Raw genomic sequence first — 72089 nt, 5'->3', positions numbered from 1 at the left:
ACAAAGCCATCTTGATATCAAAATTTTATCAACTTCTGTTATTTTTAACTGCTGCTGATAGAAATGTGTTATAATATTGTTATGTGGTTCTGGTCGGGTGATACTACTGTTGAGTTTTTATGATAAGGCATGAGGTTAAGAATTTGGTAGAAAAAAAACTGTAGAGAAATGTATGTTTTGCAGGTACTTTAATGAACAGAAACGAGGTTTTATGAGGTCAAAACCATCTCTAATCGGCTTACAGTGTTCTCAAAAGTTGTAAAATACTAATAATATGTTCAACTAGTGGTATTCATTTTAATTTTCGTTTTTACAAATTCTCGTTAGAATTTTTTGAAGATAAAAAATAGCCAAAAAACACAAATTCGACTTGAGGCACCTCCAAATTGGATGCAAATTTGTCAAATTTGTAGTTTGTTTTAGTATTGCAATTAGGACTAGAGGGTGACTGATTGAATCCCAGACATTTAGATTTTTGTGAAATGGTGCAATGTATAGTATAGAATACAAGCACCGCTTTGAAGAGAAAATATAAAAAAACATGGACAGCCTAAAATGTACTAATAAAATAATGGTGTTTGTTCAAAGGTTTTTTTTTTAGAAATTCCATTATTTTTTCTTCTAGAGTTTTTACAGAATTCACACTAAATTCAATTGGATATAATCATTGTGAAAAATTCCACCTAATAGTGCTCAAGTTGTTGAAAGATTCCTACAGGGATGTTTCTAGGGTTCGATTAGGAATTTTCCTTGTAACATTTCCAAACATAGCCTTAGATAAGGTTTCCCCATTAAATTGCTTCAGAGATTTTTCAAAGTAATTAGCTTGAACAATGTTTTGGATACTGTTCTAGTAGTTTTTTTAAAATTGTATTTATCCTTTGACCCTGTCGCACTTCGCTCGCGAAATGAAGTGCAAAAGTATCGTGTATCGACAGAGCCGTAGCGTGGCTTCGTGGTGCCCTTGGCAAACCTCAGAAATTCTTGTGGAAATTTTCAGTTCATGTGGCTAAAAACAAATCTTCAAGATCTACTGGATGTTTAAAACCAAATTTTAGAAAAATTCTTCTAAACATCGTCGAACCATTTGTTTTAGGTAAATTTTACAATTTTTGCTCGAATGAACAGAAAGAATTAAAGTGCTTATGCTTAAAAACGAATTTGAAAGCCATGAGCCTTAAAAAATTAAGAGTGTTTCACCAAAACATACCTAATAAATGTAATTGTAAGAATGTTTCATCAAAACATATCTAATAATTGTAATTGTAAAGGAAAAATTATGAAAATTTTCGAGTAGGGTGATTTAGGTTCTTCAAAAATTTAAATATGTTTCATTTTTCTGGAAATACTAAGCGAAATAAAAAAAAATCGAAGATTTCAAGGGAATTCGCGTAGATTCAGTCAAGATTTTCTCAAGATGTTTCATTGCGAAATGAATGCATGCTTGGAGCTAAATCATACATTTTGTCACTATTCAATGAACAATAGTTTACTTAAATATATCGAAGAATTTTCAACTAATTCTTTAGGAATTGTTGTTACAAATGAAATCAAAATCTTTCTGTACAGTCAGTAACCAGAAGATGCAAATATTTACAAATATTTCAAGACCTGTTTTTAAGAACGTTGTAATAAAATTTTACTCCGCGATGGGAGAGAAATTTTGTGAAGAATCATCAAATTTAATTTCCCCATATATATTTTCGACCATATATACCTAAAACCACAAAATGGATAAGAAACTTTTTGAAAGGTGGTCGAATCTTGAAAACGATGTTGTCCAAACAGGTACAACCGTACCTGAGAGAGAGGAGACAGCTCACTGACAACTGGCTTGTTTTCTTGGCTTCTTTGATTTCTTCTTCTCATGTTTGGGTTGTGCACAATGGTTCGGAGAGCACAAGCTAGGTCAAAACTATTTCACATCCCATTTGTTATCAATAAGATCACAAAATTTAAAAAAAATCATTAGCAATTTGAGTCTAATCGCCATTAATTAAATAACCAACGATTTTTTATGCGAGAGCACAGGAAAACGACCTGAATTTTCAATCACATCCAGTTTTAGTTTGGCCAAATTTTGACGGTTTTTCACGCTCTGCCGTTTGAATGTGCGGTTTTCCAGTGACAGTTGATGACAGGTTTCCTTGACTTTTGGGAGCTCGCAATTCGAGTGTACGAAGGTACGGTGCTGCCATCTGGGAAAAGTTTGCTCGATGCGTGAAGCGTCGAAAATTTTACCCGGCAAGGTATAGGAAGCGAAATTTCAAATGCTCATATAAAATTACCTACAGTAGTTATTTAAAATCTTTTCAGTATATGTTGATATACTTTTGATGGGCTACATTTTAGGCATATAATTTTGGGTTTTATATATTTTTCTCAATATGCTACTGATTCTATAGTTGACCAATAGTCTAACCCCGTACACTTAACAGAATTTAATTAAAAAGTGTTTTGAATTTTTTAGAAGCATTTGAAAATTGGCTTCCTATGCTTTGCCATGTAAAATAATCGGAGCTTCACGCATAGGGTCAACTGTGGTAATTACCTTCGTAGACGCGAATCAAAGCTAGCTGTCTCCTCTCTCTCAGAACCAGGTCCGTCACACTCGGGCTCAGATTGTGTACCACTTCTAGTACTGCATTTGGTCCCTCGGTAGTACAAAAGGTAGGAGTAGGCTTTGCTGACGAGTGGACGTGTTTTCGTTATATGATAGCTATTTTTATTCTCGGGAGATTTCGTTAAATGGTTAGTGAATTATGTGCTAGACTGGTAAATCTTTATAGCGCCATTCCGGAATATTGGCTGAACTCAAGGTGTCTAAATCATTCGCGGTATTCACCGTGAGAGTTTAATGATTAATAGTCTGGTGCTCGAATGTTTGGTTCCCGCGCCTAGCTGCGGCTAAACCGTGAAACCACCCAGGATAAAGTTCAATAGAGTAAATATTGTGTGTACTGAAGGTGAATAAACGGTAATTTAGACGAAATTCAAAATGGCTGCCAGATTTAAAATGATCACCACATTTTTTACAGGATTCAATGAAAGCTACATCCACTACATCCTTCCTCTGTATGATGCCATTAAGTATCACGTGTACCATGGGAAATATGGGATACATCACTTGGAACAATTCCTAAGATTTATAAAAAAAATTGATTTTTCGTAGACTGTTGAGCTAGCTGGCGTACGAGAGGTCCACCAATTGAGTAAACCGAAACGACTCTCCCCTAGTTTTAACCAAGGCGGGCTCAATTATCTACACTCAAAAATATCCAAACGTCATTGCTACGTAAAAAATCACGTAGATCATTCCAAATTCATTTTACCTCCACTTCACCAGACTAAGATAAAGATCACTAAACCATTCATAACCACCAAATAGTGACTCGGTCATTTTTACTGAGGTTACCTATCGCACTTACGTGAAATCCACGTAGGTGCCTAAGTTCATTTTGACATCTGCATATTGTACGGACACTCGATGTTGAGCTCAAATCCTAAGATGGCGCCCGCTTGATTTTTGAAGAACTTCAGAAGCAGCTGCTGCTTTAAACTCTGTGTAAGATTGATTTCAAGGTAAATATGCTTTAAATACCAAAATATCTCTGCATTACTTCATATTTTATTCATATATTTATATTAGGAATTAGTGTTCTTCCAAAGCCTATTAAAAATAAGATTGGTCTTTATTACAGTTAAATGTATCGCAAAACCATCTAGGTCTTATTGAAACGCTCCGTAAAGGCTACCGGAAAGTCCACGTAGCTCTTACGTGTAGCGCCGGTGAAATGGACGAAGTTTAATAGTTCATGCGTTCATTCTGAGCTACCTATGATTTACGTAAGAGCTACGTGAAAAGTGCGATGGAAAAAAATCACGTATGTTTTCACGTAACAATGATGTTTGGATTATTTTGAGTGTAATGTGTCCTATTATGCTCACTTTGTGGAGAAAACCAGACAGGGTAGGTGAGGAAGGGCTGGCCGTTTTGTTCACAAACATCTAAGTAGTAGTCGAGAGATTAACTCCTCATTGGTTGGAGAAACAGTGTTGTCAAGAATTATTCTAATCTGGTCGCCCCTGCTCCTTGTGTGCTCTACCCCTTTCTTTCTTTTTTGACATTTTCGTCCACACTGATGGCAGCTCAGTTAGCTTCAGTTCAGCATCATCCGAGCCAGGCATTTCACATCGTGCTCCGCGGAGCACTTGGTGCTCCGCGAAGCCTTTGCAGGTGCTCCGCGACAGTTTTGAAAATTTGTATCAATGTCTTGAAGTATCTAAACATATTGTTTAAAAATACTATTTTATTTTGACAGACCATGCCATATTTAAAATTTTCAAGAGCACTTATTTTATAGATTAGTAACTGGTTAGCTGCGACCAATCGATCGAATATTCATTCAAGATAATAAGTTAACTGTTTTGTTCTCTAGATTTGTGCTTTTGAAATTTAGTTCATTCATTCATCTTCACCTTATTATGTTTTCGACGTTCTGGTGAATGATGAAACACATTTTTTACGAGTTTTATATTTATCATTATTGAACGCATATATAGGGGAACTTACGTATTTTCGGCAGTCTAAGCCGATGCAAGACTTCTCTTTAAAAATATTTCGTCGGGGAACATTTTCTCACACATTTTTTGTGGGATAGTTTTAGCAGAAAATTTGGGGTTTCTTGAATTGGATAGAAAACAACTCTTATGGTGGTAAGCTCCATGGAAGTTAATACGCCAATCGCCTATTATCTTCGATTTGACTATAGTAAAATCGAGGATAATACGCAATTGGCGTATTAACTTCGATGGAGCTTACCACCATTAAAGTGGAAGAAATCCAATTTTCCCTGACAGAATACTTAGATACTTTTAGGATGTGAAATTTTTGTCGGGATACTTATCTTCGTCGAAAACAATCTGATATTTTATACCGTGATACAAAATTAAGAATATTTCACGAGGTTATTCAAAATTTTTGAATATTTCCGAGCGTGCTGAACAACCACAACAACCTGAAACTCGTTCAGTTGTTCGAGAGCATTTCTGCAATTTTCAAGCCATGAAGTTTGAAATATTCTACGATAAACCAAATATATTTTCATTTAGATGCCTCATTTTCACAGTTTAAGTCTGAAATGAAACTACTTGCTCAATCAAATAAAACAAATCATTTTAGAAGTTCAAAATAAAATCAAAATGAAGGTATAGGTGAATTGAGCACAATTCTGTAGTACTGAACATCCGCTTATGTTGAAAACTTGATCGATTAGTCACCAACAGCAAGTGACGACTCAATCAAGTTTTTAGCTTAAACAAAAGTTCTCCTAATTCGTGTCCTTATTTTTGTTGTTGTTTTGGATTCGATTCATCCTTCCCCTAATAAAATATTGGCATACATAAATATTACTTCACAGCAATTTAGAGTCGATTTAAGCGTGTAAAAAAGTCCAAATATCAAACGGACTGGTGATGACGAACAGGTGCTCCGCGCAACAATTTTATTTCAAAAAGTGCTCCGCGAGCCGAAAAGGCTGAAAACCGCTGGTCTACAACATCGATGTTAGTGAATCGATTCGAATTTGAACTGCCGAATCGATTCACCGATTTAATCGAATCCTTTGAATCGATGTTTTTGAATCGATTCGAATCGAATAACCATAAAAATAATGAAGTTTTAAATGCGACTAAATGCATTTGTATTCGATTTCAAGATCCTGAAATTAAATCAGTTTGGAAATTCAGTAGAACAGATTAAGACCAGCTCAAAATTCAGTTCCTTTTTCATCATCTCATTAAGAAAAAATCATCCAAGTTCAACAAAATGAATCGAATCTAAAAATCGAATGAAGAAAATCGATTCACCCGATTTCAGATGCCCGAAACATCGATTCAAAAAATCGATCAATTGGGATGAAAACATCGATTTTCGAAATATCGATTCACAATCGCCCAACGCTAGACACGAGTCGAATGAGGTGACAATTGTCGACTCGCTCCCATTTGGTTTACATTAGTCGTCTCACGTCACTCGAGGTGAGAGCGGGTCGTCTCGACTCACACGCCGCGCAGAATAAGCACAATATACTTGCGATCAGTGTCATTAAATAGGAAACAAAATGGGCTTCAACGGGAATTGCTTCAATGGTGAACCTGTTGCAAAACATGGTATTGTTACAATTAAACTTATTGCATTTTAATAATATTTTAATCAGACAGTCTTCACTGTCGTGTACATGAATCAATTTTTAATGACGAATCTGAAAATGAAATGATTTAACAACTTTCAAATCACCTACTGAACTGAACTGCGAAATTGAGTGGAAACAACTCAGATTTGATTAGAACCACGTTTTCGTGTAGATTTTTCTGGTCACCGCGCCCTCGAAATGTCAGAATGCAAAAACGAGTGTTCATTTTCGTCAGTCAGTTTGGGTATTCCAAAAATGGATCGAGATTTTTTAGTTTTCCTATCGTTTTAGATTAAATAATTTTCAAAATATGTTAAAAATTTGAAGAAAAGTGAAGTAACTTCTCTATTTTTATGTCGGTGACATGAAACGGGGCCCAAACGGCTGAAAAAAACGGTTCTTTTTCTGCGAGACGACAACGGATCGATGGTGCAGTGCTCGCGCAGCAGTAGTTCACGTTCATGCAGTCCAGTGTGTAGTTCAGTCTGACATCGTATCACAACTGTTTTGCTAGACGTGTGTGTAAATAGGAGGAAGCAACGGATCAAAAATGGACATTGCTTTCCCGTGACTAATCCAAAGCAGACGGTGACAAAGGTGGTGCTTTTTTGATGTGGCAATAAAACGTAGTGTTCCGGGAATGCACTCGGAATCTAATAAGGAACAAAGTAGAACTGCTTTCAGTTCAGTGGTGATTGTTTGAAGTGGCCATCAGACAGAAAAAGGGATGCAAGCTTCCCCCATAGTACGTATCCGTCAGTAGATGAACCAGACGGAAACGACGGACACGAAGTAAAGAAAATAAGAAGAATACTACCAACACTTCTGATAAGTTTGTGCATCACCCGCAACCTGTAGACTGGGTTGAAAACTAGGTTTAGGTCGGCAGGGAGAGACGCAATAACTATCATATCTAGTAACGACAGTGCTAGAAAGAAATTAGGCTAATACAACCATGAACGGATTAAGGTGAGTGCACTCGCGTATGGATGGAGTCCAAGGTGGAATTTCTTTAAAGAAAAACAAACGTCAGACTATTGGGTTCACGCTGAGTGTGCGGAGGTAGATTTTGTTATCGATCCGCTGTTTCGATTCTGACATTCTTTGTTGCACTAGTGGGAGGTCAGGTGGCTACATGCTAGACACAAACTATTTGCTCTACATTGAATTGAAAGTTTATTTATTTAGATGATTTGAATTTATCTACTCACTTCCAATAACATAAGATTGTTTTGGGCTTTTGTTAAGGTTTTAATTTCAATTTTCTGTATCTATTAAGCAAAAGTGTAAGACCAAACTAAGGAAAAATAGTTTTTTTTCATTAATAGATTTCTAAAATCCCATTTGAATTCGGGTCTTTTTTACTCCTTTCCAATGCTGAACATGATTTTTAATGCTTTCAGTTTACCTTAACTCTTTTTTTCCTATATTTTACACAGTTTTGGCGAACTGTGCTGCCTGTTCTGCTGTCCACCATTTCCTGGAAGAATTGCTGCGAAACTTGCATTCCTTCCGCCAGAACCAACGTACAATTTGACACCGATCGACGAGAGTAAGGCCAAATATTTGCTCAGCTTCAATGAACGTGCAGAGTGGCCATATTCGGAACGTGAAAAGGAAAATGTGGAAGGATTCTTCACGCGGACATCTCGCGGAAACAAGCTGTCCTGCATTTACGTGCGATGTTCTTCGAATGCCAAATATACGGTGCTGTTTTCGCACGGAAATGCCGTTGATTTGGGCCAGATGAGCAGCTTCTATTTAGGGTTGGGTTTGAGGATCAATTGTAACATATTTAGCTACGACTATTCGGGATATGGCATGAGCACCGGAAAGCCATCTGAGAAGAATCTTTACGCAGATATTGACGCAGCGTGGCATTCACTGCGAACTCGCTTCGGAGTGAGCCCAGAGAATATCATTTTGTACGGACAGAGTATCGGAACGGTTCCGACAGTGGACCTGGCGGCGCGGTACGAAGTTGGAGCCGTCATTTTGCACTCTCCGTTGATGTCCGGCATGAGGGTAGCGTTTCCTAACACGAAACGAACGTGGTTCTTCGATGTGTTTCCAAGGTATGTTGCGAAGTAGGTTGGATTAGGAGGGATTAAACTTAACGATAACTGATTACTTTCAGCATCGATAAGGTATCGAAGATTGGTTCACCGGTTCTAGTTATTCACGGAACTGAGGATGAAGTGATAGACTTTTCTCATGGATTGAGCATTTACGAGAAGTGTCCCAAGGCTGTCGAGCCTCTTTGGGTAGAGGTGAGTCATTGTCATAGAATTTATATCGCTTATTTTTGACTCCATAACTTCTATTGTTTTACACAGGGAGCAGGCCATAATGACGTCGAACTTTACAATCAATATCTGGACCGTTTGAAAAAGTTTATTTCGGTTGAGCTCAACAACTGACAATTAAAGAACGCCCCAGGCCAACCACCGCCTTTATCTACCGCAGCAGCAGCAGCATCATCATCGTCATCAAATACTGGCACCAAAAGTCCGAAAAGATCAACAGGAGCTAAACTTAGTACTGCCGAATCGAACAGTGCGCTGGAAAAAGCGACGGCTGGTCACGATGTCAAATCGTCGAAATCTGCTGGTGGAAGCGGTGCAATTGCATCGACGAATGAGAAGTTGTTATAGCATTCGTTACCGGGGCCTAGCGCCGCTTACGGTTGTAACTGCGGTAAGGCAAGAAATGCAAGATCCCATCACGGACACACCACCATCAGCAGCACGATTCGAAAGGAGCTGGCTTCCTACGAAAATCCCCATCAACCGTTGCCGGTTACGGTGAAGCCGACCAAGAGAAATGCCAGTACGGAAAGTTTGGACCTGTTGAATATGAACGCAATGGCAAAAGAGTGCACGTGTGCAGTTTATAGCCCGAATTCAATCGATGGTAATACGTGCAAGAAGTGTAATGCTGGACCCGTTGCTCGAACCCAGCGAGCACAGAAGAAGTGCAATTCTTCCAAGTATAAAGACGCGTCAACTTCACCAAAATCCAACAGTCCATTGCGTACGCTAGAGCCGAGAAGTCCACGTAGTCCTAAAAGTCCGAAAAGCCCCAGAGCGGAAGCTTCGACGGATACAAAGTTTGATTTCCCCGGTTCCCCTAGAACTGAAAGTCATTATAAGCGTCTATCAACGTTGAGCATTAACAATGGTGGTAATAAAAATATGGCCACCAGTCCCATGAAACAGCCCACTCCAAAGATGAGTCCTAACAAATTGACTCCGGTGAAAAGCGACAGAATCCTGGAGAAATCGAACTCACTTGGGGATAGCAAACCGCAAAAGATGCTGCGAACCACTCGAAGTTTATCACCGCGGCCACCAGTCAAGCATCAACATTCAATAATGGTTTCTGATGAAAATGACATTATTTCGGTGAAGCTTTCACCAAATGAGGAATTCGATGAAAGTAGGGAAAAATGTAAGGAGGGAAATTGCGAAGAAGCTGTACCAATCCATAAAAAAGCGTATAGCGAAACAACATCTCCAAATTTGTCAGACTGTGGTAGTTTACAGCTAGACGATAGTAATGTTAAAAATCCCAACAACCGAAGCACCAGCTGTTTGATATATGTGCCATCGGACCCATGGACTCGTATGTCATCAAGGAACTCACCAGCTCCTGCCAGCAAGAAAGAGCTCAAGGCGAGGAAGCTGGAAAGTAAGTCTTTCAGTAAGCCGAATTTAGAATATTTAGAGGACTCTGACCCGTGGGTCTGGCGTTCCAATATTACATTGGATGAACGAAGCATAAAGAAAAAGGGGTCGCTACCCCACCAGACCAAATCACTTAGCAGTGCTCTCAGTCGTGACGAACTGGATTCGCGGCAGTCACGCCTATGCCAGCAACGGTCCCTGACCAAATTTGATAAGACTTTAACCATTCCGGGAATTGATTTGCATTTTGATGCTCGCAAGAAAATTACCAGACCAAAGTTGCAGCGCTCCAAATCTCCGGCATTTTACGAGGAATTCTTCCAAACGGAAAAGGAAAGGCCGCTCAACAAAAACAAATCTATATCCTCGTTGAAGATCGAAAAGAACGCCAGTAACTCGAACATCAACGGTGCCAAATGTACTTGCTACGAGGCAACCTCCCTCAATCGCCAGCAATCCAACAACAGCAATCACCATAACTGTGACCACCAATCCGGGATCCATAAATCCACAACTAGCATTACCTCTCCCACCAGTAAAAAGCAACCCTCACCGAAGCTAAGTTTTCCTCAATCTCCCAAGCCAAAGCAAAATCAGAAGAAGCAGCATCAGCAACAAACGCAACCGGAACTGGTGAAGGCCTCGCTTACCGTACTGAATCCGAATCTACTGCAGCCGCGGCACAGTTTCTCCACCCCATCGCAAAAGGACGATGAACTGCAGCTGAACATCCGGCGGTTGAGCGAACAGATGAACAAGTACAGCTCGGGCAGCTACTTTGGTCAGACTACGCCCAGCTTCATGACCGATACGATTCCGTTGGACAAAAAGAAAGCCGGTGGCAGTGGAGGGTTAACGTCTAGTGGCCCGAATGTCAATGGCGGTTCCGCCGGCGTTAGCACCGGGTCAGGTGTCGAATCGAAGAAACGGGCCTCTTCGCACTCGAAGATCAACGATCCGATACTGGAGACGCGCTGCTAAGGTGCGGGGTTGGTCTTGCAATTCGCGGTTTCGTTTCCTGCGAAGAGATTTCGTTGCGGAAGATTCGGAAGCGACATACTCGTGGTAAGTTAGCTAGTCAAAATTGTACAAAGAAGGCGATCTACTTAGGTAACACGGAAAAGATGTTTTTTCCCTTCGATATCATGTTTGCATTGTGTGTTAGTAAGATAGTTATCATCAGCTCGTTTATCATCACTCACTGTAGTAAAGAAATACAATTGTTGAACTAATGTGGATAGTGCGACGCCAATGAATGTAGATGGTTGACAATTGATGGCGGGTAGAAGAAAGAGAGAGAGAGTTGAATGTAACTAATAATCAAAAGCCTATGGAATGAAGCTTCTGTGGTGCGATGTGATTGTACAATTTTAAAATTATGATGATATGTGCATGCGAAGGTGGTGCCAACCGGGAAAGATAGGTAGATGAAGAAATGTTTTAATTTGCCAAAATAATTTTGTATAGTTCTTGATGTAAGTTACATAAACATGTAAATGACGAATATGTACCAATATAGTGTATGAAATGAATCATTAACGCGAGTCATGAATTAAGGCTTTGGGGTTTGGTGTGAGACTGTTCAAAGAGAACACAAAAATTCAAATTTAATTTGTATGGACATTTCTTGAATGGCTTGTCATGACTTTGTCACATTCTTAGTAAGGATGTTGTGCCCATAAGCGCATGTCTGTGCCACGTTTGCTGGACTTCTTATTCATATTCTACCAACCAATAACTTTAAATTCATAAATCTTGATAATCCTTACCTGACTTGACCTAACTTGAGCCTAGCATCGGCAAGTTAGAAGGAGATCGTTGAACATCTTGCCCGAGCTTCCAGTCATGCTCTGAACAGTCGGTGAACGTTGATTGTCCTTCAGTCGTTCGTGGAGATCTTGCTGCATTGAAGACGTGTTATCACAGTGGTACTCTTTATCAGCGCCATTCAAGTGTACGTCGTAGTGCTGCTTCCACCTTTCGATCACCTCGCGTCCGTCCGACAAAATGTTCCCATCATTTCAGCTCGTGGCACGAAGCTTCTGCGGGATGCGTTGAGTTGTCAATAGAACTTTCGCGCTTCTTCGCATTCCTTCTCCCCCAGGCGGCACTTTTTCTCGTGGAACAGACGGCGGCGGCGCTTTTTCTCCTGGAGTGTTCCACGTTCTATCGAGTACTTTGCTGCAGCATTACTGCCCGCGCTTCGTTCTTCTCCTCCAGAATCATTCTAAACTCCTCGTTGAACCAATAGTTCCGTCGACTCCGTCCAACGTACCCAAAAATGTTCTCGCCTGCGACGGCTAGCGAATCCTCTTCCGGCAACGTTTGTTCGAGATGCTAGGTGTATGCTGTAGTGACATCTGGCTGCTTCAGTCGCTCAAGGTTATACAGAGGCGGGCGTCGGTACCGTAGGTTGTTAACGACGGAGAGTTTTGGGCGCAGCTTTACCATTACCATGTAGCGGTAGTGGTAGGCTGAGGTTGCTGGTTGGGTGAAAATTGCGGAATGTGTTCCAAAGCGTACACGTCTAAAGGTATCCTTGCTGTTCTCGTTGATTTCGGCTAAAGCTGCTCGCGAAAGCATATCGTATCGTCGTATCATTGAAGGGCAAGAAGCATCCGTTAAATCCGCAAGGGTGCTTCAACCGATGGCTTCTGAAGAATTCTGATGAGAGAAAGATGATCCGTTTGCACTGTAACTGGTTTTCAGAGAATGTACATTTCAAATCGACGGCATGAAAACAGAATGGGAAGTGCTTCCTTCTCTATTTGTGCATTCCTTCTGGGATGCTGGACGACTGGGGTAACGTCTTTGTCACGACTGGTGTAACGCCTTTGGTGTAAGGGCCTTTGGCACCTTGAACATCTCCTTCCGAGACTTTGAAAAATATCCTGATACTATTTTAAAATCTTCTTCGCTGGCGGATTAACTTCAGCTGTAGACAGGTGTTCTTCAATAGCAGTGAAGGTTGATCAAAGTCGACAACGGGAAAAAACAACTTGTCCAAGCCACTTCAACGAATGTCCACCGAATGCTTTGAGTACTGCGCGTTGGTTACCGAGTTCAAGGATCCGAGATCCCCTTGTTTCTTCTAAATACCGCCGCGAAATGGTTCTTTTGTTTACAGAAACTGCAAGCTATTCCACCGGCCGGGCAGTCCGCAACCTTCTGGTGGTACGCTCTTCCACAATAAGCGCACTTCCTTTCACGTCTCCTGCTCATTCCAACCTTGTTTACGATGTCGGTCGTCCCGGCTGGAGCAAGTTGTGTCGTTTTAGTTCTGCCTTTGTAGCCTCTTCTGTGCGGTACTCACTGGTTGATCACGGCCACTGATGTCAGGTATGAAGTATGAATCGTTTCCTAAGGGCTACTTCACCATTTATTAATCTGGTCCATTTATTGATCTAAATTTATACCAAAAATGGACTTGTCAAAATTAAATAGACCAAATCGCACGCGCAAGCCCCGGTTGTTGTATTTTTTTTCGATCCATTTCGAATGTGATAAGCAAAAACAAACACATAGGGTTTCGTTCTACTTCGTCGTAAGCGCTACTATTCGTCGTATCAAACTTCAAATGTTCCACTACGGCGGATATTCAAACTTACCTGCAACATACATTCATTATCCAAGTGTAATTTTGTGAAAACTGTTATGATTTGTACACTTGTACACCAAAAATGCAATAAAACTACTGTATTTCGGTACATAACTTCAGTTCAATTATCCACTTTGCACTTTTTCACCGAAATCGCATGGACGAACACGATTTGAGAGAAATGCTTAGCGATCGACTGAGCCACACCACTTTCCAACACAAGTTTCTTCTCGCCCCCGTGGGTGACTTACTTCGCCGAGCACTTATTTTCACTATGGAAAACCTTCGTACTTCTTCACTGACGGATTTCATTTCAATCACACGCAGTAAAACTTCAATAAATCACCAAATTTTACGAAATTTCCTCAACCGCCGCGTATAATTGAGAATGTAAACAAAGTTCAATCCGTCGTTGTGCGCATCAATGTGTGCGCGACGCTCGACGTAAAAATACGGTTCCTTTGATTGTGTTGTTTTCGCTGTACTGTGAGCAAATGCCATAATTGTACGGTCAAAAGGAATTGTGTTAGTATGTTTGGGCTGAATTTTGATGACGAACAATTAATTTTAAAGGAAATTAGTATATTCCATCATGCTGAAGGAATGGAGGGAGATGCCTGTAGATCTATATATTCTAGTAAAATATTTCATTATAGCGTTGATATGTTGTGTTTTAACCACTCAATACATCACAGTGGGCCGTAAGTTGTGAGACAAATCTGGAAACTGATTGCGACGGAGATCAAAACGATACAACGGATTGAGAATACGGTAAGATGCATTTTCTTTGCATTATTTCCAAAAAGAGATCAAGATTTATCAAAATGTTATTGTACAATGCTAAAGCCGTTTTGAGAAAGAATTGTTTGGCATCGGCTTGTATCAGCATCATTCACTGCAATACTGGGAAAATTGAAGTTCTCACTGATCAATGCTTAATACGATGGATACTAGCACATCACCCTAGTGAATTGAATAGCAGAAATCTAAAGCTGAATCGATTGAACCTGGAGAATCTCGAAGGAGTACACGGATGAGCTGCAAAGGAATTACGATAGAATTCGCGGCGGAGCTTCGAAAGAATTCCCGGTAGAGTTTCGAAGGTATTATCGGTGGAGCTCCGGAGAGTATTCCGGATGAACTGGGAAGAAATTTCCGGGGGAGCTCCAGATTAATTTTATATGGATTGCTGGAGGAACTCCGAAGGAGTGCATAGAGGTATTCTGAAGTAATTCTTGGAAGGACTGCGGAGGAATTTCCAGATCAATTTTGGAGGAATTGCTCAAAAAACTGTGGAGGATTTCTGGAAGAACTCTTGAGTATTTTCCGGAGGAATATTCAGAGAAACTCCAGAGGAGTTCCTGAAGGAACCCCGGTAGAACTTCTGGAGAAAGTACGAAGAAATTACTGGAGGAACTCCCAAGGAATCATGAAGAAAATCTGAGGGAATTATCGGTGGAGCTCCAAAGGATTTCCCGTATGAACTCTGAAGGAATTTCTGGAGGATATTTAAACAAAATCGATAAAGGAGGAACTTCCGAGGAATTGCTGGATGAAATCCAGAGGAATTGCTGGAGGAACACCGGAGTAATTTTTGAAAGTATTGAATTCCTGGAGGGTTTCCAGGTGGAACTCTGAAATTCTAGTAGAAACTCGTGAGAAAATCCCGGAGAAACTTTGAAAGATTTCATGAAGAAACTCTTGAGGATTGCCTGGAGGAAATGTAGAGGAATTCTCAATTAAATTCTTGGAGGAACTATGGCGAAAATCCGAAGGAATTCCCGGTGGAGCTCTAAAGGAATTCCCGGAGAAGCTCCCAGTGGAGTTGGAAAGTAATTACCTGTGGATTTCCCCAAGAAATCTTTCGTGATTTTCTCCAGGAATTTCTAAATTTTATTCCTGCGGGGATTTCGTACAGAAACTCATTAAGAACCTTTGAGGATTTTCTCCAGAAATTCTATTGGGGATTTTTTTGGAGAATTTAAACCGGGAAACTCTTTGGGGATTAGTATTAGCTCCGCGGATTTGCTGCAGGAATTTCTCCGTGGATGTGCTACAGGAATCCCTTCGTGTATGTATTTCCTTTGGAAATTTCTCCATGAATTTGCTCCAGAGATTGCTCCTCAAAAGATTTTGTCCAGAAACGCCTCTGGCGATTTGCTCCTGGTATCCTCCGGATATTTTCTCCAGAAATTTCACCGAAGATTTTTTCCAAGAACTCGCCCCCAAGATTTCCTCTGGGATTTCTCCAGGAAATTTTAAGGGGATTTCCAACAGCAATTCCTTCGGGAATTTCGTCCAGGAATTCCTCTGTATAATTAAAATTTTATTTTCAGGGATTTACTCTAGAAACACCGGATTCAAATTCTTCCGGAGATTTTCTCCAGAAATTTTTACGGGGATTTTCAGAGAAGTTATCCGGAGATTTTCTCTAAGAATTGCTCCGAGGGTTTCCTCCAGAAATGCTTCCGGGGATATCGTCTAGGCGATTTTCCCCAGAAATGTCCGGAAATCCTCCGGAGATTTTTCCAAAGGATTGCTCCGGAGATTTTCTCCAGAAATTCCTCCGGAGATTTTTTCATAGAACTCATCTGGGGATTTCCGCCAAAAACTCCTCCTGGGATTTTCTCCAGAAATTCCTCAGGGGATTTCCTCATGAAATTCCTCCGGAGATTTTCTCCAGAAAATCCACCGAAGATTTTTTTTATAGAATTCCTCCGGAGATTTCCGCCAAGAATTCCTTCGGGAATTTCTCCGAAAATTTCAAATAGCAGTTCCTCCGGGCTCCAGAAAATTTCCTCCAGAAACACCTCAGGTGATTGGTCCAGGAATTCATCCGAGTATTTCCTCCAGAAACGTCCAGGATTTTCTCTGGGGATTTTATTCAGAAATTAATTTAAAAAATTCCTTTGAGGATTTTCTCCAGAAATTCTTTTAGGGATTTTTCGGAGAATTTCTCCGGAGATTTCCTCCAGGAAGTTCTTTAGAGATTTGCAACAGGAATTCCTCCGGGGATTTCCTCCAGGAATGCTCCCGGGGATATCTTCCAAGAATTTCCTTTAGGAAATATTCCAGGAATTTCCTTCAGGGATTTTTCACGTCATTTATTGAATTTGATATTGACAATCGAATAGCAAACATTTTTTTTGTGTTTGTGTGCTCATGGGAACGGTTTCACACCAAATATCTAAACCAGAACATAATGTATAGGGAAATGGACTTTCTTCACACTAGAGGACTCAAATTTTCACACTCATTGCGTCGTCTTATTCTACGGTATACTACGGTAAGCTCGGTCTCGCTTTGTGAAAATATGACTCAAACGTGGTGAGTCTTAGTTTGCGATTCAATGCGATTCATCACTTATTGAAAACACGTTAAAAAGCCCAATTTGTGAGCCCCAGAATAGAACCAATCCCAAGGTAGAGGGAAAATATTACATGTGGGTGGCACATACTTCTATGTAAATTCGATTATACGCATTACTGTTACGGCAAAGTACCTACCATCTAATAATCTAAATTTCTTTAATATGAAACTCACAAAAACAGACACATTCATCCGAAAACTCATACAAATATAACTGCCAATGATTGCAAAATAACGGAAGAATGCCCAAAAAAACTTATTTTAACCGCTCACGATGTGTGAAACGAGGAAGTACGCCTACGTTCCATTGTACATACAATCAACTTATAGTTTCTAATCACTTCTGACTCGAATTAATCTGAGAAAGGAAATGTAGGTGATCAGGTTCGTTAGCCAAAGTAGGGAATGTAGAGACCAACGAGAATAATACTCCTGCTGGATAAACCTGCTGCATCAGTGGGTCACGATCGTATCGTATTGTATAAGTTGGAGTCTCGAAAAAACTTAAATATAAACTGACACAATGAGTGAAAAGTTCCGGAGTGTAATGGGAAGCTAGAGGCGAGGGTTATTGCAATGGAAGTCTAACAGGAAACACGCTTGTGCCACGTCTTGGAAGTACGAGCAATGAGAGAGGAAACAACTTTTTCGACTCGATCACTAAATTCTATAACAATGCATTACAATTCAAGAAGTTCTAGATCCAGAACAATTAGGTCTAAGCTTACAGTTTACATTAGTTAAAGAAAATATTCAAATCGGTTTTAATCGAACTGGAAACATGGTTATAAGGCAAGATGATATCAAACACTCTGGCAAGTTTATTGTAAGGTTCTATTGTAAGGGACAGAATGAATTGAGTTGGTGGAATTTTAAACATATTCAATCAAGCGCAGTTAGAAAAAATATATGATTAAAACAAACGTCGTTCGGTGATATTCAATTTTTCAGCTGGGGTATGGTAAACTAACGAGAATTGAATTATACACAACAGTTAGAGACCCGAAACACGCAGAAGGACATTATTGTACTTGCAATCAAGAATACAACCACACACCACACAAACATTCACTCTGCAGAAGGGACATGTGAAATAAATCTTTTTTTCTTATACAAATATACAGTAAAACAAATGGAAAATGGCCATACTGTGTGATCACTAGAAAGAACTGGGACCCAGGCTGGGCTGTTTGTTGGTAATAATTCATGTCTTCTTTATTAGTGTGTTGGATTCATCTTACTGGCTAGATCTTTTCTTACGTACGTAAAAAAATTTGGCACAGAAAGCTGTCGTCTAAAATTAGCGAAAATATTTCACATTTTACTGTCTACGGCGGACTTGACAGAGTGCCGCAAAGCATCCATCCACATCCCGAAAGCTGTCGAATCCGATCACGTACCGGACGACGAGGTGATTTCCTGATGACAGATGTATATTGATGGTGCGTGTATTTCCCATAAAAATTTAGGATCCAATATTTTACAAAAATATTTACAATGTTTACTCCAAGAAATGGACTCCTATATCTAACATCAACGTACAGTTAATCTAACGACGCATATTGTGCTATTCTTATCTCTAGCAATATATTTTATAACAGTTTACACTTAGTGTACCCAACCGGTACGATCAGTAGAATGACTTAATCTCATAAAAAAAAAACTATTTTTATACTCAAAATATAATACAGTCACGTCTTTTCTTTAAGGGCTCGATTCGGGGAGGCTTGGCCTCCAGCAAACGAGGACTAGTACTCTCTATTTCTCTCTCGCGCGCGTGCTTTCCCATCACAACATGCAAATGCAGCTTCCGGCTCATCGGGAATTGGCCTTCTGCTTCTGCGACTGCATGGCAAAGTAGATGATGGTGGCTCCCATGTTTGTTCCACCCCACTTGGCGCATTCAGAGATCTGCGGAAGGAAAGAAAAAAAAAAACAAATTGTTGTTTGTGATTGCCTTTTTGACGAGGTGTGATTGTGAATATTGAAGTACAGAATGTTAGAGACGTAGATACAGTAGTTCAGAAGTATAGAAAGCTTAGTAGACACTACTACTACTAGACAGGACAGACTTTTGATTACACCATGACCCAGCACATAATTTTTTCACTTTACATTCATCGGGGATTTTTATTGTAATGGTGAGTCCAATTTGAACAAATTTAAGATTTTCCTAAAGCATTGCAATTTAGTCTCATTTATACTTGTAGTGGAAGCACCCCCAGTACCGGACACCTAAACGAGAAAATTAATAACTCTGAATTTTTCGGTTTTATGCAATCTTGTTACCTATTTGTGACAAATCATTGTTTTTTGTTTTGAACAAAAAAAAAAAAAAAACATAATATAAAACATGGAATTTTAACATTGGACTTCGATCATGTATTTGAGTATCAAATTTATACCCCTTCTATCACTAAACCGAAAAGTGCCTACCGCTTTTTTACTAGCGCTGCCTTTCCTGTACGTTGAACCTAATGTCGGAAGTAGTGCGCTGTATAGGCCATCTGATAATCTATACAGCGTACTACTTCCAACACTAGGTTCAACGTACAGGAAAGGCAGCGCTAGTAAATAAGCGGAAGGCGCTATTCGATTTAGTGCTAGAAGGGCTATACTAATCTCAAAATGTGGCCTCCTGTGAAATCAATATTTTTTATCTTATTGGATTCACCTCAAGAATAGTGTTTGTCATGATTGACAATGATTGGAGTTTGAATTACATTTACTTCAATTAAAATCCATTAAAAATCTATGTATTTTGAGACACTGATGCAAATTTTGCATATATTCGAAACTGGGAGAAAGGACCAAAACCATAGTTTGTCTACAATTAGTTTAAAAGTGTTACAAAATACATTCATACTTCCGAATTATGATTGTTTTTGATCAGGTATGTTGATCCTAATAAAATGCTTGTAGTATTCTTGAACTATGGAACTTTTTCAAAGATGTTATAGGACGGTTTCGTTTTGCAAACGATTTAACAAAGAATTGTTTTTTTTAAACTTTTTTTTCTTGGCCGCAGAACAACTCATTATCTCAAAACAAATCCATCCAGAGATTATTTGAAGGTTCGGTCACAAGGTTTTTCTCCACATTCAAAAACTCAAAAACTCTCTGGATCTTCTCTAGCCTCGATTTTTATCAATTCTTGGCCAACTGCCAAAATTCTGAAATTTCTTCGACAACCCCTTCACAATAACATATTTTTGGAAAGAAAACGCTTCATTCGCAAAAATGAAAAATTTTGGCGGCTATATTGAATTTGGTCGCCATATTGGATTTTATCAGAAAAAACAGAATTTTCATGGTGTTTACAACCACCGATTTTGAAAGTTTTTGCATAGCTGAAAAGCTGGGCTAGTTTTGCTCTGCTCTGATTTTACATATTTTATGTAGAACTAGCTCTGCTTTCCAACGATGCAAACAATTTTGAAATCGGTGATTACTAACACTATGAAAATTCAGTTTTTCTGATAAAATTTAATAAGGCCGCAAACATATTTTATTGTTGCAAATAACTAAAAGCTTCACAAACAGACGTAACACTTAAAACAAATCTTGATCAAAATCATAATAACGATGACATGTAAGCCCAACGCTAAAATCGGTTTGTTTGGCCGACGGGCCAACAGATAACGGTAGTGTGCAAACGTAAAACAAGAACAAAAACGTTGCGAGCGCTGCGGGTGGCGGATTGGCCACCCATCATATTTTCGAATCAACCGTTAAAAATGTGGTCGATGGACAATGATGAGAGTGTGACGTTTGTTTGTCTGTGCTTCTAGGTTTTCTCGTACCGAGAACTTGTTATTGTGAAGGGGTTTTTAATGAAATTTCAGAGCTATGGCAATTTAGGTGAGCCAAGAATTGTCAAACATCGAGTAGTTATCAACTAACTACTTTGATCATAACCACCGAGGGGTCATAAATATTTTGACCAACCGAATGCAGTTCCTTGCCTTACTCGACAGGAGCTTTCGAACAAGCATAAATTTGAACATTTTGAAAGACCAAGTGTAAATAGTAGGTCTTTCGTAGCGACAATTGCTTAGTTAAGACTCTTTGAGCACGTTTAGAAATTCCACTAATACTGTAAAGTTTACAAGACTTTTTTTCTCAGAAATTTCCTTTCAAACTAGCCCAGTAATCATTTTCCAAATTCTCCAAAGCAATCTTGAATTATCACGCAACGCAAACTATACCACCTAATGCTAAAATTACAACTTCCTATCAACTGGAAACTAGTCGACTACAGTATGCAGCTAGACCAATCCAAATGCCTACACGCAAAAAAAAAGTGCGGTAAAAACTACCATTTTACGGAGTTAACTTAAGCGCTCGCACCGGCAATTTTCAGCAGACCACAAATGCGCATGATTTTACATGTCTGTAGTCGAAATCAAATTGACGAAAATGATTTCTGTAAAATGTACCAGGAAGGTGGCTGGGATTTACTACAAACATAGTAATTTTCTCTGAAATTCCATGGTAGTTTTAAGACGTAGTCAGCTAAAATAGTAGTTTATACCACAGGATTTTTTCCCGTGTGAGTAGTAGTGCAATGTCAACAAAATTGTCTTTGTTTGCTGTGGGAATTGTCACAACATTGCTTTTGTGCTGTGAGAAAGTAAACATAAACATAATTGTTACATAAAATTTACTTCCTTGTTGGACTAACTATGACCGAAATGACGTCAAACGAACATCGATACGTTTTCATCTTGAGGAATCCGAATTGTGTAAGATCGATCGTGCTTTGGTATTCGTGGCACTTTGCATGTGGACCTCGAGGTATACCAAGCGAGAACACAAAACGAGGCGAATATCTCGAGATCTTGGTGCATTAAGGGGGTAGGATCCGTCATTGATTTCGGAATTTTTAAAAGCAGTTTTTTCATTCAAAATCAAGATAATTTACAGGAAAATGTGTGTTACAGTTTAGTGCCGTAGTTTTATGCCTTAGGATTACCCTCTAGAAGTTTAAAATCTTTTGGTTGTTGCATGAGTAGGTGCATTTGAGTAGAAATTTGTAAGGAGTTTTCAGTCCAAACATATAGGAAACATCGCATCATCCATCCACTGTTTTAACCAATCGAATGTGCCCAAACGAGGCCAGAATGCCAGAAACAATAGTTGATATAATAGTAAACATTTCGCATAAGGACGTTTGGCATAATGGAAGTTTCGCATAAAGCATTTCCATACAAGAACGCGTATCATTTTGAAGAAGGCATATATATCTTTTTATGCCAAATGTCAATTGTGCGAAACGTCCCCGCCCAAAATTATGCAAAATGTTCTTATGCGAAATGTCTTTAAACGACGAACACGAAATTATTGTGACACATTCAACAGGGCATTACTTTTCTACCATTGGGTAAAAATCGATCAAATTTTGCACACTTTCTCATTGATGTGTAATGTTTACATGCTGTCAAACTCGAAGTCGTGTTTTTCGATTCAACGAAAATGGAGGTGAACTGACACGAGTCGAGAGAACAAACTCTTTCCAAACACCTAGAATTTCCTGACCTGTTGCACCGGCAGTTGGGAAAAATGTTGAACATTCACCATTCAAAGGAGCTGGAAGAAAACCGGGACCGGAGAACAAAAAGACAGAGGGAAAGGTGAAGCGGGTGATTAAAGCAAATCCCAACGTCTCAAGCCGTGATTTGGCTAAAAAGATCGGCATGTCGCAGATCTACGTCCAGAATGCAAAGAAAAGAGCTGGACTACATACAAGGTACAAAACTTCCCAAACCGCGATGAGCGGCAACAATCGACGGCTAAAAATCGGGCTCGGAAGCTCTACGAGAAGATGCTGACAAAATATGGCTTCTATGTGATTAGGGTTAGAGTTTTTCACCGCCAAGAGCAAGTTCGCAGTGTTGCCACATTTATATCTGTACCGTAGGCTCAAAAATCTCTTTTATCTGTACCAGAGATTCTGAAAATCTTTACCCAAAATCTGTACCACACACAACATTAATTGTTGAAAGAAACTTTAATCCTAATTTATTTGGAAATTTCAGACAGTTTTTATTGAAATAATTTCACTCTTGAAATATTAAATTCTATGGAAATAGTATCTTTCAATAATAGTTTCGTGGAAATTAGTTCCGAATTTCAAGCATCTTTTTGATTTAGTGTTAACAAAATCGCTAATTCCAAAAATTTGTACTAATCTGTACAATTCGGTGAAAACCTGTAACCCGTACCATACAGAATGTGTACCAAAAACTATTTAAAAATCTATCTTTCCAGATAAATCTGTACTTGTGGCAACACTGAGTTCGATGTGGACGACAAATTTAAGATGAAGAAAATGTCGAAGTTCGCCTCCAAATATCTCATTTGGCAGGCCTTCTGCTCTTGCGGACTGAGGAGTGAGCCTTTCGTGACAAAGGGCACGGTAAATGGCGAGATCTACAAATCTGAGTGCCTCGAGAATCGCTTTTTGCCGTTCTTGCAGCAGCACGACGAAGCTCCGCTATTTTGGCCAGATTTGGCATCATGCCACTATTCCAAAAGTGTCTTGGAGTGGTATGAGGCCAATTCTGTTCATTTTGTTCCAAAGGACAAGAATCGGCCAAACTGTCTGGAGCTGCGCCCGGTGGAGCAGTACTGGGCAATAATGAAGTGGGAGCTTTGGAAGAGCAAGAAGACAGTCAAAGACGAGAAGGACATGTTAAGAAAATGGAAAAAAACTGAGAAACTGGTACCGGATGACACTGTAAAAACTTTGATGGAGGGCATCAAGCGAAAACGCCTTCAATTTTACACTCAAGGCTCCATCAATTAACTTTTCTTTTGATTTTTGAAGTAAATATATGTATAAAACTACCCTGAAATTTTGATTTGATTCTAAACATTATAAGAAAATTGCCATGACATTTTTGGAGTCGCAATAATTTCGTCTTCGCCCTTTATTCAAATCGAAACTAGTGGCCTCGGCAAACTTTGTCTTGCCATCAAGTAAGCTGTTGAAAGACGCTATGAAAAATCCCATACTAAGTCGTCCCCTTAATGCTACAACTAGATAACTCGAAAATAAAAATTTTGAGTTGTGCAACTTTGAAAATATGATCGTTTTACAAGGTGGTGGTTAATCACAGAGGCTACGATTGAAAAATAAACTTTAACTTGTGTATTTGGAATCATACGCTTTTGAGCTGTAGATATTTTGCAGATCAAATTGAGAACAATGTTTTGATGTGCTGAAGTCAAAAAGTGAAAGAATCATGTAAATCTGTTGACTGTTTCATGACATACAAACACCATTACATTTTTATTTATGTAGATGGGCCAAGCCAAAGAAAACATTTTAAGGGCTTAAATAGCAGTAATACGGTCATGAATTCAAATCTCGACAACCGATGATTTTTTGTAAAATGTTTTTTTCGACTTCCCTGGGAATAGAGTATCTTCATGTTTGTCACACGATATACACCCAAAAAAGTGATCAATTGACAAAGAAAAGCACTCAATAAATGTCTGTGAAATTTAGCTGAGAAGCAGTCCTGTTGGATCTTAACGCCAGAATGAAAAAGAAACAACATGTACATCAATAAAAAAACCGCATTACTTTCCTCTGATGATGGTACTAAGCACTGTCGAAATGTATGAACGAATTATATACACTCGTTTAGAAGTCATAGCAGACTGCATAGCCGAAGACCCAACCAAAAGCTAAAGCAATATTTATTATTATTCAAGGTAAAGATGCATCGAAGCCAAATCTCATATTTTCAAGAGTACAAATCTAAAGAACCAAACAGCGGTAGAACACAAATCTAGAGAACCAAACTGAAACCGTAACAGTAATAAATCAATGAAATAACATTCTCACTGATTTCTATTCCTGTGGAAAACATCAAATACATCACGTTTATCTTTTCACGTAGGTCCTCTCCCGAATCCTGCTCATCATCCGTCCTATCATAGATAGAAGAAAATATAACGAACCACTAAATCCACGAGACAGTTTAATGGCCCATAAAGTGTTCCTAATTTTACAACCCAAATGAAAAACACAAACCAATTCAAGGTCGAAGGGCTTAAGCCGCTTCAAGGTCTGTTTATACTGTTACTCAAAATGTGTGCCGTAGTGAAGACGATTAGCGTACACCCGGGGTGTAGCGCACCTTCGATACGCAATTATTCGCGTGGGTAACGACTCCTCTCTCAGTATGAAACAGCCGTTGTTGACTCTGGACAGATAACATCCGAATGTAGGATCAAAACATTTCGCCTTTCGGATCCGCTTTGAACCGGCCGGCGGTTTAGTCAATAGACCGTGGTTTATGTCCGGCTGACTTTGCAAGAAGAAGCATTGGTTTACCAAGGCAGTGCGATAAACAACGAGGGATGTAAAGTTGTGTACACACGTAGGGGCTGCGATGGCCGTAGCGCTAAACGCGCAGCTGTTCAGCAAGTCAAGCTGAGGGTTGTGGGTTCGAATTCCGCCGGAAATTTTCTTCCCTTCCCAGGGCATAGAGTATCTTCGTGCTTGAAATGCAAAAATGATCAATAGGCAAAGAAAGCTCTCAGTTAATAACTGTGGAAGTGCTTATAAGATCACCAAGCTGGGAAGCAGACTTTGTCCCAGTTGGGACGTAACGCCAAGAAGAAGAACATGTAGGGCTTATATCTGATTGTAGGGAAACTGCTACGCAATTGCAAACGCCGCCCGCTCGAAGAGAACCAGATGTGCTGGACACTACTTCGGTGAACTCGGATACCGCTGCGTAGACAATCGCAAACAGCTCCCCACGCATATGTTTCGGTTCTTGTGTTGTGAAAACAAATTTATTGGGCCAAACGGTGTGGTGTTGCTGTTGATTGCGTCCAGGCGGTGTGAGTGGGTGCGCTCTGGTTGACTGCTCGCGTGAGTAATCCAAATACCAAATTATACGCTCATAAAACGGTGATTAGTGCGGGGAAAACAAATCTATCCACGCACAGCAATCCCTCCGAGTAGGGCACGCATTTCATCAACGCGGTTCCAAGTAGATGGGTTGAAAAGTCATAATGAATCTAGGAAATTGAGAGCCGTGGACAGTGTATGACATAATTTGAAGTCCCCTGCAATAAAATGTGAGCTACCATGCGTCCACATCAAGTTTTCGGTGAACGTTGGAATGGAAGCATTCTGGATTAAAAGAACGTTTGCGATAAATTTTGGGGAATGATATGAAAGAAATGATAAGCACTTATTATTGAAATAAATCGATCCATCAGTAAACTTTTTGAAAAGGTCATTCTGAACAGAATGATGGTCCTCATCAAAGAAAATTCAAATTTTGCCAATGAATGGATTCCGACATGGACATTCGACCACTCATCAACTTTTACGTGTAACAAATTCCAAACAAATCTGAAGGCTATTCTACTAAAATATCAGAACTGCAAACCTGACAAACTTCCTGTAAAAGTAAATGTTCATCGAGGCAGCATTCCAGAACCAAGAGTTTACATTATTTTCAAATGTGATTTATCTGAGTCAACTCCGAGATCAAATTTTTGTTTGTGGATGACACAAGTCTCTCCGCCAATCTTGCAAAAATGGAAGATTTCTCCTCGGAACATCTAATCACGATAAATCATTGTAATGTTTAGAATGATACTAATTAAAAAAAAGCTGAAATGTCATACACGACGAGTTACGAATTACGTTACGCGTTACCAATTGGAGCGTCCCTCATGGAGCCATAGCTGTATGCCCATCAGTACAATCCCATGTGGGGGGTGTTTGATAAGGGCGCATCGGATCCAGGCGGGGATGTAATGATAATAACGGTTATTATCGGTGTGATATAGGAATTTTTTGGAAAGGTTGTCATAACATTGTTAGGCTGATAAGAAGGCGTCAGAGCGTCATTTGGAAATTTAGCGTCTAGAAAAAAAAAGACAAGACGACCTTGGGACAGGGAATATTTTGCTAGCGGTTATGTTGAGGGGTTTTAAGGTGAAACATCTCAGAATCCAAAGATGATCGCCACAATGGCCGACTTGTGCTCCTACTCACGTTTTCAAAGGCATTAAACTGTAGAAAGAATTGGCAAACGGTTCTGATTTTCTTATTTTAAACTTTCTGCTAGTGCACAAAGCCAAAATAAAAAGTGCCCTGTTTTTGGATGCATTCTTCACGAGATTTGTGCCTTTGCCGGCGGCAAGTTCCAATTCCTGAAGTCAATTTTAAATTTTACAATATTTGGTCTTGGTTGAATTAAAGCGAAGGTCACCTAGTCATAGCAATCCACAATATTTAATTTGAAGAAGCTTGAATAAGCTTTTTGTCAATTTTAAAGATTAAGCAATTTTCAAGACATGTTCAGCTTACTGGGAAAACTGTTCTTCTTCTTCTTCTTCTTCTTCTTCTTCTTGGCATTACGTCCTCACTTGCTTCCTGAGCTTGCTTCTCAGCATAGTGTTCATATAAGCCCTTCCGCAGTTATTAACTAAGAGTTTTCTTTGCCAAAGTTGCCATTTTCGCATTCGTATATCGTGTGACAGGTACAATGATACTCTATGCCCAGGAAAGTCAAGAAAATTTCCATTGCGAAAAGTTCCTGGACATAACGGGAATCGAACCCAAACACCTTCAGCATGGCTTTGCTTTGTAGTCGTGAACTGTAATCAGTCGGCTAAGGAAGGCCCCTGAGCAGGGATTGAATCCTGAGAAAATTCAGAGAATCTCTCACGTATCGCTCTCTGTAACTATCATAACTTGCTGCACATTATGAGAGACTGTTTATCGTATACTGCTACAAGTTTGATCAGATTGGGGGGATAGTAGTGCATGATAAAACCCCTCTAAACATGCTCCAAGCCTGGGGGGCACTATTGCTATTGGAAGTTCGTGATTTGTTTATCGTGTCAGTAAATAAAAACACCTATCCCCAACGGTAAACAAGCGAGAAAAATGGATTTCATCATAGCTCTCTCTTTGGGGCTCTCGCTCGCTGCTTCCATTTATCAGACTTGTTACACCTTGCGATACAATGACGATCGTGGACCGTAACAGATGGGATGTTTTTCTTTGCTTGCTTTGATCGTGCTTCATACTCAGATGAGAGTGAATTCTGCAATGCCTGCCCCTGAGCAAACTGTATGGTTTCGGAAAACAAATGTTTCGTTCAACACGAAAGTAATCAAGTCACTTGTATCTGCCATTCTACATTAATAACACTGATCATGGACAATTTTCGCGAGCTATCCAACATTCTTAATCCATAAGCATGTTTTAAACAAATTCACGTGAAGAATATTGCACAACAAACTCCGGCCTCACATCATGCCTGCAGTGAGACAGGGAGTGAATCAATCCGTGAGTCACTACGGTAACCTTTTGAATACAATGAAGCACCTGAATGAATTCGAATTGGCTGATGACGTTGCTTCCCTAGCTTAGCGGAGACGTTCTGATATGCAGAGTAAGTAAGATTGATGATTCCGACAAATACTTTTCATCGGCACGTTTTATCATCTACGTCAAATAACCTTTTGAATGGAAATACCATTTGGTTTCTCAATAGTCGGTAGTTCAACAGCAAATTGCGTTTTACGGGCAGCATGAAAATTTGTATACGATGCACAGTTAGCAAGTACATTTTTATATAGAAAATCTTAGATTATATTCCCCAAATTTTCTCATCTTGATCCCTGGATGCTGCAAAGAAAGCTTGGTCGGAAACATAAACTCTAAGGGTGACCAAATGTATGAGAAAACCTTTTCCAGTTTCTAATTACAATTTCCAATAGATCGAAGATATTAAGAATCTGAGATAAGATTCATGCTCTATTTATCAATATATTGTCAAAGTATGTACAGTCGACTCTCCACATCTCGATGTTCTACATCTCGATATCTCTCCCTATGTCGATGATTTCATAAGTCCCTTCAGTCTGCATACATTTTCACTCTCCTTATCTCGATATCCTCCTTATCTCGATATCTCCATATCTCGATGTGTTTCTGATGATTTTTCGTTCTCAATTTTCTCTCCGTATGTCGATATGACCAATATCGAAGGTTACTAGACCAAAGTTTTGGGATTCAAAACAAATTAGGAGTGCAAAATGACGTTTGTTTGTGTATTACTTTCTTGGCAACGGAGTGTTTTTTAATCTAGTATTCATCAAAAATTTGTTCTTTGTCTCGATCTCTCCGTATCTCGATGGTCCCTTAGATATCGAGATGTGGAGAGGCGACTGTATAACGAACGTTTATAAGCTCATAAACTAACTGTGTTACTTAGTTTATCAAAAAAAGTCCTCTGAGCTCAATATTATTGAAAAATGCATTCAAAACGTGAGTTTACCGCTTGAAACATTCGTAATTACCAGAAGACTCCACTATTGTGAAGTTCTATGATATCAACGTGAGTCGTCATCCCGTAGATGGGCTAGATCGAGCCCGAAAGGTCGACTAAAAAGGTAAATTTAAATCCTTTCTTGATCGTTTGTAAGAACAATATGTGTTATGTCTGGTCTCGAGTCGCGTTCTGTAAGTGTACATGAAGTTCATACGTTAGCACAAAACCTTAAAAAAAGTACAACGCGAGTCAATTTTTTCTTTTTTTCTTCTTGGCATTAACGTCCTCACTGGGACAGAGCCTGTTTCTCAGCTTAGTGTTCTTATGAGCACTTCCACAGTTATTAACTAAGAGCTTTCTTTGCAAAAGTTGCCATTTTCGCATTCGTATATCGTGTGGTAGGTACGATGATACTATATGCCCAGGGAAGTCAAGGAAATTAATATTACGAAAAGTTCCTGGACCGACTGGGAATCGAACCCAGACACCTTCAGCATGGCTTTGCTCTGTAGCCGCGGACTCTAACCACTCGGCTAAGGAAGGCCTCTTAGTTACATAAGACAAATTTATGAAATTGAATTCAATTTCTTGTGGTGATAGTCTATTTTGGCTGCTTTCGAAATATTTCAATAGGAATTCCTTGCAAAAATTTTTGTTAGTAAATATCTTTGTTTTTTTAATTTTCAGAAATCCTTGCTTGTTCTGGTGAAATGTTCAGAGAGAATTTGCTTTCATGTGTTTCCGAAGAAATTTTATGAAGCATTCCTGAAGATGTCCTTAGAATGATTGGTGGTTGAGAATTGCAAGAAATTCTAAGAAAAAATCTGAATAACTTTCCGTACAATCCTAGAATGACTTCAGAAAGAATATTTGCGGAAAAACTCTTGCATTAACTGCTTGTGGAATTAAAATTGATTTTTTTTTCTGACTATGCAATCTTTCAATTATGATTGGATTGAAACTTGAAGTGGATGAACTTGTGAAGGATTACCTGGAATGATTTCTGGATGTGTCCTATGAAAAATCCTAGTTGTGTTTTTCAAGGTATACTGGTAAGACTGAAGATATTTTGAGCAAATCTCTTGAAGAATTGTTAGATGAATTCATTGAAAATATTTCCAACAAATTTCTTCAAACAGTAATCCCTTTAAAGATTGTTCCAGGATATTCTCCAGAGATTTCCTCCTTCAGAATCTCCTACAATATATTCTTCTGGGATTTTCTCCACTGAGAATTCCTCCAGTGATTCCTCCACGAAATTCCAGGATCAAGGAATACTTCCAAGCACTCATACACGGATTCATACAGAAATTCCTCCAGTGAATACTCTAGAGATTTTCTACTAATATTTACTGGAGTATTTTTCCGAATTCCTTTCCAGGAATTCCTTCATAAATTCTACCAATGATTCCTTCAGGAGTTTCGATTGGATTTCCTCTTGGGGCTTTTCAGTAATTTGTTTAAAAAAAATTTCCACTTTTTCATTCAGAGATTCCTCCAACTATTCCTCCAAAGGTCCTTCTGGAAATTTCTCCAGATTTTTCTCCGGGAATGCAAGAGTTTCATTTAGGGAGTCCTTCAGGATTTCATTCAAGGATTCCATCAAGAAACCCTCAAGGATTTCTCGGAGAACTACTTGGAGAAATTTCTGGGAGAGCCCCCTGTTTGAGTCGCTTGAAGGATTCCTCCAAGAAACCCCATGGTAGTTTCTTTACGCATCCCTCCAGTGTTTCTGGAAGAATTCTTGAACGAATTAGATAAGAGGTTCCAAATGAATTCCTGTTGTAACTATTGATGGAACCCCTGAAGGAACTATTGAAGGAATCGCTGAAAAAACTCATGGAGCATTTCCGGAATAATTTCAGCCTGGAAGCCCTGGAGGAATCCTTGCAGGAACTGCTGAAAGAACGCCTGAACGAACTTCTGGAGGGATTTCTGAATGAATTTCTGGAGGAATTTCTGAAGATACTTCTGGAGGAATTTCTGAAAGAATTCCTGGAGGAACTGCTGGAGGAATTCCTGAAGGAAGTTCTATAGGAATTTCTGAAGAAACTCCTGGAGAAATTCTCGAAGGAACTTCTGGAGGAATTATTGAAGGAACTCCCTAAGCAACTCCTGGAGGGATTCCTGAACCAATTTCTGGAGGAATTTCTTAAGATACTCCTGATTGAATTTCTGAAGATACTTCTGGAGGAATTTGTGAACGAGTTCCTGGAGGAATTCCTAAAAAAAACTCCTAGAGGGATCCTGTAGGAGCCAATGGAGGAATGCCTGAAAGAACTCTTTGTGGAATATCTGAAGAAGCTCCTGGCGCAATTCCTGAAGGGAGTTCTGGAGCAACTCCTGAAGGAACACCTGGAGTAATTCATGAAGGAACTCCTGGAGGAATTGCTGAATAAACTCTTGGAGGGTTTCCTACAGAAACGCCTGGAGGAATTCCTGAAGGAACCCCTTAAGAAATTTCCGAAAATATTCCTGGAGAATTTCCTGAAGGATCTCCTGGAGAAATTCCTGGAAGAACTCCTGGCAGAATCAATGGAGAAACTCTTTGATGAATATTTGGAGGAGTTCTTGGAGGAATATTTGTAGGAATACCTGGAGGAACTCTAGGAGTAATCTCTGAAAAACTTCTGGAGGAATCCCTGAAGAAACTTCTAGAGGAATTCCTGAAAGAACTCTTGGAGGACTACATAGGAAATTTCTGAAGGAATTCTTGGATAAATTCTAAAAGGAACTCCTGGGTGATTGCCTTGAAGGAATTTCTGGAGGAATCCCTGGAGGGATTCTTGGAGGAATTCCTGAAGCAAGTTCTAGAAGAGTTCCTGAAGGATTTCCTGAAGGAACTCCTAGAGGATTTCGTGAAGGAACTTCTGGAGGGATTCCTGAATAAAAATATCCTAGAGGAATTTTTGAAGGATCTCCTGGAGGAATTTCCGAAGGAATTCCTGGTAAGAATCAATGGAGAAACTCTTTGTTGAATATTTGGTGGAATTCCTGGAAGAATATTTTTAGGAATACCTGGAAGAACTCTAGTAGTAATCTCTGAAAAACTTCTGGAGGAATCCCTGGAGAAACTTCTGGAGGAATTCCGGAAGGAACTATTGGAGGACTACATGGGAAATTCCTGAAGGAATTCTTGGATAAATTCAAAAAGGGACTCCTATGTGATTGCCTTGAAGGAATTTCTGAAGGAATTCTTGGAGGAATTCCTGAAGCAAGTTCTAGAAGAGTTCCTGAAGGAATTCCTGAAGGAACTTCTGGAGGGATTCCTGAATAAAAAAAATCCTAGAGGAATTCTTGAAGGATCTCCTGGAGCATTTTCTGAAGGAACTCTTTAGGGAATTTCTGAATATACTCATGAAGGAATTTCGGGAGCAATTCCTGAAGGAACTCCTAGAGAAATTCATGAAGCAATTCCATAAGGAACTTCTAGAAGAATTCCTAAAGGAATTCAAGAAGGAACTCTTGGAGCAATTCCTGAAGGAACACCTGGTGGAATTCTTGAAGGACTTCTGGAGGAATTTCTGCATTAACTGCATTAACATTAACTTTTATTATAATCTCCATGGAAATGTTAGAAAAAGGGTATTTTCCAATGACATTAAAAAGGGTATTTTAGCCACATTATGGAGTATTCGCGCTTGTATAAATAAAAGATAAATAGTATACATGGTAGGTTGGTACTATCAACATCGCCATTTTTAGATTTTGTTTCGTTCGTCATTTAGAATTAATGAAAAAACGTTGTGCAATGTGGAAGACACACTGATTTATTGTACAAATACGAAAGTAATATCAGTGCTTGACCCATAATGCGGGTCGTTATGCGTTATGGGGTAAAGATCTACCAGTGAACTCTAGTCCTGACTGCTTCAAACGAAGAGAACAGGATATTATAGTAATCAAAGGAACATTTTTTAGTCCTTGTTACATTTTTAAACCTTGTTGAAAGTGGCAAGGAAAAAAATGAGTCAAATACAACAAAGTTCAAGTTATTGAGAGTTGAGACGTCGAGATATTGGACGAGCGACCGGTACAGGAGTAACCGGAGAAGGAAAATGGGGAACGTGCCGCTTGAGCCAATACTCTGATACTTGAAATATCCAGTATGTCAAACGCCATTCTACGAAACCGTAGACAATCATTCTTATAACAGAAAGAAAACATTTTGTAAAGTTCTAGTACACAAGTAAAATGAAACATAATTTGTAGTTATGGTGTAACTTTATAAGTTTAAATCAAAGAATTCAAAACTGTTTTTAATGACAGATCGGGGATACCTCAACACACGACTAACTCAATGTGTGTTCGAGCTATTGCCAAAACTAGGTTGGATTTGATTGGAATTTTTCGCTCGTCTTATACATTATCCACGTGGAAATTTCATTTACATACAAACCTCCCCCTTCCCTCTCCATGGACTCGCATGGACTTTTTCGTAACTCATATCTTCCTTTATGTTGTGGGGGGCTGGGGCCACGACCACATCTCGAGTTTTTAGAATCAAATATTGCAATTTAAGTAGGAAAGTAAAATTATCTCGGCAAGGTCGTCGCTGATAAAGCCGAGCAGTGTATCGTTTGGAAAATTTGAAGATTCAACGTTTGACATTCGATCTGGAATTATGAATTTGGAAATTGTGAAGGCACATTGATTATGTGATTATGAAGTGCGTCAGATGTAGCTAGATGATTGATGAAAAACCAAATCATAATCTCAGAATAAGCTCAAAAGGCCCAAGTAAACCCACTTAGTCTAGTACCCCTCAGTTGTGGGAGGTTCAATCGAACCGTGTCAACTAATCAACTTGTCATCTTGATTTGCTACATTATCCACCCTCGTGCAACCTTTACTCACGCCTATCTAAAGGTGTTAAGTCAACATGGATTTACGGGCTTCACGTCAACTGCAACAGGCTGCGATGAGTTCGCTTGCATGTATGATGTTATAACAATGAACTCCACCCGCACACGTATGCACCATTCTATGCAACTCCCCCCTCCTGAGCGTAACTTGTCATCATCGAATGGGTACAGGTTGACAACCAGGGGCACAGAGGAGCCCGATAAGGATGTCAGTCACCATTAATGGCGTCGTTGTTTTAATCCGTGGGCTTTCAATTTACAAGAATGGTCCTCTATCTTATCGCACGCTCGCCGAGAGGTCGATGCGAAAATAAAAGCCGTATTCACCTGTAATGTCTGCCCGAGGTAGACTGCACTATACATTTTGCTCATATTGTTTTATAACCGGATATGCCACCCACGTAGGGGGGTGATTTTGATTGAATTTTTAAGTATACACCCTACACCTAATGTTAGCCACAGGATCATGAACTACGTCTGATAGAAATTAAGCAAGCGAAAGCATTTTCCACAGATTAGAAATGGACTACAGTAGAAGTTTGCTGATTTGATAGGTTCTTCATTGCCTTAGATTGGTGATCAACCATATCAAAACAATTTCCTTAGAAAATAGAAATTGATTTTCTCTTATGCGAAAAAGATGTCCCCAACCAGCAAACTCCTTCCGTACGACGAAAACCGCCACCTGGGTCACGGATACGTAACGAAACGATTAGGAATCGAAATAAAGAAATGGATAAAAACCTCTCAATTTGTCTGTGTGTGTGTTTCCGCGAGTTCGGAGCCTGTGCGCGGTTCTCAAAAGTACGTCTGCGATCCATTCAGTGCATCTTCGAGCCGTTTCAACAGTACACTTACTTGTCGTTTCCGGTTGTCCTGCGGTCGGTCACCGTACCGGCAGAATTCGGCAAAGTGCTGACTGTTGTGGAAGGCCATCTTGGTTTTGGTGGCGTACTTGATCTGTTCGAAAGGCACAGGGATGGGGAAAGAGCATTGTATAGTGGTTTGCTAAGAAGCTCGATTCAGTTGGTTTTAGGGGAATGAACGGTGAGGTGATGGGAACCAACCTGAGCCATGATGTCCTTCTCGTTGTGTGCCTTCTTGGCTTTGTCACAGAGGTTGTTGATACGGATTTGGTAACCCTGCTGCCACAGCTGGTCCAGGGAACTGTTGTAGACCTTCAACCGCTTGTGGCTGTCGGACAGTTTCACCGAGTAGATCTTGATGTTTTCGGCCGTTGGTTTGGTTACTGAAAATGAATAGACAAGAATTTAAATCGCAGCTAATTGACAATCATCTTTAAACGTGAATAGCTTCACGAGCGGAGCATGGAATCAACTAAGTTATCGTGGCAGGCAAACAACTATACCAACTGATTCGGTCAAGTTGTTTACCCACTCAATTTGCGACATCTCGTAAATGGTTCCTTCATTGACACTGATTCAGTGCAGTATAGTGGACTCGAATGTTGTTCGATATCTGAACCGCAATTTCGGCAACATCATGCTGCTTGTGATCCACGTTCAGTTCACGGCAGTATGTTGATGAATGTTAATTATAATTACGACTGTATAGCTTAATTAAAAACCGGAAGCGAAGATAGTTCAGTGTTCTCGATTCATACCTATTACTATCTGGATTATGCTTAAACTGGTCTATACCCGGATCAGCATTATCTTTCCAAAATGATACATTAGCATTATCAGTTCTTGATAAGTAAATATTTTAACCCCCAACCGATGCACTGATATCAAATAAGATATCACTTTCGTTTTGAAAACCTACTGTAAAAACAATTGCTATTATAGTAAACCTTTGCAAGGCCAAATTGGTTTAAAATGGATTTCAAAAACAAGTTCAGGCTAGTAATACATGTCGCGTTCAATATCATAAAAGCTTCACCTTCACCTTCACATTAAATGACCATCAACTCATGGAAATATTAAGTAATGTAGCAGTTGATTCTTTGGAAGTTAGATTGGCTTTTCAGTCTGGACGAAATTAAAAACTGTTATTTTATTTTGTCCAACGTTTCTGTCCGTTTGGGACCTTCCTCAGAGACTCAATTGTTACAGTTCTTTCGTCCAGTGTTACTGTAAAGAACTGTAACAATTGGGTCCCTGAGGAAGTTTAATTTTTAATTTTGTCAGACTGAAAACCCAATCTATCATTAACAAGGAACTACAGTCGAACTACCAAGGCTCTTTGGAAGGCTGTTTGAGGGAACAATCATAGCAACCATTATTTTAACTTTTTAGTATAGTACTATCAAGGTTCCTTGAAGGGAGGTTCATCAATCTAGGCAATCAGTGCTTGGGAGGTGGGGAAGCTGGAAGTGACAGCTGGCGAGCTGGCTTGTGTACACTGATTTTACTTTACCGTTTCTATGGGGTTGTTAGAGAATGTTTACTCCAACAAACATAAATACAGTGAAGTGAAAATTTTCTCCAGCATCATGGAGCCTTTTTGCGGCGAATCAAATTTTCGTCTTTAATGTAGTGGTGTCTTGAATAGTAGAAGAAGATGATTTTATGGAGAAAAATATCTTCCAAAACACGGACAGATACAGGATGGACTGTTAGGTGCTATCACGAGCTTCAAAGGTGGTTAAGGTGATTATAAAACGAAGCCAAACTTCGAATTTTCAAATGCACAAGACAGGAGAATCTGACAACAGTTTGCGTTGAAAATCAATCAAATTACTTGCTTGCTGGTGGCGACCAACGGGATAAATTTTCAACGCGGAGCGCTGTTTGGTTCTCAAGTCTTGTGCTCTTGAAAATTTGAGGTGTGGCTTCGTTCTATAATCACCTTAAGAAACATCAGTATTGTGTTCCCAATGAGTCCAAAGGAACAATCAATACGTATTTTGCGAAGCCATGTACCTAAACGACTTAGTTCCTCCAATAAATCAACTGTTGTTTTGCTTTATCCAAGAAAACCTCAGGAATAGGACCTTCCTTAGCCTATTGGTAAAGTCCGAGGCTACTAAGCAAAGCCATGCTGAAGGTGTCTGTCAATGAAATAATTATGAATATTTTGGTTATGATTATTTGTCTTTATTACAGTGGCGCTTTGCGAAGTACTTCAACACAAATTCTTCGAAAAAGTTTTGAAAAATCTTTAGAAGGGATCGCCAAAAAAGGAGAAATTCCTACAAGTAGAATACCTAGCAGTAATTCTCCGAATAAGTCCTGAATGAATAAGATTTTTCGCAGAGAATCAATAGAAAATTACTTCAGAAAATAATGAATCATCATTTTCTACAGATTCATCTAATTCTACTGGAAGTTCTAGCAAAAAGGTAATAATTTCTGTTTACTAATAATTCTGATACTGATACATATTGATTCTATAAAACTTTCAATCTAGACTAGTGTAATGACCTTGAACCTTATTCAATAAACAAATATACATTGCAGTCACGATCTGAACTTGATGTTCATCAATGTTTTGGAATATAATCCTGACACTTTAAACAATTTCTCGAGCCATACCATGACTCATTCTCCACTCCCGATTAGTATTGTTTCTCCCCCATTCGACTTCGTCGTCCGTTACATAACATGGCGCTCCAATCAATCCACCACCGACCGCTTCCAACCATGCCTGTCTATTTATATTTTCCGGCTTTGGAACAAAAACATACCGTGCGCCGCATTAATTTGTAGCTAATTTATTTTCGTCTCTAGGTCACAACGTGAGCGATCATAACCGAGACACCTAGCTAGACCAAAACAGAGAGCCGGTGGTAGGCAAAGCCCGGTAAAAAGTGAAGCCCTTCAATCAACGGCTGCTCTCGGTCTATGTCGTTCGTTAGAGAGTAACCGTTGGGTTTTGTTTTTATTTTGAAATTCCCGCTCGCTCTCTCTCGCGCGCGGATACGATATAGCGTGTTGCGCATTTACATTAGCTGCACTTGCTTGTCGTTTGGTATTTTATGTATGTAAAGCGAATGTTTGGAATATGCGGAAAAATAGGGTTTTATTTAGATATCTTATTGACTCTTTAACTTCACAACGAATTTTGATTCATTTGATAACCCCATCCAGACATGGCTGGAGTGTAAGCCTGGGCCCAGTCTTGAACAAGATTTCAAAAAGCATGAATATTGCTACTGCCGACCACGCCCATCCTTACCGTAACTTGGGATAGAGAAAGAAAATGTTGGCGTAGCATGATCTTAAAGACATAAAAATTTAATTAAAAAGTTCATTCATGTTCGTACAAACAACTTACGACAAAATACGTACAAACAACTTACTACAAACTACGATAATATCATCTACACAAATTTCCAAATTTATTTGTCTGCTTCATTTGCTATTTCAGATAGCTGTACTCAGCACTTTCCGAGCGCTGACTGTGCTGCATCGATTCAGCGAATAGTATAGTCAAAGCGGAATGCACCTCGTCGACGTGGAGCCGGCGACTATCAGTTTGAACCCTGATATTCAAATTATCTCATATATTACAACTGCCGTCACGTTCGAGAGCAAAAATGTAAACAAGCCTTCGGTTAGTACGTACTCACTATCTACCCTACATTGTATATGGCGATCGACGACGGACGGGCCAGGGCACACGTTCTCACGACGGTCGCACACATACACATTTTCACGGACAGTGACGGTGGTCAGTGGTCGTGATCGTGATCGAGTTGAGTGCTATATTGCCCTAGACGGCCGTGCTAAAATTAGAAGCGATTGTTTTAGTGCTCCACCCGTGACAAAAGCGGGGAATGTTCTGACTTTCACTTTGAGTCGGTTGGTCAGTGATGCCAGCACGAAAATGTTCAAATCGGAATTTCATGTGAATTCCTCAAAATTACTGTAAGAATTTTCATCATGATCGCTCACTTAATTTTCATACATTTGTGGTGGAGGTTTGTTGTGAAGAACTGTAGCAAATTAGTGTTAGCGTGTTTAAGTGATGAAAATTTATATTTCTGGAATCACTCTGATAATTATAAACCTTAGAAACACCAAAGATATCGATCTTCTTGATCTTTCAGAAATTTCATTCGAATTACTTAAAGTGCATATGTTGTTTTCATTAATCAACTGCAGGTTTTTTCAAGTATTCTTTCCAAAATTATAACACTATTTTTGGAATATCCTCAATATCAGGCATGGCAGAATTTGTTCTGAATTGCTTTCAAAGCACGATCAAAGCAAGCAAAGAAAATCATCACATTTGTATTAGTCCATGATCGGCAATGTTTGGCAAGTTGTAACAAGCTTCATAAATAGCAACAGCGAACGAGAGCCTCAAAGAGAGAGAGAGAGCGATGATAAAACTCATTTCTCTCACTCATTTACCATTGGGGTAGTCGTTTTACTTTACTAGCATGATAATCAATCCCAAAACATCCTACAGCAATAATACCCCCAAGTTTGGAGTTTGTTTGTAAGGCACTGTTTTCCCCCAGATATAATCAGAGCTGTAGCAGTAGACGATAAACATACTCTCATGATGTGGTACGGATCATGATTGTTACAGAGGGCGATAAATGCCAAGCTATTTGGCATTCTCACGAAATTTATTCTATTAGTTCTATCAAGAACTCCTGCATGAAAGAGATCCCTGGAAAATTTCTCTTAATTCTTAATGCATTAACAAATTTCTTCAAATAGTTTCTTTAGAGATATTGCTGAGAACACCTCCAAGAATTCGGAGGCGAACGACGTTAGTTAAAACCTCTATAATAAATAGTGATAATAACCTCCGAGAATTCTTCCACAGTTTCTATTCAAACCGATCCATGAGTGCATTCATGAGTTATCCATGCATGCAACTAGAGAATTTGTTCTCCATTCTCCACTAAACATTCTTCAGAGATTTTCCCAAAAACTTGTAGCACACTTCTTAAGAATATTAAGTGTAGTATTCCATAGAAGTTTCTCTAAATCAATTTAGAAGATTCCTCAAGAAACTTCTCCAGGGATTAGTCCGAGATTTTTTATTTCGAATTAAATCAGTTACAGTTATGTGTGCAATACGAAATGCAATATTTCAAGAAATAATTGTTGGAAGTGTTCTTAGAGGCATTTTTGGATAAATCTGGAAAATATTGGAAACTTTAAAACAATAGATAAATTTCTGTAGAAATAGCTGGATTGGTTACTGAAGCAAGCAATGTTTTGTACGTTGGACAGATTTAGTTAACAAAGGATAGATTAATGGAGGAAATAAAAATATAAAACTTGAAAGAAAATACTCGAAATCTGTGCAAGAATTGTTTGAGATGGTTCTAAGAAGTCCGTAAGTTTTTCCAGTTTAAATGTCTTGGGAACTACTGAGAAAACTTCAACTTAAGATTCGCCTCTAGTCTCAGTCGAGATTCGTCTCGAAACTTAGTCGAGAGTCATCTCGAATCTTAGTCGAGGTTCGTCTCGAATCTCAGTTGAGATTCGCCTCGAATCTCAGTCGAGATTCGTCTCGAATCTCAGTCGAAATTCGCCTCGAATCTCAGAGATTTGTCTCGAATCTCAATTAACATTCATTTCGAATATCAGTCAAGAATCGTCTCAAATCTCAATCAAAATTTGTCTGACCTCCAAGTCATGGTTTGTTTTTAATTTCAATCAAGATTAGTCTCAAATCTTAGTCTTGTAAAAAGTTGTAGATGATGAATTTGTCTAACAGTATCAGCGTTGCTCTAACCCTGAAGAAAATATGGGCAAACACTATGATGAATTGAATGAATTGCTTGCTTTTCCCATTGTTGTTCCCATACAAACTTTGAAGGGCTTGTGCAGTCCCACTTTCCATCCAAATTAGCTCAAATTTTCAGAGGACACTCTTGATTTAGAATAGACTGCGCGGTGTGGAGCAAAAACGATGTTCTAACCTCCCTTGTATCTACATTGAAGATTGTTCGTTCAATATTAACTTGTACTCAAATGAGATAAGCTTTAATAATAAATGGCTGTGAAAACAGATTTTTATTATGAGAGTAAATTGCTCTCAAATTCTATATGCGATATTGAGATATGATACTTTAAAGGTTCATTCACAAATTTCACAACGCTGAAGGGGGTGGGTGAGTGTCTTCATGATGTTACGGCTCATACAACATTTGTAGAGTATTCATACAAAAAGCTTTATGAGGGAGTGGGTGGGTGCCCAAAATGTGCCAACATATTCTTTCAAGATTTCCGTTTCCTATAATTGGAAAGACGACGTTTTGTCCTTCGGATGTTGATTCCCAGTGAGGACGTAATGTCAAGTAGAAGAAGAAGAAAAACATATTTTTCAATACGACGTTTTGTCACCAAACCAGTTGAAGCTTTAGTTAATTCTCGGAAAAAATTTTAAACAGCCTTATCTCAGAATTTTACATTTTCGATTCATTGTATTCCGCAGCCAAAATTCTACAGATTTCACTCTAAACCTGCTGGATTTTTACTATTAGATCGTTTGGTTTTTCGGATTTACAAAATGACTTAAGACAGATTGTCAACTTTCAAAACCTAATCACTACTTCCGACGCTCTGTTACATAGAGAGACAAAACGGCGTAAGCACGTATCAAAACAAAATACTACTTGAGTCGATTTTACACTGGCACAAAAACGTCGTAAGCAATTCAATAAAACGGTGTATCATTTTATAATCAATTTTGTATGGGAAATAATAGAAAATTCCAAATTTTCGTACGCGAGTTGATTGCATGCAAAATTTAAGCACTGAGCACGGTGAAAAAGTGTTAAAGGTGATTTATTTTAAAACAGTTTTAGAAGACAACGAGTGATTCTTATAATTCATTTCCTCAAAACTGTATGAAGGTTACTTACGTCGATTTAAAAAAGTAATGGAGAATTGTTTTTCTATAGCTTCAATTGAAAATTTACGTAAATCAAATGGCATAATGTTTCATTACAGTTGTTACTTGAACCGACTTTAGCGGCGTTGCAAAGTAATGAAGTGTTCTTAACGGAGTATTCTCCCACAACAGAGTGTGACTAAAGGTAAACTTATACTTTTATAAGCATTGAAAACAAAAAAATCTTAAAATCCACCAGAACTTACTCGGGCACCAGCACATAAATAAAGACTAAAAAACAAGCAATTCATTCGAACTACGTACGTACCGTGTATTTGTCCAAACAATTTTCCAATTTTCTAAAAATCAATAGCTTACAACTCAAACTAACATCAAATCCTAAAAAAGATCCCAGCTTTAGATCGAAAAGTATGCGATGATGCAAGAAAATTACCGCATATTCTGATTTTCCGTGTTGAGAATCCTAAGTAGGTATTCTTAACATAGTAGTAACGAATTTAAGCTATTGACCTTGAGCTTGGAAACCAATTAAAATTAGATCTCATTTGAATCGCTAGTCATCCACCGTGAGGACATTGATATCGTATTCTCATGTGAAATACTTTGTAATGATTTCGATTACCTCAAAGTTGTACATTTATAGAATTAGTCGACACCAAATGTAAATGAGAGGAATGCAAAGTATAATATGTCGAGAGTATTTTCCGGATGTTGTTTCATCCGCAAATTTGCGCAATCCGCCAATGCAAACATTCCACATTCGACACGGCACCACTGGCCCCCAAGACACACCCATTCTCAAAAAAACTAAGCAATTAAAACACACCAAATCAGCCACTCACATTTCTTCAGCTCGAACGCCGTTACGCCGAACCAGCTTTCGCCGGTTTCTGGATGACGCAGTTCGACGATGAAACCGGCTTCGATCACCGCACAGAAGATGCGCTCCTCGCCCCGGTCGAACCATTTGGACTCGCGCAGCTTCTGGATGGCCACCGAGCTCCCAAAGGAGCCACTTTTTGAGCGGGTCTTCTCCGCGCCGGGATGCCACAGCTTGCTAAACGAAAGGTTGAAACTGTTTCTTCGCATCAACGCATCCATCATGGACGTTTGTTTGGGTTGTTGCACTTTCTCCAGAAAATCACCTCTCAATACACAAGTCATCGAAGTCCACCGAATGTTGTAACTACTCACAGGAATTTTCTGAACGCCCTTCTGAACTGGCGCCACTCAATAACAACCTCCGCGCACTGTTAATCTGTCTGTTATGCGACAAACAAGAACTGCTCCACCAGCAGCAGCAGCAGTTCAACTCGTTCTATAGATTGCACTCTGAAATTCTTGATCACCAGTTCTCCGATATATGGTAATACAGTCAGCCAATCAACTTTTTTTTGTTGCACTCACTTGTTCCACTTGAAAGTTTTTACTGGAGCTAACAGAACCAACGGTTTTGCGTTGGCAATATGCAGAAGACGTGTGAATTACTTGCCTGCTCAACGAGCTCTGAATCGCGCGCGCTGCGACAACTGCGACTTTGGCGGCGAGGACTGGCCTCTCAATACACTAGCAAAACCAACAATGCGCCAACAGAGACGAGCCAAGCGCAAGAAGGAGGTGTGTTGGTTTTTAGTAGTCGAATCGAGTGGTGGTAGTAGCTATAGAGCTATACAGTTTGGTGTAATCGATCCCGCGCGGTTATCGGGACGGATGGTTAGTTGAGAGGGCGAAATCGCACAATGGGACCATTTCAGAAAAATACGATCGAAAGACCCCTTAAAGTCTTAGATGACATTATAGCAGGCCTGCCCAACCTTTTTGAACCGCTGGTCAAATCTCAGAAACAATACTGTGCGGCGGGCCAAATTATTTCCAACATTTTTGTTAAACAAAAAAGTGAGAACATAATTTCTTTTGGAAAATTGACAAGATAATTGCTTTTGAACATATTACTAAGAACTAGGGATTTGAATGCTATCCCGGGACAAAAAATCCTGGGATTTTGAAAATTTCAGGATTTTCCTTTTGCCGGGATATAAACTCTAACGTTCAGGGAATCCCAAAGCGACCGTAAAACTAGTTGAAGACTACTAAATTTTAAGTTAAAAAAAACATTTTTTCTAAAACTAAGTTTTCAACTAAGTTTCAAATTTATTATGTTATGATAAGCTTTTTTACCATGGAAAGTTTACTTTCTCTTCATATTTTAGTGTTATAATATTGTTGACATTTTACTTCCATTTCAACTAAAATGCTAGTTTTCGGGAAAATTTGAGAATTGCAGCTGACTGTGCGGTTTTGTTTATTTTCTATCTTCTCTCATAATAAGAGCTGGTTTTTCTGTATGTGTGTCACATTGCACATAGCAAGCAAGATTCAACTATACTTGTTTTCTATGATCGACACTCTATTAAATCTATGCAAAATTTATGATTTATGAAAATGTCATCGTATCGGACGATATTTATTTCACAATTTTTACGTTTTCAGATGTACTTTTTGCTGCCACGGTGCCAACGAAACTTTAAACATCAGGTTGCTTATTTTAGCTGTTCGGAAAACGGTGTAAATTGTATTTACACATCCGGAGTAATATGTCTTATTTAATAGAAAATTGAAATCATGTGTCCTCGGGTAATATGTTGATATCGCGGAACAACTTTATAGTCCTCCGGAATATCCGAATCATCCGTAAAAGTAGACATATCCTGAAAGTTGATCTAGAGAGCTGGATTTTTTTCAAACGATTTGCAATGATGAGCTTCAGATTAGTATACCATCGTTGTCTCGGTATGATCTCGAATGAACATTTCTCGGACCTCCGGAAAATCCAGAACATCCGTAAAAGTGGGAATATTCCGAAAACCGACCTAGAGCGCAGGGATTTTTTTCAAACGACTTGTAGTGATAAGCTTTAAATTAGTACACTATCGCTTGCTTGGTATGACCTCAAATCGAAATTGGCAGTTTTGTGGCCCTCCGGAAGATCCGGCACATCCGGGAGAGATATATCTTCAAAATTGTGATTTGAGAGCTGCGATTTTTTAAAACGGTTTTTTTTTTCATATATTAGGCTCAAGCGCCGTCAGGCATATCGGATCCGAATTAATTGGACTTGATGAAAAAAATCATATTGCTTCCTAACATACTATGTTAGTCTTGGGTAACCATAAAACTCGCGGTTTGGTCAAGGATATCTAAGCGACTTGAAGTGATAACCCTTGTGGTTATTCCATAATTGCCTCCATATTATCCATTTTTTGGTTATTTATACCGAGGTATACTAAATTAGAGTTCATCACTGCAAGTCGTTTGAACAAATTCCCAGCTTTCTAGGTCCACTTTCAGGATTTGTCCACTTTTACGGATGTTCTTATCATCCGGAGGACCAGGAAACGGCCATTTAGGATCATACCGAGAAAACGAGAGTGTAATAATCTAAAGCTAATCACTGCAAGTCGTGTGAAAAAAAAATATCCTAGATCTCTAGCTCAACTTTCGGGATATGTTCATTTTTACGGATGTTTAGGATCTTCCAGAGAACCATAAAGTGACCTTGACCGCAGTCGGTTGTTCTCGAGATTATATTATTTCCGTTTCCTGTTAAATTATTATGGTTAAACTGTTCAGAAAAGGAAGCTGATCGAAATTTTACCCGACCTGACCCAGGGGGACACCGGAATAACTTCGGCCATAGGGAATAAATTGGTTCACTTGTGCCAGCATATGAAACCAGAAGCCTTTGAATTGCATGTAGTGAAAATCGCATTTAAAAGAGTTGAGTTGAACGTTCACAATAACAACTTGAAAAAAAAAAAAACTTAGTCCGGTCGGATACGGGTTAAAGATTTTTATGATCAATCAATCAATCAAATCGCATTTGCAGGCTCAAGTGCTCTGAGGCATTGCAAAGCCAATTTCATTTTTTTTTTTTTAATTTCTTTATTAGTATCATTCCAAACATAACATTCATTATTTCTTATATCTAGGTGTTCTGTGTTATTAGACAACACTATCATCCTAATTTGGTAAAACAAATTTAGGATTTCATTAACATTTTGTTAACAACATATTACATTTCATTTGCCGTGGCAAATCAGATTTTTTACAGGTGAGTTGATTTCACCTGCTTATAAGAGAAAAAAAAAAAGTTTTTAATATACTTAACCTAACTTAACCTAATCATATAACGCATTAATCGTGGCAATAGAAGATTGTAACGATTTTTGCCTGAAATTATTGATTATTTTATTTGACATTTGTTCCAATGTTTCAACATTGGATATTCTATGTAACTCATTGGTACTATACCAGGGAGGAAGCCTCAGAATCATTTTCAAAATTTTATTTTGAATTCTCTGCAGAGCTTTCTTCCTGGTATTACAACAGCTAGTCCATATTGGTACAGCATACAACATGGCTGGCCTGAAAATTTGTTTGAATATCAAAAGCTTGTTCTTAAGACAAAGTTTTGATTTTCTATTAATAAGGGGATAGAGACATTTTACATATTTGTTACATTTGGCTTGAATGCCCTCAATGTGATTTTTGAAAGTTAAATTCTTATCTAGCATGAGTCCTAGATACTTAACTTCATCTGACCAATTTATTGGAATCCCTCTCATCGTGACAACATGTCTACTTGAAGGTTTCAAATAAAGAGCTTTTGGTTTATGTGGGAATATTATTAGTTGAGTTTTGGAAGCATTAGGAGAAATCTTCCATTTTTGCAAGTATGAAGAAAAAATATCCAAACTTTTTTGCAATCGACTACAGATGACACGCAGGCTTCGTCCTTTGGCGGAGAGGCCTGTGTCATCCGCAAACAAAGATTTTTGACATCCCTGAGGTAACTCAGGTAAGTCAGATGTGAAAATATTGTATAATATTGGTCCCAAGATGCTGCCTTGGGGAACACCAGCTCTTACAGGAAGTCTTTCAGATCTGGAGTTCTGATAATTAACCTGAAGTGTACGATTTGACAGATAACTTTGAATTATTCTAACAATGTATGTTGGAAAATTAAAATTTTTCAATTTTACAATCAAACCTTCATGCCAAACACTGTCGAATGCTTTTCTATGTCTAGAAGAGCAAGACCAGTAGAGTAGCCTTCAGATTTGTTGGAACGGATCAAATTTGTTACACGTAAAAGTTGATGAGTGGTCGAATGTCCATGGCGGAATCCGAACTGTTCATTGGCAAAAATTGAATTTTCGTTGATGTGGGCCATCATTCTGTTCAAAATAACCTTTTCAAAAAGTTTACTGATGGAGGAAAGCAAACTGATTGGACGATAGCTAGAAGCTTCTGCAGGATTTTTGTCTGGTTTTAAAATTGGAACAACCTTGGCATTTTTTCATTTGTCAGGAAAATATGCTAATTGAAAACATTTGTTAAATATATCAACTAAAAATGATAAGCTACTTTCTGGAAGTTTCTTGATTAGGATGTAGAAATAATAGTTCTCACTTCTTCCAAATCAGTCTCCCAGGCATTTTCGAAAACGTTCTCTTGATTGAGAATATTTTCGAACTCCTGAGTAACTTCATTTTCAATTGGACTAGTAAGTCCTAAATTAAAATTGTGAGCACTTTCAAACTGCATAGCAAGTTTTTGAGCTTTTTCGCAATTAGTTAGTAATAATTTGTTTTCCTCTTTCAATGCCGGTATAGGCTTCTGAGGTTTTTTCAAGATTTTAGATAATTTCCAAAAGGGCTTAGAGCCGGGGTCCAATTGAGAAATTTTATTTTCAAAATTTTTGTTTCTTAAATCTGCAAAACGTTTCTTGATTTCTTTCTGCAAATCCTGCCATATAATTTTCATAGCAGGATCACGAGTGCGTTGAAATTGCCTTCTCCTCACGTTTTTAAGACGGATCAAGAGTTTAAGATCATCGTCTATAATCACGGATTCAAATTTTACTTCACATTTTGGAATTGCAATGTTCCTGGCTTCAACAATGGAATTTGTTAAAGTTTCAAGAGCATTGTCAATATCAATTTTAGTTTCTAAAGAAATGTTAACATCAAGATTAGAGTCAACATACGTTTCATATATATTCCAGTCGGCTCGTAAATAATTGAAAGTGGAGCTGATAGGATTGAGAATCGCTTCATGCGATATTTGAAATGTAACAGGGACATGATCAGAATCAAAATCAGCATGAGTAACTAATTGGCTACAAAGATGACTAGAGTCGGTTAAGACCAAGTCAATCGTAGATGGATTTCTAGAAGAGGAAAAACATGTAGGGCTATCAGGGTATTGAATTGAGAAATATCCTGAAGAGCACTCATCAAATAAAATTCTGCCGTTGGAATTACTTTGAGAATTATTCCATGACCGATGTTTGGCATTAAAGTCACCAATGACAAAAAAATTTGACTTATTGCGAGTCAATTTTCGCAAGTCAGTTTGAAGCCAATTAACTTGCTGTCCAGAGCATTGAAAAGGCAAATAGGCAGCTATGAAAGTATATTTACCAAACTGTGTTTCAACAGAAACACCTAAAGTTTCAAAAACTTTAGTTTCAAATGACGAAAACAGTTGATGTTTTATACGCCTATGAATGATGATTGCAACTCCCCCACATGCCCCATCAAGTCGATCATTACGATAAACAAAAAAGTTAGGATCTTTTTTAAATTTGGATCCAGGTTTTAAATAAGTTTCGGTAATAACTGCTATATGCACTTTATTAGCTGTAAGAAAATTAAACAGCTCGTCCTCTTTACCATTCAGAGAACGAGCATTCCAATTTAAAATATTTAAATTATTATTTGGATCCATTAGAAAAACGTAATCCAAAAACAATTTTATTTGTAAATTTTACACCTACTTGGACTGCTTCAGTCATAGTGGTGGCTTTGAACATTGCATCAATCATTAGATTCAATTGTTCAGTTAGAAAATTAAAATCAGAGGCAGACATATCATCTGATGATTTCCCATTGGAATTTTCGGTAGACGAAGAAGCGGGGTAGGAGTTACCTGTGGCGGTAGGGTTTTTTCCATTTGATTTGAAACAAGTAGAATGGGTACTCATGGAACGAACAGGGGAAGAGTTCAAATTACCTGCTACGATATCGGCAAAGGATTTACCGTGGGTAGATACATTCGAAATTGAAAGATTCGAACGGCTACCCGACGGATTAAAATTTGTTTGTGAATGAGCATGATTATGATCTTCCTGGTGGGTATGATTCCTAATCAAGCGATCGTTAACTGAAAAATGAGCATTGTTCGATACTCTACCAGGCAAATTCCGGAAACGACCGTTATCGTAACGGATATTATCTTTCATCTGCTTGGCACGAGCCTCAACGACTCTTTTGCGTGAAATGCATTCCCAAAAGTTAGCTTTGTGAGGGCCCTTGCAATTGGCGCATTGAAATTTTCTGGTATCTTCTTTCACAGGACAGTCGTCCTTAGCGTGAGAAGAACCTCCGCAAATCATGCATTTAGCATCCATGCGACAATTTTTTGTACCATGACCCCACTTTTGGCACCGACGGCACTGAGTGGGGTTCTGGTAATTTCCTCCAGGTTTCTGGAAATGTTCCCACGTCACACGGACATCGAACATAAGTTTAGCTTTTTCTAAAGCTTTAATATTATTTAGTTCTTTTTTGTTAAAGTGAACTAAATAATATTCTTGAGAAAGCCCTTTCCGAACAATGCCAGATTGGGTTCTCTTTTTCATAATGATTACTTGGACTGGTGAAAATCCAAGTAAATCATTTATTCCATTTTTGATCTCTTCAGGTGACTTATAGTCACTTGAGAGACCTTTCAAGACGACTTTGAACAAACGTTCAGTTTTGTCGTCATAAGTAAAAAATTTGTGCTTCTTCTCTTCAAGATATCTGAGAAGAAGTTCGCGATCTTTAAGAGTTTCCGGCAAAACGCGACAGTCTCCTTTCTTTGCGATTTGGAAGGAAACCTTGATTCCCCTAATGGAGTTCAAGATCTCCTGCCTAAATCCCCCAAATTCGGAACAACTGACCACGATAGGCGGCACTCTTTGCTTCCTCACTTGAATCAAAGAGCCTGGGCTAGAGGCTGCTTCGATTTGGTGTTCGGAAAATTTGTCTAGAGCATCGAACTGATTGCTCATTTCAATACAATTATTCATTTCACCCTTGGAAGAAACTTCGCATTCCGGGGAAGCGTCCTTTCTTCCATTCTTGCCACGTGTAGTGACAGTTTTAAAACCCACTTTTTTGGAAGGAAGTAGTGAATTCAGAGATTCACCCTTCCTTTTGTTAGTTGTTGATACCATGTTTAGTTAATAAACGAGAAAGGCGTGACCTTCGAGAGGTTTTTTTTCCCTAGACGGTGTCCAAGATGGATTACCACCGCTAGCTTTCGCCAACGGGTCCAACGAAAAATCGAAGGCACGGGTCCAAACAAGGATCGTAAAGGGATCAATAGTAGAAAAAATAGTACTGAAAAGTACTGTTTAAGTAGCACTGAAAAGTACCGTTTTTAATTTTAGCACTGAAAAGTACTGTTTGTGTAGCACTGAAAAGTACTGTTTTATTGCTTTAGGTAGTTTTTAAGAAAACTTCCAAGAGCAGAGAGAATTCGTGTACGCACAGCACGAAGGTACGATGCGCACTGCAATTTCATTTTATTATAATGTTCTCGAACCATTTTCCATATGACAAGTGTTTGAATAAATAATTCTTATATGAACCAAATGAGTTGCATGTTAGACGTACGTTCACTTAAAAAAATGCATATGGATGAAATTTTGCTCCCAGTATGGTTACAACAGGCTCTGATAGCCATGCAAAGCCCACATTGTCATAGCAGTAGAGGCAAAGTTATTCAGCTAAACCATGCTGAAGGTTATGGCTTCGAATTCTATTGCTCGTGGATCATTTGTGATTCGACTTTCATGTGTATAATGTGTTTTTACACACTTAGAATGTATTTCTGTGAAATTTCACCGAAATCTCAACAGCAGATGTTTCGGTGATTTCTTATTTCAGTTTGTATTTCACCGTTTTTCTCATTTCAGTTTGTATTTCACCGGTTGATTCGGTATATGTTTACAGAGTTTTTGTTAAATGGAAAAGTGTTTTTCTTCGTATATTCAAGGATCTGCTTTTATTCCAATCACTTCGAAGCAGCACTTACTATCATTCGAACAAATGAATGACGCAGATATTGTTAGACGCTCTTACGCGACAATTGGAATTAAATCACTTAACGGTGTTTGAAAATGAAATCATTTAAACTCTGTTTTCCATCCTGCATATTTATTAAAATTTTAAACAAGCAAAGGGCATAATTATAGAAATATTAAACATTTGTCCGGGATTCGAAGAAATTTTTTGAACGAATTCAAAGAAATAAAAGTCTGGAATTGGAAGAGTCTGGTATTTGAAGAAATCTGTAGTTGCAGGAATATAATCTACAGTTAGAAGATTCAATCAAATCGATTTCTACCCCCCTTTCGGGCATCCGTAAGCCAAAACCGAAAATCTCCACTCCCACGCGACATTGTGCAACCCGAAAAGTCTCTCTATGCATACTTACGGTAACTGGTTTCCGCTTCGGTTTGATCAACGGCCGGTTCTGGCCGTTCATCTTGTAGTACTACTAATTTACAAAATTTTACTGTAGGTTCAGCTTAAATTTAAAAAAAAAATCATGTAAAATTAGAAAAAAATGATGACGTGGTTTATAAGCAGCCCAGATAATCATTAAGCAATGTTATAAGCGGTATGTGGGTCAGTGCCAATAGGCTTTATTTGACATTTTCAAGTGTTTACTTAACCCGTATAGGCCTGATTGAAACCAAAAATACTGAGAGCTTCACCGCTCAGAGAATTCTTAACGAATTGAAATGTTTTTTTTGTCAGTTCACTGGACCACATATCTAGTTTCTAAAAGTGACCAGAGGAACTCGGAAATATTCCTGTGGCCGGAGTTATTCCGGTGGGTCACTGAGTCAGGTCAGGTGAAATAGGGCTATTTTTTGGGACATGCCAAGTTACCTTTTTTTATTTGCAATAATTATCATTTAAATTTGCATAAATCATTGAGATCTAATATTCAACATTATAAATGAAGAGTTTTCAACCGTTCAAAATATACCGATGTGGCTGTTCGGACGTAATGCCCCGAGGAACCGACTATAGATTTGTTGGATACTAAACCGTTTCAATGCTCGAAAAGTAGAAATCAAACGTAATTGTGCACGTTCCCATAAGCTTGGCCAATGTGTTCAGACAATTTGGCCACTTTATCATAAGTTTGAGGCGTCCCGGGACCCGAAAATAGTAATTTGTAGGATTATTCAAATGCAAAACTCATAGTTATCTAATTCAATCGTTTCTCAAAAGGTTTAAACTGATGCAATTTTCTTAAAATTCCGTCATATAGTGGCCACATTATAACCGGTTCCGGAAATTATATGTGTCTTGAAATTTACCTTCCTCCAGGGGCACAATAACTCCGACCACAGGAATATTTCCGCGTTCCTCTGTCCATTTCCAGATAGATATGTGTGCCAGTATACTGACAAAAAATCATTTGAATCTATTAAGAATTCGCTGAGCGGTGAGGCTTTAAGAATTTTTGCTTTCACTCAGCCCTATAAGGGTTAACAGCTCACAGTGTCTAGCTTCGGGCACTGAAACAAGCTGTATATGGGATTGTACCCCGTTTGGCATTAAGCCGTTTGGCATAAAGTCATTTGGCATAATGGTCGTTTGGCATAATGGCCGTTTGGCATAATTGACTTAGAATGAATATCGGTATTTTCGAAGCTTTTACCGAGATCAACATCACCGAGCCCATAGCGAACATTTTTCGTAGGTTCTCAATAAGCGTGGTAATTGTTCAGAGATATTCCCAGCTATGAATGCCAAAAATTGTAGTGACATTAGAGAGCACAACTAATTAAAACTCGTGACGGGTGTGGTGGAAGATCTTTTCGGAATAATAATTTTCTCCACATCCCGGAACATATTTAGAAAACAACATATAATGTTCGAAAAAAGGGTAAATTTGTGCGAAATATATCAAAATCTTCAGTGCAAAAATTGATTCCAACTCAAAAGAAGAATTAATATTTGAAAGAAGGGTAATTTCTGGATAAATAATAATATACTATGGGCAATAACTTTCTTAACATGCTTTAGTTTATTCAAGAGCATATGATTGTTGAATAAAGTGGCTTTGACTCCACAACAAGTCTGTTATCATCAGCAAGATTTAATAGAAACGTTAAAACGAATGTCATCTTAAGAAATTCTTGGTTTTAGACTTATTATGCCAAACGACCATTATGCCAAACGAATTTATGCAAAATAACCATTATGCCAAACGAATTTATGCCAAACGGCTTTTTGCCAAACGACTTTATGCCGAACGACTTACCACCGTATATGGGTATATGACGTTAAACTGCAGTGCTTGTAAGCCCTGTGCCCACAAGCAGTATACAACGGCTGTCAATACTGTTAGAAGGTTAGTATGTCCATTTAATCAAAATTGACTTCGTAAAAAAAAACAAGAACGACAATGAAATTGGTCAAGATTGGCAAACATTGAGTGATATTAGAAACAGGATTGTTACTGATGTATAAGAAGAAATAACCGCCATGGCGTAATCCTTATTGCAATCTCCGGAATCCGAATGCCCCCAGAATGACAAGACTCCTTTTTATCCGATGAAGCCAAGTGAAATTTACGCATTTCTGCTCATTACGGTGATCATCTGGATTCCGAGGATTGCGATAAGAATTACGACATTTGGACACATGAATGAACTTTATTCTGAATGTTGCTAGGCGTTTCTCGGTGATATCATTCAATTCACTTAGTTTTCAGGAGTTTTTTGGCTTTCATCATAATGTAGCATAAATTGATCCAGGATTAACTGCATGCTCATATTGACTGTTTCCGTATCCAATGATTTTCTGCTTTATATACGTTGCTAAGCAGGGTCATTTATTAAGCATTGATGGAGCAGATGGGAAATGTGTTCGAAATCATCTACTAAAAGCGGTTTATGGACAAAAGGTCGAAAGATAAAACATCGAAAGGACAAAAGGTCGAAAGACAAAAAGTCGAAAGGACAAAAGGTCGAAAATGATTTGCTTGGTGGAAAATTTTTCCTTCTTTGAAAACAGATTTTCGACCTTTTGTCCCTTCTTTTTTGTTCTTCGACTTTTTGTCCTTTCGACCTTTTGTCCTTTCGACCTTTTGTCTTTCGACCTTCTGTCCTTTTGGCCTTTTGTCTTTCGACCTTTTGTCATAGATTCGAGAGCAAGAGAAAAGCTGAAGGTAAACAAAGTGTTTTTTAGCCATACAATTTTGACATCTCTCTCCTCAGGTACTCGGTACGAAAGGCATGAGTTGGCTACATATCAGCCAAATAATGCGTCAAAAGTGGCTGTTAATCAGCCGTTAATCACGATACAGTTCCTTGTAGCCCTGTCAGCCTTTTTTTTAACCGACTTCGTGCCAAGTTTTACGGCTTGTTGGTTACTTGACAGCTCCTAAGTTATTGTGGAAGGAGGATATTTATTTAATTGATTCTCTAGAATTCGCATGATGATTATAAATCGAAGCTTAACCTCCAGTTTTCAGGAGCACAAATCGTGTTTACCAATTGTCCGTTTAAGTTGAAAATTTGATCGATTGCACACTGGTCCAGGAAGCTAATTTAGGCGGACATGAGGTTTTCGTCAAGATTTATTGATTTTAGAGCCATAGCCATATGTTGACTTCCAACCGAATGATCTTGCTTAGCAATAGATTAAATACTGGTAGAGGAAAAGACGATAAATTTCTTGCAGAAGCTTCTAAGTTAGTCGAAAACAACTGAAAAACGATGTACTTTATCTTTCTACACAAATACACGTGTTACCTTTGGTTTGATGTGCTTAGGTAGCCATGACTTTTGTGAGTTGAACATGTATGAATATTCAATAAATATGGATTTACCTAATATCGTCTATTAGTAAATTCAATTTTAAACGAGATAGAAAAATATCATCTTCTCCAAATTTTGCTCACATGTACTCGAAAGGCTGCAAAATCATTTGGTGGAAAGACATATTTTTTTGAAGTGCTCTTAGTTGAGATACAAGGCATACAAAATAGCTAATTTTAAGATGAAAAACTCAAATAACATGAAATCCATAAGAAATACAACTTTGGTATGTTCAGCAAAGTTGTAGCAAATGATAAGTATAAAAACTTTGTAGAACATAGTAGGCCAATAAAACAAAAAAATAAAACACTTAAGAGCAAAAAACGATTTTTTAATAAAAATACTTAATTATCTCGGCTCTTAAGCAAATTCGAGAAAAAGTTTGTTCGGCAAAGTTGTTTCTATGATCATTCGCTACAACTTTGCTGAACATACCAACTTACGATTCGTTAAAATAAAAAATTTGGCGTATAAGTCACTTTTGCGATCACCGTAAAAAAATTTTTTGATCCGTACATTTTGTAGTACTGGAAATTCTGAACATATTCTCAGAAGAAACTAGAGCAATCAATAAATCTTGACGAAAACCTCATGTCTGCCTAAATTAGCTTCCTGGACCAGTGTGGATTGGTTACACGCTGGTGCTGAATCAAATTTTCAGCGTGATCACTGGTCTGGGTTTTTTCAGTTTTTATGCTCTTGAAATTTTGAGGTTTCACTTCGATTTATCTTCTCCTTATCCTTCTCCTTTTATGCGCACTATATTTGGTGCATCGGGCTGCAAACCTCACATTTAATTATTAACAACAAATAAGCCTAAAATTATTCGTTTTTTATTAAAAAATTGAACTAAAACACAAAGTAAAATAACATGTACACCACATCATAGAACATTTCCCTTCTTCTTCTTCTTGGCATTAACGTCTTCACTGGGACAGAGCCTGCTTCTCAGCTTAGTGTTGTTATGAGCACTTCCACATTTATTAACTGAGAGCTTTCTATGCCAAAGTTGCCATTTTCGCATTCGTATATCGTGTGGCAGGTTCGACGATACTCTATGCCCAGGGAAGTCAAGGAAATTTCCATTACGAAAAGATCCTGGACCGACCGGGAATTGAACCCAGACACCTTAAGCATGACTTTGCTTTGTAGCCGAGGACTCTAACCACTCGGCTAAGGAAGGCCCCCATAGAACATTTCCCTATTATCACCTAATGATAACGGATTCTTAATATGCAAAAGAAATAATTGAGTTTATTTTTGCAATGGGATAATTTTTCAAATTGTTTTTTTTTGTCAGCAATTGAACTTGATATTTGGTGAATTCGATTCCGTAAAATACCACGCAGTATTTCTTTTCGAATATGTTATTCTACAATTTTGCTGAAGACACAATAACTCTCTTGAAAAATCAAACACCGGCACGCTATATAGAGTTAATATTTTTACTGAACTCTCAACAACCGAACTTTAAGTAAAAATAGAAATTAGCATTATTCAACATATTATTCATAAAAAAATATATAAATACCCAAGTAACCACAAGCATTATAACATTGCACGTATTCTACTGCATATCAACACCATTGATGCAACATTGCTTTTATTCAACAAATTTCAAGAGCTGTCAAGCAATAAAGCATTAACCCTACATTACAAATGTATCAATGCACTAACATCACTTTATAAATTGTACTGCTGCATTAATATTACTTTATTAGTTGCTTCATTGCTTTATCTTCCTTTTTGCATTAATTTAACTGTAAAAGTGCCCTTTTCCACTTTTATACTACTTTAATGGTAGGCTTACGGCAATGCAGCTGCATTATATATGCAATTATATAATGCTCCATGGTTACTTGGGTAGGCCTCAAAGTTTTATCGAACCGTTCAGTTGTTGTATATTGTGAATAAAAAAACTGCAGTGCTCTATAAAAAAAAGTGTGGATAACGCCATCTAAGACGCCTCTGTCTGTCTAAAGTGGTTTTGATCGCTTTTCCCCGAAACGATCCCATTGTGCATCGTCTTTTCCTCCCCATGGGCAGTCACGGGACCGGCGGATTGATTGTTGATGTAAATACAACGCGCTGGGGTGAGTGGGGGATGAGGAGCACACGGAGCCTATCAGGAGCGCACTTGCTTCACATAAGTCCACGGCCGAACTTGTTTGAATCGGTTTGCGTGCTCGATGGACCATAATAGGTTTGCGCAGTTTGGGACGGTTCAGAACACCCGTTGGCGTCTTTGCTGCCAATGGGTGGGAAATGGGGATGAGGGGATTGCTCTTATTCGTGCAAGGGGTTGTTGATAAACTAGTTGATCTTATACTTGAGTATATCTGTTCGACCTTATCTTCTGAACACAACTGAAAAATTTGTGCGGGTGAAGGTTTCGTCAAGCCGCACGTACGCTTTTAAATATTACATAGCATTTGAACGGCCCTCAACAGATTTGATATCAATGCGGCCCGTGTTTTTGCTCAGTTTTTTTTTTCGGATGATGATTATTGCGGCAATCGTTTGGTAATGTTATCAATTAGCGTATATGTTTCCAATTTCGATTCTGATGAATATTTTCCGCAGATTGATGTAAACGTGCGGTTTAAGCTCTGGCTAGGGTAATTTCAAATGCAAAACTCAGGGACAACTGATAGAGAGCCGGTTCTTTAATTAGAATCGGCTTGCAATCATGGATTGGGTGTCAAATGTCGGACATTATCATCGGAGATTATAGCAGAGGTTTCAGTTAAGTTTGCGGTTTGGAATAGGAAGTACCTTTGGTGATCCAGGTGACCTAAGCGTTGCACCGTAGAAGATTGTTTCACTTGGCTCTTTGCATATCTGGAGTATGACGACGGGTTCAGTACAACCTTCTTTGATCTGTCTTGTTCTAACAATCTAGTGAAATGGCGTTCATTCTCTTGAAAAGATTTTACTTTAATATGACCTGAGTATATAAAATTTTCCCATACATTTATATAGACCATTACAACTGTCATATTAAAATTTATTCCATTAATATTATCTTCTGTTAACGTCTAGATCCTTGCCGAATTTTTAGTTTTTGCAACACAATTTTTTGGCATTCACAAAAAAAGATCATCTTATTGGAGTTTGCTGTATTTCATATGCCTTGAAATATTTGTATCCTAGCTGGGATAGAGTTTGCTTCTCAGCTTAATGTCCTCATAAGCACTTCCACAGTTATTTAGTACTGAGAGCTTTCTTTACCAGTTGACCATTTTTGCATTTGTATATCGTATGGCAGGCACGAAGATACTTTATGCCCTAGGAAGTTGAGAAAATTTCCAACCCGTAAAGATCCACCACCGGTAAAATTTGAACCCTCCATTCGCAGCTTGGTCCTGCTGAATAGCTGCGCGTTTACCGCTATGACTATCTGGAACCTAGTATAATGTCAACTTTATAAAACGACTTCTATGATCATTGAAGTAGTATTAGCGAAAGTCTTCCCTGCATGAGTACTGAATAAAAGTTCCGAAATCTCTTCAAATTATACTTGACGGCTTTCATTCAAGTCATTGCAAATCATTGCAAAGAAAAATCATTTGTAGCTTCTTGAAAAATTTCTACTAATTCCTGTAGATAATATTGACAAATTTGTACAGAAGTTTACAGTAGATATCTTTGGCGGATTCTTCTCATTCCTTGTTTCTGTAGGATTTCCAGACTCCAATAAGAACCTTAGGCCCTGTCCGAATTTAAGTACCAAACGCTTAAATTAAAGTATGAAACACATATTAATTCAATTTTTGAATGTTTTTCGTTGGTTTAAGTCCAAAGTTATTTTCGTTTCCAGTTTTTGAAATTTTGTCACACTCCTAGCCAAAGCTAAAATTTTAAGTGTATTTTTAAACTTCAGATAGGAACAAACCCTGTAGCGTTTCTGTTGGCTAAGTGAATGTCAAACATGATCAAAAGTGTCAAGGTTCAAATTTGGACTTATTCCAAATATTAAATTTTAAATATGATATAATTGTTATTTGAGCGGTTTGTCAAAGTAGTAGTAAGAAATCCTATAAAAAATTTGTATTTCAAATTCATGGAAATATGTTAGGTGAATTCAAGAAGGAATAGCTGCGAAATCTTGAGTAATACCTAAAAATTACTACAGCGTCACGTCAATGCCGGGCGTATTGTAGAGCTCCATCATCTTCGGTTTTGGGCAATACTTTTCAAGTTATCCCGAACGTTTGGGGTCGCCAGGTCCTCTATCCACTGCGTACTGTCAGCGTATTGTGATCTTACTCGAAGTTGCCGACCTCTATCTGGTCCCCTGCTGAATATTATTTTCGCAATTCTTTCTTACGATAATCGCAATAAGTGACCAGCCCACTGAAGTTTGCCGTATTTCACACGCTTAACAATACTAGCAGCAACTCGTGATCCATGTGTCTGTGCCAAACACCATTTTCTAGTTTCCAACCGAGTATTGCCCGCAGCAATTTACGCTCAAAAGCACCGAACGCTTTCCGCTCTGCCTTTTTTAACGACAATGCTTCGTTCCCGTAGGGAACTACCGGAAGAATCAATGTATACAGGGCAAATTTTGTTTCCGAGATATGCCAATCTATCATAAATCATTGAGCAATTTTCGCCGAAACCAGGCCACCATCGGCACTCATCGTTAGAATTCAAATTATATCTCTCCGATCACTAAAACTAAAGGGTGGTTTTTTCGATTTTCTCAATATGGTGGACCCCTAATCGCTAGCTAGCTAAACAGTTTGCGAAAATGAGCATATTTTTGGAAAATCTTAGGTATTTCTTCACGTGATATGTCTCATATATCCCTTGTAACACATAGCAAACTGAGACTGAAAAAAATGGCGGCCATTTTGAATGTGGCCGCCTTTTTTAATTTAGTTAGAAAACTCGTTTTTTCATTTTTCGTTTAGAATTCTGAGGTCACCGTCAGAAAGCTGAGAAAAAAACTGAGTAGGATACACAAAAGCTAGGTGAGTAATATTAATTACCCTATGAAATTAAAGTTTTTCTAAATAAAAAAAATAAAAATAATTTCTAAAGTGCAATCAATGGAAACATCATTATTTGCTCAACAAAGAAACAAGTTTTCAATCGTTGGTGTTTTCTTCGAGTCGAGTGAAGAGAATAAGATCATTAATTGAAGTGAAAAAATCGGGCGGCCATCTTGGATTAGCACGCCATCTTGATTTTAGGTAGCAGAATGAGTTTTTCACCTTATTAGCACTCAACGTGTTGAATTTCGAGGCTACCACTAAAACAGATCATAAATACTTTTATTCTTCTCACTACTGGCGTTACATCTCTATTGGAATCGAGCCTGCTACTCAGCCTAAACCGCTATAAAAACAGGTTATTATATAGAAATTTTCTTTTTTAATGCGTGTTTTTTTATAACATAATGATTTATTGACATATCTTTGAATTAGGAACAATGGAGAAATGAATTCAATGCATGAAAACCGTCTCAAACCATTGATTGAAATAAGCAAACATTTTTTTTAACCCTATGCATTGTTGTTTATTGAATGAAGCTTATAGATTGCGCGTTGGGACATTTGTTAGTCTTGTGGTATCTGTAGTGTTAATGTAAAACAATGCTAAAAGTGATAATGGCAATCTTAAGTTTTTTAACTTAAAAACTTATTGATTCTCTGTGCCATAAAGTGTCGTTTTAACTGCCGCCCAAATAAATGTGAAAAAAATAGCGAAATTGAACAGCAGAAAGGCAGGCTTTGTCCCAATGTGGACGTAATGCCAACACTCCGGAGTAACATTTTGAGATTCAAAAATTTGGCGACCATCTTGACATTAGACGCCATCTTGCTTTTAAGCAATTGATTTTTTTACTGCCTTGGCGCTCAAGATGTTCAATTATTAGGCATCCATTGAAAAAAAAAAAAAAACAATCATATTCTTTTATTCTTATCCTATCTCAGCTATTCAATTGATTGGTCATTTCAATGAATGCAGAGGCGTGTCCACGTTCAAAACAGTAGGTAGGATAAACGTTGACAATTTTTTTTTGTACAGTGAAGCTAAGAAAAATGTTAACCCTATGAATTCCTCGACTGGGAATTGAAAGTTACTATACTTAAGGGACGCAAACTCAAATGGCACTATTCGTTATCACATGACTAAGCTTACCAAGGCAACTTAACAAGGCAACTGAATACCTTCAAAATAGGATACTAAAGACCTGTTATCTGAAAAAGGCCGAAAAGAGACCAAACAGTAAGAAATAAAACATAACGGCCAGGAAACAAGAGTTTGATTCTTTAAACCATCAGATATTTTCTTAAGATCTGAGACATTCTTGAGAATTCCTCTCGACATTACGACAAGTATTACTGCTCGTAATATTTACAGTATGTGTTTTTTTTTTCACGAGCTTCTTTAGGAATTTCATAAGAAATTATTGCAGGTTCAGAAATTTTCTTAGGAATTTATGCACGAACATTCCTAGGGAATTTCTCCAAGAACTTAGCATAGGATACCTCAAGAATTCAGCCTGGATTTTCACAAGGAGTACAGAAATGCAATTACTACAAAGATATATGAGACATTTTCCAAGAAAGCCTCAATTCCTCCAAGATTTTATCCAGCGATTCATTCATAGATATCCCCGGAACATCGCCCTTATTCCTGGTCTTCTAAAATTCAATCAATAACTTCTCCAGAAATGCCTCCATGAGTTTCTAGGGATTCGCTATGTCCTATATGTCTTTCATGATTTATATAAGATTTTAACTAGAAATTTATCTAAAGATATCCGCTTCAGAGATTCCTTCTTATTTTTCACTAATTTTATGAGTTTTTCTCAAGTTAGATTTAAAAACTGTTTTTTTTTTCAGGAATTTCCAGAGTAATGTCAACGAATAAAGATCTCTGTAAAAACTCCTGGGCTTTCAAGGCAGTTTAAGAAGACATCATAGATAATTTGCTGAGATAATTGAAATAAAAAATCAATCAAATTTAGGGATATTATTTCCCAGGATTTTCTAAAGGAATTTCTTGAAAAACATTGGCTAGCATTTCGAAAGAAACTGTGCAGGAATTATTGGGAAACTACTGTAGCATTTACTGATATAAAATCTTAAATTTACAATTGAAGATTGCATGGGAATGTTTTGAGAAACATTTTAAGAAATATTTCAAAAACTGCGGGGGTAATATTTGGATTGAATGCTGTAAAACACTTGGATGACATGCAGGAAAAATTCATAGAAAGAAATAAATTTGTTCGAAGAACTCCTCAAGGAATTTCTTGGTCTTTGGGAGGAAACGTGGGTGAATTTTGAAGGAATCCACATGAATAAATGCAGAAATTCTTGCAGAATTCCTTGAAAATAACTCTTAAGCGATTATTTCCAAAACTCTTGAATGAATGTTTGTAGATTTCCTCGGTAGAAATTTTGTGAAAATCTTTGGAAGATCTTCTACAGTAAAAACTAGAGAATTTGGTCGAAGGATTAGTGAAAAAATATCTCTGGGAAATTCTAGGATAGTTTCGGAAAAATAATCAAAATAATACCTGAGGAAATTACTGAAGGCAGAAGGTTTGGAGTTCTCATGAATTTTCTGGAGCAATTTTGGGAGAAATTCTTCTAAGCATGCTTTAAAAAATCGCTGGCAGGATTTTTTGGAAAATTGGCAGAGAAATCTTTATAAGAATTTCACGAGAGATCGCTCTAGGAGACACTGAAAGTATTCTTAATAATATCACTATGATAATTTCTAAAGCTTTTCCTTGAGGAATCTTAGACGAAATTCTCGAAAAGCCAATTGAACTCGATATAGTCTACATAACATATACAAGGTTAGTAGTCAATATTTTTAAAAAACCATCCATTGATTCATTCAGAAATGGTATAAAAGATTGCTCCATTAGTTATTCTAACGAATAAATAAGTTTCTTGTAACAATTCTTACAGTTAGTTTCCCATGATTTTCACTAAAGATATTCATATATCGCTGAAAATTTGACAGTTTACGTAAAATTTTCTGAACTTTCAAGAAAAAATGAGAACAGCGATAGCCCCTTTGGTCCCGAGGCCTTCAAAACACGAAGAAACGGAAACTATTGAGTTTTTTCATGTAAAAAACACAATTTTTGTGAAATTTTATATTTTTCCAGAAAAGTCAAAATTTTTAGCCTTCATTTCGTCCAAAAAGATTTTAATCGGTCGAAAGGTTCAAAAGTTATAATTTTTTTAAAAATAAAAATTTTGCAAAATCGTGATTTTTCTGGTCATCCTATTTCGGAAATGGTCACCCTAATCTAAAAATCCAAAAATACGTGTATCCTTATTTCGGATAAGGAACAAAATAGCAAATTTTCACGGAATTCGGAGACCCACTAGATCGATATCACAGCGCAACAAAAATGACATTTTTGCGTGTCTGAAGGATCAAATTATGTGTCTCTAGTAGATTTGGGGTTGCTGAATCTGATGCCGTTCTCAGAAATTTCCCAGCACGTCACGTTGTAGTCTCCATACAACATTCTTCGTTTCTCTTATATGGCAAAATACAATTCTTTTCTAAACCATAAAAAAATAACTTTTCCGCATCAAAAATATTACAAACTTTGATGATAAGTATTGTTATACACATAAGGTTTGAATTCTGTGGCAAATTAAGCAAAAAAAAATTCCTTACAAGCTGGCAAACTTGCATGCAAATTGGCTGAAATAGTCAATTTTTGCATTTTCAACAACCAATATCTCAAAAACTAGACGTGCTATGATATTTCTGTAAACGGCAATGGCTTCAGCAACCCTTAATTAAGTAAATAGAGGTATTTTGAAGCTGGAGACAAAAACGTGTTTCGCAGTGTTTTCATGGAATGGCTGTATTGTTATAACGACATCGCAAGGGACCGTCGTAATAGAAAAAAGTCGTTATAGAGTATAGTTTTAACACCAAAATATTTTTCAAGGGTCCGGAAAATGTCGCTATAGAATGCTTTTGTCACTATAAAAGTTGTCGTTATAACGAGCTTCGACTGTATATTGAACAGATGATAAATAATTTAATTAATTTTTCATGCTTTCTACTGATTTTGTTTTTGTTGAATCGTGGGTAGGACATCCATTTGACTGTCCTACCCAGATTTTTTTGTGAGTAGTACATGTCCTACCTGTCCTACCCACTTCCCGCGTCACTGAATGAATGGTTTAAGACCAAATAAATGAAAGAATGAAACCTATTCCTGAACTTGAAGATATGCAGAAGAATCATTCTGGTACCAAATATGCATTATAAAACAAAATTCCTATAGGGCAAGTGTACCATTAGTGGTGCACCTAAGGGAAAACTGCTAAAACACGGTGTTAAGATCATGAAATATATGATTTTAACGTATCATTCGATAGATCTCAAATCCTTCTATCATTCAAATGTATGAAAATCACGATTCATTTGAAATTTCCCTGCAAAAAGCCTTGCACCAATTATAGGAGCACTGTTCCTTTAGTGGAGGTATATTTTAAGGATGGTTCCTTTTGTGGCGCAAACCATTGATTTCTTATGGGACCCTCCACTATGGGTACTGATGCACCACTATAGGTGCAAAGGAGCAAAAAAATTAAGCAAAATAATTGTTTTAAATAGTTTTACGGTTAAATTTCATGAATATTATTCGATTACTTGTATCATTTTTGCATCGTACATAATACAAAAATATCACATAATCATTTATTAGCGCGAAACATGCCAAAACACACTACCTCCACTATTGGAGCTACCTCCACTAAGGAAGCGTTTGCCATATAGTTATCTATTTTTATAACGAATTAGGTTGAGAAGCAGGCTCTGTTCCAGTAAGGGTGTAACGCCAGGAGAATAAGAACAAAAAAGAGTAAGTGACACGTTATCAATTTTCACTACAATTAATGGTACTCTTATTCTTTATTCGACACGAAGAAAGCACCAACGATTGAAAACTTGTTAATTTGTTGTACAAATAATGATGTTTTCATTGATTGCACTCGTCATATACGTCAAAATCGTAGAACATGATTTAGAAAATCGTTCATTTTATAGAGTAAATACCATTGCTCACCTATCATACTCAGTTTTTTCTCAGCTTTCTGATGGTGACCTCAGAATTCTTAACGAGCGGTGCATTAATGATGAAAAAATGGTTTTTCTAACGAAATTCAAAATGGCGACAAAATTCAAAATAGCCGCCATTTATTTTTCTTCCTTCCTATATACAATTCCACTAAGTTTGCTATGTGTTACAAGGGAAATATGAGATATATCAAGTGAAGAAATACCTAAGATTTATCAAATATGGTTTTTTTCGCAAACTGTTTAGCTAGCTGGCGTACGAGGGGTCCACCGTATTGAGAAAACCGAAAGGACCACCCTTTAGGTTTGGCATATCCTAGCGATCAGTGACATAAAATTGGAATTCTAACGATGAGTGCCGATGACGGCCTGGTTTAAGCGAGAATTGCTCATTAACATTCGCGGAAGCAACTGCTAGTTTAAGTAATTGATAGCTAATAGATATTATCTATTTGCCAAGGCAACTTTTGTAATGTTCATTTGACCTAAGGGTTAGGATGATTTTGTCACAGTTTCTCCGAAATATAGTGCAATCATCTATGTTCTCAACAGAAACAACTCATGCCACCTCTGGCCTTCATAAAGGGTTCGATATTGCATCCGCTGGCTTATGACTATCAATATCATATCCTTCAGTTGACTTAGTGTGGACCTATACCCAATATTTACGAGTGCTGTATTACTTTCGACCTAGTCAGTAATAAAATGAAGTTATTGAATTTTTCCGCGGGGAATCGATTTGAACTTTTCTTTCTCTAGCTCAGCATTTACATTTACTAGCATTACATTCCAACTGAGAAAAAATATGCTTTCCAGCTTAGTCGTTTTAGTCACACTTAGTTGAGCTCGGCTAATTTCCATTTTTTTCCGGGACTCTCACAGCAAATAACGGTCCCCAAAACTAACATAGAACGTTCAGAAACTAATGTGATTTTGAAAAACAAAACTAATGATCTTGGCTCCGTTATGCTTAATGGAGTTTGAGCCTGAGAAATAAACGGTTAGGCAAAGAAAAGCTTTCAGGAACTTTTTCACTATAGATCGAAAGACAATGTCCTTGGCTAGCTTTTCATACAAAAAAAAAACGCAAGATAAGAGGTTGATCTGACTCAGTTATTATATTATTATTAGCCTCTCGATATTAGAGATGGGACCTTTTAAAAAGTGACGCGAGAAATGTTCTATGACTCTACCCTGGATTGCATTGATAAGCGAATGCAAACACCTCGAGCTCTGCCTATGAATGTCATAAATCACTTCAGCGCGCTGTAATTGAGCATCCCATATTGGCAGCTATTCGTTTGGATGGATTGCCATGCACAATAGGACGAAAAATCCCAGTCGGGTGATAAATAACAACACCGAGTCGAGTGCCAAATGTTTGTGCATTGGCTGATGGCGAAAGCAGTACCTATCTTATCCACACCTGCATCTCAGCCGTGGCGCCCATCATCGAAAAACTGCCATTCTGTATACTGCCGGTGGAAGCATAACGGTCCCATGTCACAAAACTGTCCAAAACCTAACGTACTTCTGCCTAATGACCTGATACCAGTAAATAGTAAGTGTTGTACACACATTTGCATTACTGCAGTGGAACCATTATTTGTACATTTTCCCCAATAATACAATTCGATTTCATTTTTTTGGTATTAGTTTTAGAACAATAATTTTGAGTTTGCCTAAGTATTTTGAAAATATATGTGAATTGATGATTCAGTAACAAAATCTAATTTTCGATGAAAATTCACACTGGACACTTATGCATTCACCGGCAGTGTACCATTCATACAGCAATCTGTGTCAATCATGTCCGCGCTAAACAAAAGCCGATGTTTGCTTTTTAAAAATATCTCCTGCGCTGCTGCGTGGCACCTCTTCTAGCCCCATCTGCCTTGTTCTTGATGGTGGCGACGGCGCGGACATACCATTGTACTATCGTCACAAGAACTGGTTACGAGCGATGGCCGTTTTGTTCTCGTGATTCGCAGGCTGACGTAGATTTCTGCATCCTACGCAAACACCATATGAGTGCCGCCACCGCCGCTGAACGCCGCGCGAAGGTTGTGACCGATGATGAACACAGGATGGGAAACGGGAATATGGTCGAAAGTAAATTTGCCCGATAATGGTGTGCTGCTTTGTGTTGTTATGCATTTTGACCCTTTGTCTGTGTTCCCAAGCATGTGTTGCTGTTCTAAAGCTAATAACTGACGATCATAAGTAGCTATTGGTTTGTTGGTAATAAGAGGTGAAAGATCAAAATAATATCAAAATTAAGAATGGAGAAAAATTGAATAACATCTTTTCGAGTCATTGAAAGACCAAAATAATATACGGAAAACGAACGGAAATGCTATTCATTAGGCTATGCCTTACAACTGGAAAATGAAGGAAATAAGGGCATCAAGTCTATTCGTAGCTAGGATTTTTTCATGGAGGAGGCTTAAAAATTCTTGTCGTACAGAAGCAATGTTAGTCGCAATAATCACGATTTCGACAAATTTCGTAGTTTGCATAAATTAGTATTGATTTTTCGTGATTTTGCACATCAATCATATCTGTTCGTTTCAATTTTAACTACGGAAAATATTCATCTTTCGTAGAATCCCTATCAAATTCCTTTCTCACCACTTTGATCGATTATTTCTCTACAAAAAAAGCATACTTAAAAAAGTGCTCGATTAAAAAATGTTGCAAATGGGCTAAATTTTTCGAAAAGGCACCACCAAAATTTCGATTCTTTCCACAAATTCCTTAAAGCCTCTACTTTGACTTAGAGTTCCTTCCTGATGTTTCTCTTCAAATTCCTCCAACAATTTTTTTCTGAAAATCTCTTGGACATTCTTCAAGGATTACTTGAAAAAATTGCAGTAAAAATTATCCAGGTTTTTATGCTCAAAGAAAAAAATAATAAATGATTCTACCAGAAGTTATTTTAAGAATTTCTCATAACCAAATAAACAGGAAATGTTCTTAGCGATCTCTCAGAAAAATTCTGTGCACTTATCTACAGTTTTTTCACAGAAAGAAGGCAAAGTGTTTTCAGCCTTAGCAGTCTGCGATGGCAGCCTAAACAAGATTTGCCTTCTGATCCGACTGTTTGGGTTATTTTTATACCTCTTGCAAGGATTCTATGAACATTGAGACATAAAAAATTAATAGAAATTTACCAGTTTTGGGCCCTGTCTCTCAATACAATATATTTGTTAATGACGTCCAATGTTTTCACCAAAAGTTTCTTTAGATTTCTTCGAAAATCGATTTTATTCCTTCAAAAATCTCTCGAAAATAATATTATAAAATTCCTTCAAAAATGCATATTACAGAAAATATTAAATAGCTCAAGCATTCCAATACAATTTTTAGCATAACAGGTCAACTTCTCTCGAAACTCTTCCGCGAAAATACTCAAAAACTTTTCAAGCAATTCGTTAAGGAATTTCTTTAGAGAATAATACTACTGATTCCGTTTCAGAATTCTTCCGAAAAAATGCACCAATGATTCATAGTACAGTGGGATTCCGTTTTTGGCAACAAAGTTTAAATTTTCAGTTGCCAAAAACGGAACCGTGCCAAAATCGGAACCCATATATCAAATTTTATTTTTCAATTATTGGTTTTGAAAACATCATTACAATGTTAATACATCATTTTTATGGAAGCAAACGGCTTTGAGACTTCGAAAAGGTTCACTTCGAAGTATTTTTCCGAAGGGTTATACTATGCCATGAATCTATAGCCCCGTAATGTTAAATCTGGCAAACGTTTTTCTGGTGGCGTTTTCACGCCTCAACGTCTTCAATTATATTTAGAAGCTTTATGTATTTTTTGTACAAACGGGCTTTGTAAAACCAATAATCGCATAAGTGACCTTTATTCAAGAACTAGACATTTTCTTATAACTATGAAAAAACACGAAAAAAATATTTTTGTTTTCTTATAGAGACGTATTTACGAATCAAAAGCGCTGGGTATTGCAAAACGGCATTAGCTTTCTTTTTTAATTGAATGAACATTTAAAATCAGTTTAACTTTTGAACTTAAGCGTAAAATTTGAAAAATTCGGTAAGTTTAGAACTGCTCTTTCAATTTATGTTTCTGATAAAGTAAAGCATTTTATAATGAACCGTTGACTGCAATCAAAAGGGCAAACATAAAGATGAGATGATGCATAAATGTGACTTGTAATTCTGTAGAGTTTAATTTTTACTTGAAATATTTTTTCATTGAGCTTGATATATGTTTTACACCTACCTTATGAAATCAACTGAAATTTACAGGATCCTGTTATGAAACCTCAAGAACCTTATAGGAATCTTTAGATTCTCATAAGAAATATACAGAAAAATGATTGAGCTCTGAAGCATCTTGCCAAGCATCCGCAGGATCTTGCATAGAGTTCTCAGGATCTTGCTAAAGATTTTACTAGGAGTTTATATCTTTGAATTCCGCTGCGATGTTGCTGAAAATTCTCAAGTCTCCGATGAAAAAACATTTTAAGTTTATTATTATTAGGCTACCACTAGCACATCTCAAATTCCTCTGGGAACCTTTTCAAAACCCTCAAGCTTTCGCCGGAAATATTAAAAATACCACTAGAAATTCACATTATCCCGCTTAAAATTTCCAGGACGCCCTAGTGTTTATTAGGAATTACCAGATTTAGGACATAATTTTCCATAACCATTTATACACTCTAAGGATCCCTCAAGGAGCCCTCAGTGTCCACTTGGAATCTGCAGATATCCTCATAAAATCGTTAAAATTTCTGGAAAGTCCCACAAGAACCAAGAATCCCTTAAGGATTCTCCAGGGTACAGTTAAGAATCTCATAGACTCAGCTCGTAAGGAACATTTTGATGATGTTAAGACACGTATGCTTGATTACAGAATTCTGGATCGTCTCTTAACAAATCCAACGCCTTACAGAGTCTATAGAAAAAAGGAAACGTAGCTTTAAATAGTTGACGCAGAGAGATCAATATACACACCAATACCTCAGACAAATAATTAAAACACTCTCAGTCGTATTTATCGCACGCTTCAATGATATTATTGAGAATAAATTGCAGTTTGGACTGTATTCGCATTTGTAATGTTATTTAATGAAATTTATTAAAAGTTATGATGCACGACATTTTGCTGTACATATTTGTATCTATTATTGCGGTGTGTTTTTACATGCGCTATGTTTGTAAATCCATAATTATAAAGACAGTGAGTCAAAAAGATGAGACAAGATTTATGATTGTAACTCTGTGTAAGTTATAGATTATGCTCTTTTGTCGGTGCTGGTGCTTTGTTCAAACAAGCTGTTGCAAATCTGAAGAAAAGTGTTTTTTATTGTATCACCTACTGGCAGACTTAAGTGGGCTGGACACTCAATATGAATGCCTAAGAAAAAAGTCTTTAGTTGAGATACTGGTGGAGATTATTGGCCCCATGAAACGTTGTCAATGTATGACCAATGACCATTCTGAAGTAAAAAAAGCGCGTACGCGAGTCGTTAGTAGTTGGTGAGATTTGGGGAAATATCGACGAAAATGGAGCTCTGGAATGTAATCGGTGTGGAGGTGACATGCTGTTCAAATGACTAAAGCAACAGACACGATAATATTTACAAAAAAAATACAAATTTTAATGGTATTGAAAAATGTTGCCAAAAACGGATCCATTTTGTTGCCAAAATCGGGGGGTGCCAAAATCGGAGCATGCCAAAAACGGAGCATGCCAAAAACGGAATCCCACTGTAGTATTTTTCAGAGATGTTTTTCTTCAAACAGCACAAGCGATTCTTCTGGAGGTTTTCATTACCTTTTTCAAACGGATTTACTCAAGGATTTTGCAATTCAGTCATGCACTTCTCAAAAAAAAAAAAAAAAAAAATCTACAGAAATTCCAGTACAGTATTCTTAGGTTCTACAAATTACACCATAACTTTTCCGGATGTTGATCACAAGGTTCTTCTATAAATATTTTCTAAAAATGTATCATTTTTCACTCTTCCTTTTTGGTTCAATCACGACTTTAGGAATACCTCAACATTTTTTAGAGGAATTTATTTACAAATAACTCTACCAAAATTAATGGAATTTTTGATGAAGGGTTTGTTTGTTTGTATTATTTCCAATATTTACAATTCCAAACAAATATTTTAAATTATTTCAATTAGTGTGATAGATATGTTCGCGAAAACATTGGCGGTATTTTTTAAGGACATTGTCAAAGTTGTCTAATGGTAAAATTCGTAATGTAATATTTTATTGAATTTAAATCTTGGAGGAAACTTTTACATTACTTCGACATATGAAAGGATTTATAGAAGCGGAAAACAAAGGATTTAGTTGTTTGATGAAAATTATCAGAGAGGAAAAAATTGAAATTTACTTTTACTCAAAAATCATTTTTATTTTAATGCAAAACAATCTTTTGACTAAATTCAAAGAAATTATGCTTCTGACTGCTGGCTGAGGTTTCTATTGTGTGGGCTTCCAATGGTGCACTTTGCGAAAAAGGGCCACGTGATTATTGAGCTGAAATCGTATTCAGGTTAACATCTGCATTCATGAGTCCTCTCATGGCGTAGGAGTAACGCGCCCTAACTAGAGATGGGGGAGTCGTGAGTTCGATTCTCACTGAGAAGACGAGTAAATTTTTCGCAAAACTTCACATCAATTTGTCCATTTCATCCAATTGCAAACTATATGTAATGTTTAGCTTTTCAGTAGTCGTTTTACATGATTATCATAAAAGTTTACGTGTCACGTAAATTTAAGATTTTTTTGCTTGTTTTCATACTCACAAAATCTACAAACTAAGAATTCTTAAAAAAAAATGAGGAATCACTAAATTGAAATTTTATTTTGAGTCAAAAGTAGAGAGAAGAACAAAAAGCATTAATGAATTAAAACTATGGTTTGTTATCTGTTTGATTAGATACTGATTCAACTCTGTTGATATTGATTGTTTGTTGTTTTCTGAGCCAGCGCCATCAAGCGTTGCTATTCCCAACTAACCAATGCATCATATAGCAACTCTTTCAATGTTTCTAAAATATAAGCGCCCATACTTTCAAATTTTCGCTACAACAGGTTCAAATTTTTCCAGAATAATCCCTCCTCGTGGAGAATTCCCTGGGTTTCCTTATATTTTCAAGTATATATCAATTCAATTTTCTTTCAAAAATCACAAAAATCGAAAATTCATTCACATTTTGCGAAAA

General features: G+C 37.8%; 3 protein-coding genes across 4 annotated transcripts; 2 read left to right on the top strand and 1 right to left on the bottom strand.

The window, feature by feature from the left end:
* Positions 1–6394: 6394 nt before the first annotated feature.
* LOC5576739 (protein ABHD17B) lies at positions 6395–9012 on the top strand. The gene is made up of 4 exons (XM_001656185.2): positions 6395–7163; positions 7634–8269; positions 8332–8464; positions 8531–9012. The coding sequence occupies exons 1-4, from the start codon at positions 7150–7152 to the stop codon at positions 8612–8614; spliced, it is 867 nt and encodes a 288-aa protein (XP_001656235.1). The 5' UTR covers positions 6395–7149; the 3' UTR covers positions 8615–9012.
* Positions 9013–9027: 15 nt separating this feature from the next.
* On the top strand, positions 9028–11415 carry LOC5576728. The gene has a single exon (XM_001656186.2). The coding sequence runs from the start codon at positions 9050–9052 to the stop codon at positions 10859–10861; it is 1812 nt and encodes a 603-aa protein (XP_001656236.2). The 5' UTR covers positions 9028–9049; the 3' UTR covers positions 10862–11415.
* A 6614-nt stretch (positions 11416–18029) lies between these two features.
* Positions 18030–43374, bottom strand: LOC5576729. 2 transcript variants are annotated; one of them, XR_002498665.1, is made up of 4 exons: positions 42666–43374; positions 35103–35284; positions 34780–34995; positions 18030–18758 (listed from the first exon to the last, which is right to left on the bottom strand). XR_002498665.1 is itself a non-coding variant. In XM_001656187.2 (4 exons), exons 1-4 carry the CDS (start codon positions 42985–42987, stop codon positions 18663–18665), a joined length of 702 nt encoding a protein of 233 aa, XP_001656237.1. In that variant the 5' UTR covers positions 42988–43372; the 3' UTR covers positions 18030–18662. The 2 variants fall into 2 exon arrangements, 1 of the variants encoding a protein (XP_001656237.1); XM_001656187.2 differs by having other exon boundaries at positions 34894–34995; positions 42666–43372.
* Between the last annotated feature and the right edge of the window lie 28715 nt (positions 43375–72089).

This window comes from Aedes aegypti, chromosome 1 (assembly GCF_002204515.2).
Source record: "Aedes aegypti strain LVP_AGWG chromosome 1, AaegL5.0 Primary Assembly, whole genome shotgun sequence".
In the NCBI taxonomy this organism is placed as follows: Eukaryota; Metazoa; Arthropoda; class Insecta; order Diptera; family Culicidae; genus Aedes; species Aedes aegypti.
This window is presented reverse-complemented; position numbering and strand designations above follow the sequence as displayed.

Excerpts from the sequence above, each read along its gene's own strand:
- LOC5576739 (XM_001656185.2), top strand. Across the intron at positions 8,270-8,331 it reads TTCTTCGATGTGTTTCCAAG|CATCGATAAGGTATCGAAGA; the intron begins GTATGTTGCGAA and ends GATTACTTTCAG. Across the intron at positions 8,465-8,530 it reads TCGAGCCTCTTTGGGTAGAG|GGAGCAGGCCATAATGACGT; the intron begins GTGAGTCATTGT and ends TGTTTTACACAG.
- LOC5576728 (XM_001656186.2), top strand. The coding sequence starts at position 9,050 with ATGAACGCAATGGCAAAAGAGTGCACGTGTGCAGTTTATAGCCCGAAT.
- LOC5576729 (XM_001656187.2), bottom strand. The coding sequence starts at position 42,987 with ATGACTTGTGTATTGAGAGGTGATTTTCTGGAGAAAGTGCAACAACCC. Across the intron at positions 35,285-42,665 it reads GGCGTTCGAGCTGAAGAAAT|TAACCAAACCAACGGCCGAA; the intron begins GTGAGTGGCTGA and ends ATTCATTTTCAG. Across the intron at positions 34,996-35,102 it reads AGAAGGACATCATGGCTCAG|ATCAAGTACGCCACCAAAAC; the intron begins GTTGGTTCCCAT and ends CCTTTCGAACAG.